The sequence below is a fragment of the Erinaceus europaeus genome, chromosome X (genome assembly GCF_950295315.1).
Source record: "Erinaceus europaeus chromosome X, mEriEur2.1, whole genome shotgun sequence".
NCBI classification, from domain to species: domain Eukaryota; kingdom Metazoa; phylum Chordata; class Mammalia; order Eulipotyphla; family Erinaceidae; genus Erinaceus; species Erinaceus europaeus.
Genome location: NC_080185.1, coordinates 87,376,701 through 87,448,789, shown reverse-complemented (window position 1 = coordinate 87,448,789; position 72,089 = coordinate 87,376,701). Strand labels below are relative to the sequence as shown.

At 40.3% G+C, this 72,089-nt stretch overlaps 1 protein-coding gene across 1 annotated transcript; it reads left to right on the top strand.

Annotated features, from left to right (window-relative positions):
- Nucleotides 1-45,971: 45,971 nt before the first annotated feature.
- Nucleotides 45,972-68,550, top strand: BMP15 (bone morphogenetic protein 15). Its single transcript, XM_007533912.3, has 2 exons — nt 45,972-46,389; nt 67,577-68,550. Exons 1-2 carry the CDS (start codon nt 46,062-46,064, stop codon nt 68,434-68,436), a joined length of 1,188 nt encoding a protein of 395 aa, XP_007533974.1. The 5' UTR covers nt 45,972-46,061; the 3' UTR covers nt 68,437-68,550.
- The last annotated feature ends 3,539 nt before the right edge of the window (nt 68,551-72,089 follow it).

Here is a 72,089-nt window from a genome sequence, read left to right as displayed (position 1 = left end):
CAAGACACTTTTAGAATCTACCTATGATGTCTTCTAAATAGCTTGAGAAGTTACAATCTACCCACAAGAAAGTTTTTTTTTTTTTAAAGAACTTATTTATTGTGGTCTGGGAGGTGGCACAGTGGATAAAGCGTTGGTCTCTCAAGCTTGAGGTCCTGAGTTCAATCCCCAGGAGCACATGTACCAGAGTGATGTCTGGTTCTTTCTCTCTCTTTCCTATCCCTCTCATTATAAATAAATGAAATATTTTAAAACATAATTTATTTATTTATTAATGAGAAAGATAGAAGGAGAGAGAAAGAACCAGACATCACTCAGGTACATGTGCTACCGGGGATTGAACTCAGGACCTCATGCTTGGAATCCATTGCTTATCCACGGCGCCACCTCCCGGACCACCAAGAAAGATTTTTTTGGCATTAAAAAGTATATATTGTATTTTGAACCAGGCAAAGTGGTGTCAGTTTTAATACTAATTTTATTTTATTTGTTCTGTATCATTTCTTTTCTTCCTCTGCTTCTACTGCCTTCTCCTTCTCCTTCTTCTTCCTCTTCCTCCTACTCTATTCTCCCTCTTTCTCCTCCCATGCACTTCCTTCCTTCCTTCCTTTCTTTCTTTCTTTCTTTCTTTCTTTCTTTCTTTCTTTCTTTCTTTCTTTCTTTCTTTCTTTTTTCTTTTCTTTTTCCTTTTTTTCCCCTTTTTTGTTTTTTTTTTTTGCCTCCGAGGTTATCGCTGGGGCTCAGTGCCTGCAGCACTACATATCCACCGCTCTTAGAGACCATTTTTTCCCATTTTGTTGCCCTTGTTGTTGTTGTTATTGTTGCCATTGCTGTTGTTGCTGTTGCACAGGGCAGAGAGAAATTGAGAGAGGCAGGTGGGAAGCCTGTGGTGGCTGGAACTGGGATCTTTATGCTGGTCTTTGCATTTGCGCTTAACCTGCTGCAGTAGTGCCCAGCCCCCTCCTGTGCACTTTGTTACCACCATGTCACATTGTTACCACCATATCCCCCTTTCTCTCCCCTTGTCCCCCCTTCTCCTGTTCCTTTTTCTCCTCTTCTTTTAACCAGAGCACAGATGACCTCTAGCTTATGGTGGTGCTGGGGACTGAACCTGGGAGCTAAGAAGCCCAGGCATGAAACCATTATACTGCTTTGCAGAACTATTATACTGCCCCCTCCCAACCCATCACCTCTTTTCAAGGTTACCGGCTTGAACTTCTAAGTCTCTGAAGAGCCTGGGAGAAGAGTATCAAGCATTACATTTGTATGACCTTTATGATTTACAAAGAACTCACCTTCATTGAAATACTTCTGGAAAGCAGGCATGGCAGGTGTATGTGTGGCCATCATTTCCTATTTTATAGATGAGGAAACTGCAGTGGAGGAGGGGGGAGGCATATGCGCAGAGTCACAGAGCTGGTGAGTGGTGAAATAACTTGTGTTAGTTTTCCATGTTACACAACAAATTACAACAAATGCAGCAGCTTAAATACTTTATTATTATTCAACTTTTTGTTGTTGTTAACACTAAGGTTTCATGATAAAGAGACAGAGGGAGCAAGAGAAAAATACCACAACACTGAAGCTTCCTCCAGTGTGTTGGGGAGGGGTCCAATTTGAACCTGGGTTGTGGGCATGACAAAGCAGGTGAACTATCTTGTCAGCTCTAAAGGAACTTCCCTTGACATCCCTTTTCCACTATCAGATGTTTCTCACTCTCTCCCCTCTTCCTCTCTCTCTCTCTCTCTCTCTCTCTCTCTCTCTCTCTCTCTCTATATATATATATATATATATATATCCTTCCCTCTCAATTTATCTCTGTCACTATTCAACTATCCAAATAAATAATAAATAAATAAATAAATAACATTTTAAAATATCTGCTTCCTCTAGACTCTAACTCCACTTTGGATGACTTTATACCCAGTGGTTTTTTCACTGTATTACACTGCTGTCACTTGGATGTGAGACATCCATGCTTACAACTCTCAAATGTGTGTACATGTACTCAAAGGGCTATTTTCCCTTTCAGATGTAGGACACATCAAGCAGGTCTATTCATCTCTTAAGTTTGTGCTGGATCTCATAACATATGCTTCTAACCAACTGACATATGGACACCCCACTCTCTCAGCTTAGAATAAAACAATTTATTACTTTTTATATTTCTATTTATTTATTTGAATAGAGACATAGAGAAGTTGATGGATGGGGCGATAGCAAAAAAGAGAAGACACCTGCAGCACTGTTTCAGCACTTATGAAGTTTTCTCTCTGCAGGTGGGGAGCAAGGGCTTGAACCTAGGTCCTTGCACATGGTAATCTGTGCACTCAGCCAGATGCGCCATCACCTTGTCAAAATGTATTACTTCTTAAAAGTTGTTGTTCCAACAACCCAATAGAAATAGGAGTGAGAACATAGATAGAAGCTTCACTGAGAAAGAGATCCACAGGGCCAACAGACACATGAGAAAGTGCTTAAAGTACCTGAGTAACAGAGAAATGCAAATAAAGATAGAAATGAGATACCACTTTACACCTGTGAGAATGTCATATATTAGAGAGGACAATAAAAACAAATTTTGGAGTGTAGGGGAAAGGGACACTTCTTCAGTATTGGCAGGAATGTAAATTAGTCAAACTATTGTGGAAAAACAACCTGGAGACTTTTTAGAACACTATAAATGGACCTACCTTATGACCCAGAGATTTCTCTTCTGGGAATTTACCCAAAGGAAATATATATATATATATATATTCATAGCAGCACAATTTGGAGGCAACCCAGATACCCAACAATAGATGAGTGCTTAAGAAAACTGTGAAAAAAAAAAATATATATACAATGGAATACTAATCAGCTGTTAAGATGATGAAGTCACTCTTTTGGATCATCTTGGATGGAATTTGAAATATCATGTTGAGTGAGATAAGCCAAAAAATGAAGGAAAAGTTCTAAATGATCTCACTTATAAGCAGAACTTAATAAATAGGGCCAGGAAGGGAGAACACAAAATCAAACATGGAATAGGCATGGTGTATTGCATCAAAGCAAAGTACTCTGGTAAAAGAGGGGCAGCAAGGAGAAGTAGAGAACTTTGGGGTCTTGGTGCATAATGAAATTGTACACATGTGTCAATGACTGCATTGTAAATCTTTAACCCCTTCCATAACAAAAATGATAAAAATATTGTTGTTGCAGGACAATCTGTGCAAACCCCGAGTTTTTACCTTCAAAAAAGGATGCATGCCTTTTCATTGAAGATTTCACTTCTTATCCAGACAACTTCCAACTTACTTACAATGACACAAGGAGCCATGCTGTGCCCAGTATCATTTGGCCTTGTGGCTAAGTCTCATTAGTCTGATCTCATTAATGACTGTCAGTGAAGACTTTGTCTTGGAGGAAGGGGGCTAATGAGGACTCTTCACATATCCCTGTCAGGAGAGAAAGCATTCTGTGGATGACTTCTTAAAGTATAGACTTGACTGCAAAGAATTCCTGTAGGTCTTTCCAGAAATTTGATTTTAATTGACAGGAGGAGCAATCTCATCTATTCATTTCCTTCAGTCAGTCTGTCTCCAACAAGTAGTTAATTGAACATTTTGTGTAAAGCACCATTGTAGGCACCAGAAGCATTGACTTTACCATCCCCATACTCAAGAATTTCACAGTGAAGTGAAGACTCCGAAAAGAAAACAACCAAAAAACTATAGAACAACTCTAATGAAGATACGTAGCAAGCGTGTGGAATTTTGTCAGGGGGACTGGTGAGAAAAGATAAGTGCTTACTCAACATTGTCAACAAACCCAAAGCTTCAAGGACAAACAAATCAAACAGGAAGACAAAGGGAGTGGTAGAGTTTACACTAAACTGGTTTAATATAAAGAATTGAAATGCATGAACACACACACACACACACATTGTAGCCTCTGAACTCCAACTTGATCAGGATGTGGAGAGAGAAGAGAAAAATGGGAGGAAATTTTGGATGTAGTAATAGGTATATGTGTGACTTGGAAAGGAAGAGAATATGGGATCATAGAAAAAATAGTCAAATTTAAAAAATTAAAAAATTAAATAAAGGAAAAAAGAAAAATGGGAAAGTATATAAAATATAGACTCTTGTGGTGTTAACAGTGTGGAGTTGTACCCATTTTATCTTACACTTTTGTAAATCAGTATTTAATCACTAATTTTTTAAATGTAGCCAAACTGCCTCTAATACTTTGTAAGAACTGTAGTGGTTACCATGGGGGAAGGAGGGAGGAGGCACAGAACTTTGGTGGTTTGTGGGTGGTGTGGAACTCCACCCCTGTAATCTTATAAATCACTAATAAAACAAAACAAATGATTTTGAAAGATAAACATCTGTTGTCTTCATAATCTATGGCCTTCAGGTTGTCTACTTGTGACCTCAGCTTAACCAAAGGAGGCAGATAAGATTTACATGATGACAGTAATCTCTCATGTTGATGTGACTATATATCAGGTACACCAAAGAATTGTTTTTAATATATTTAATAATTTCATCTTTGTCTGAAGTTTCACAGACAGGGTCTTTTATTCAGTTCACTTTATAGACTGGGGGAATACAGAACCAGAAAAAAAATGATACAGACAATAAGCAGAGTTGAAATTTAAACTGAAGCATCTTGGAATGAAAGTTCATGCTCCAAACTATTATGGCTTCAGCCTCTGCTAGGATATAGTAAATCTCTGAAAGGTGGTGAGAGAGCTTACCACCCAGAAGAAGTGGCATATAAAAGGATGGAGGCCTGAAGATTTTGAAGGATTTCAGGACCCATAAACAGTATAATATTCTGGGATAGAAAATATATACTTTGGGATACTGCTGTGGGGGATAAGAAGAGGATAAGGAAACTGATAGAAATGAGGCTTAAAAGAAAAAAAAATCAGCAATAGGTCTGTATGCCATATGATAATCTTATTTATTAAGTGCTTGCTGTGTGCTAAACAGTTATAAGCTATGGTAAGTGCTGAGGTAGTCCTAGACACAGGGTATTTTGATGTGACAAGAAAGGACACTACATCAACATTAGGGAGTCCCCCCAAATTATTGCATATATGTGAAAAAAATTAAGCAGGCACACTATCTTTCTGGCCCTCTCATTTTCTTATTAAAAAGTTCCAATGATAGTGATAGCTATGGTAAGCTGTACACACACATACACACACACACACACACACACACACACACACACACACACACACACGCAATCATGCTCCAAAATTTTTAATTTTTTAAAAAATATTTATTTATTTATTTTCCCTTTTGTTGCTCTTGTTGTTTTTCATTGTTGTTGTAGTTAATATTGTTGTAGTTATTATTATTGTTGTTATTGATGTTGTCATTGTTAGGTAGGACAGAAAGAAATGGAAAGAGGAGGAGAAGACAGAGACGGGGAGAGAAAGATAGACACCTGCAGACCTGCTTCACCACTTGTGAAGTGACTCCCCTGCAGGTGGGGAGCCAGGGGCTCTCACCAGGATCCTTATGCTAGTCCTTGTGCTTTGCATCACCTGCGCTAACCCACTGCACTACCGCCTGACTCCCGCTCCAAAATTTTGTAATATTTTAAACCAATGTTAAATTAACTTTTTAAAACTTTATTTTCTTTTCTATTTTTTTCACCACTCTCATCACCAAAGGTCTGTGCTCCCATTCCTACCCAGATAGATAACCACTATAGTTCTCTTACAGCCTTAGAAATAGATACAGAAACATAATCTTCTCCAGTTACATCCACTTTATACCAAAGGGCACAATATCACGTTTTTTAAATTGCTGAATAATACTCTGTGGAGTATATGTTCTATAAATTTTGTATCCAGTTGTTGATTTTTTTTCCTTTTTTTTTGCCACTGGATTTATTGCTAGGGGTGAGTATGCCTTTACTTTGAATCCACCACTCCCAGCAGTGCCCCCTCTTTTTTATAGGACAGAGAGAAATTGAGAGGGGAGAGAGAGAGCAGGGGAAGACAGTGGCAGGGAGGGAGAGAGAAAGAAAGCAAGAGAAGCTTGTAGCACTACATCACCACTTATGAAGCTTCCTCCCTGCAGATGGGAATCAGGGGCTTGAACCCAGGTCCTAGTGCATGGTAACAAATGCACTCAACTAGGTGTTCCACTGCCCAACCTTGATGTGACTTTTTTTCCCTAGAACTGTTTAATTAGGGAAGTAATGATTTATAAGACACTTGTTACAATTCAGCTATATGAAATGATGAAATCTTTGCCACTTAATTATTATTTTTTTTATTTAAGAAAGGAGACATTAACAAAACCGTAGGATAGGAGGGATACAGCTTTCCTTTCATAGTATTCTCTAATTCCATTCCAGGTGTTCCACTCCCCAATAGAGTCCCCAAACCTAGATATAGACCAGGTACCCTGAGATAAAGCATATGTTTACACGTGTCCATAAACCAGGGAAAAATATATACCTGAAAGCAGAAGTACACAAAAGTCTTTGCCACTTCTTAATGTGATTCTTGAAGGATATACTGGAGCTGGCTGAGCAGGGTTTATAAAGGCATTTATGAATCTAAAGTGAAAATGATTTTCCATTTTTGTCTCAAGTCATTTTTTTCTTTTATATTTTCTCATCTACTCATATTTCTTAATGGGAAATAGATGATCCAGACTGAGTTGTTCCACAGGCTTTCCATGTACCTAGAAGGTGTACCTAGCAGATGAAAAGTGGAGTTAGAACACCTGAGTCTGGGTTCAGGTACATTATTCACATTGACTCCAATAATCAGTCAGCTCTGCAATAGTCCTGCCAAAATCTGAAATGCAAACACAGGCCTGAAAGTGCCAGTGATGACCTTGTTATGTACTGTGGCTTGATGGTTTATGAGATTGGTAAAAACCAACCCTCCCCCACACTTTTCCTTACTTGAGGCTAGCAAGGTTGCTATCAAAGGAAAAATTCAACTTCTTTTAAAATACAGTTTGTCCCTGACTAAGACTATGCTTCTGATCCTTCTGACTAAAATGCTCTTCTCAGGGTATGGGCAGTAGTGCACCTGGTGGAGCACATACATTTCTATGCACAAGGATACCAGTTCAAGTCCCCCAATTCCCACCTGCAAGGGAAAGCTTCAAGGGAAGTGGAGCAGTGCTATAGTTGCCTCTCTTTCTATTCCTCTCTATTCCCCCACTTCCTTCTCAAATTCTCTCTTTTCTATCAAATGAAAAAGAGAAATATTTTAAAAAGAAGAAAAAAGCTGCTGGGAGTGGTAGATTCCTCCAGTGGGAACCAAGCCCCAAAACTAACCCTGGTGAGAGTCTGGCGGTAGGGCAGTGGGTTAAGCGCATGTGGCACAAACCGCAAGGACCAGCAGAAGTATCCCGGTTCGAGCCCCCAGCACCCCACCTGCAGGGGAGTCACTTCACGGACAGTTAAACAGGTCTGCAGGTGTTTATCTTTCTCTCCCCCTCTCTGTCTTCCCCTCCTCTCTCCATTTCTTTCTGGCCTATCTAACAATGATGACATCAATAACAGCAACAATAATAACTACAACAATAAAAAGACAACAAGGGCAACAAAAGGGTAAATAAATAAAATTAAAAAAAAACATGGTGGCAATAAAAAATACTCTTCTTGTTAGCTGGGCAGTAGTGTAGCAGGTTAAGTACACCTGGTGCAAAGCTCAGGGACTGGTTTAAGGATGCCAGTTCAAGACCCTGGCTCCCACCTGTAGGGGAGTCACTTCAAAGGCAGTGAAGCAGGTCTGCAGGTGTCTATCTTTCTCTCACTCTCTCAGACTTCCCCTCCTCTCTCTATTTCTCTCTGTCCTATCTAACAACGATGACATTAATAACAACAACAATAATAACTATAACAACAATAAAAACAAGGGCAACTAAAGGGAAAATAAATAAATATAAAAAAATGTTTAAAAAGAAAGAAACAGCATTGGATTAAATTATGTAAAGGCAGGACAATAATTGGGAGAGGTGGGATTCCTACAATATATTAACATTAAAAACATTTACACAAGGTTGGTTTAATATACATAAATCAATCAATGTGATCTACCACATCAATAAAAGAAAGACCAAAAACCACATGGTCATATCAATAGATGCAGAGAAAGCCTTTGACAAAATACAATATCCCTTTATGATCAAAACACTGCAAAAAATGGAAATAGATGGAAAATTCCTCAAGATAGTCGAGTCTATATATGGAGCAAACCTAAGCCAACATCATACTCCATGGTGAAAAACTGGAAGCATTTCCCCTCAGATCAGGTACTAGACATGGCTGCCCACTATCACCATTATTATTCAACACAGTGTTGGAAGTTCTTGCCATAGCAATCAGGCAGGAGCAAGGAATTAAAGGGATACAGATTGGAAGAGAAGAAGTCAAACTCTCCCTATTTGCATATGACATGATAGTATACACAGAAAAACCTAAGGAATCCAGCAAGAAGCTTTTAGAAATTGTCAGGCAATACAGTAAGGCATCAGGCTACAAAATTAATATTCAAAAGTCAGTGGCATTCCTCTATGCAAACACTAATTTAGAAGAAGTTGAAATCCAGAAATCAATGCATTTTACTATAGCATCAAAAAAAAATATCTAGGAGTAAACCTCTTGGCATTCATACAGGGTGACACCAGCAGGAAGGCAACCAACCGGCTCTCTCTCACTTGCTCAAGGGATGAAATGAAGTAGAGACTCCGGGGAGAAATGACCAGGTAGAGAAGAATGGACATGAAAATATAGGGTGGTGCTGCACCAAAACACAAACTGAGGAGGTGCATATGCATTAGAAGTCAAGGTGAGGTTCCTTGAACATCAAGGAACATTGGGAGAAAAAGAAGAGGTCAATAAACATTTAAGAATGAAGTTAGAGCCAATGGCTTCTATGTAGAGAGGAATTGAAGTCAGAGGTAGTAGGTCAGTAGAGAGAGAAGACTTGGATAGGGTGGTGAGGTTAGCTGGAGTATATACTGGCATGGTGTCCTTTATGGTAAGGACTTGCCAATAGGCACTCTGTGGATTTTGCAGGAGCAATAATGGCATCCACCATAATAATCAAAAGGAAAACAAACATGGACATCCAGTGTTGAAAAAGAAGAAAGAAAAAATATGTCTCTGTGACTGGAAGAGTGGGTAGCTTTGCCAATGAGATATAATAGATGGACAATTCGAATTTTTGTAAATATTAAGAAGGTTTAGTATACTTACTTCATTAGCACTTTAGCCAGCTGAATATTGGGGGGTCCATTCCCCTTCTTTTTTATTTAATTGAGCTTAAAGATTATAGTATAGGGAATACTGTAATGAGAGTAATCTTCTAAAGGGAACAAAAATACATGGAATGGGTATGTCTATTTAAGCAAAACAGGAGAGAACATGGCTCATAAGGTTTTTGAGCTTTCACCTGTTTGAGCTGTAGCCCACATGAATTTAGAAAAAGTAGCAGTTGAGAAAAAAAACATATTTTTGTTTACCAAACATGGGCAGGTGAGTCACATCTATCTGCCAGAGAGCATTGGCTTTTATATCACGGGGATTAATCCTGAAAGTCTGAATAGTAGACGTCTTAAAGGAGGAGCCAGTAAAGTGCTCTCACTATGGCAGGTCAAGTGTTAAAATTTAAGAGGCTTGTAAAAAACGAGAGAAGTATATAAAAATTTTAAGGATATGAGTGACTTTAGGAGTCATCACACACCCATGAATAAAAAAAGAAAAAAAATTAGTTTTAAATCTTACCATATGAGCAGTCAGTTCTTCATCTGGAGACTGTAGTTGTAATCATTTACTTAAGAGGAAGAAAACTTGTACCAAGTTAAAAGTTCACTAGAACTGATGATTCAATGGTTAGAATTGGCTTAAGTACCTTCATATGATTTTAGAAGGCTCTTTGTTTATTAAAATATACCAGTATGTTATAGACTATTTTTTGTATGATTTTAAAATTACATAAACAATTTTAAGTAAATGTTAAGCTTAGTTTGTTGTTAGGAACTTTGTTTATCATAAAGCTTATCACACCCTTAGGGCAGCTATGAGCTAGGGTAGGTACTAGACTTTATAGATTCTACACTTTGATTTTGATATGTAACTTAACAAGCTAAAATAAACCTCACAGCTTAAATGTTCAAAATAAATTTTTACTGTTACATTTTCTTTTAGTTGACATTTTACACTAAATAATTTTGTTGAACCACATTTGCCGAATATTAAATTTTTTATTAGGCCAGGAATACTATGTTTAACCCTTTTTCCTGGCAAGGCCACTACTCCATCCTGACTGGGTCATTAGAAAGGCAGTCCAAGCATGGAGTTTGTTACAAACAGTGTCAGTTGGTATCGGGGTGCTGGTAAGATTTCAAAGGACAAAATTGTCTGGTTGTCTCATCCGGTTTCTTCCCATACAAGGGAATTTTGTGATTGGAAAACCTGAGTCAGGCCTCCTACCTATGGTCCTGGAAGAAGTCTTTAGCACTAAGGGACTTCTGTTTGTCTCAAAATAGGTTCTGTCCACTCCGATATATTTTGTCAATTCAGATTTGTCAAATTCAGTAACCTTGTCTCATAACAGGTCATCCACAAAATTTCCAGGCTCTAATCTGCACCTTCTACTTGTCCCAGCCAGCTGCTTTTACATTGGGAGCTCCTAGACATTGAGCGCTTCCCTCTTTCCCCTTTAGAGGAGAGGGCAACAAATAGGATCCCCCGGGCTGGGCATTTGATTACCTAATAGAGGTGCATCAATCTTTGTCAAGGTCCAGTAAAGGTGTGCCAACTCTGAGTCGGGATCTTAAGAACCACATTTAATTTAACTAAATCTTACTTAAAACTTAAAACACACTCTAGTTACTTAGGGGTTAACACACGTTAATGAAAACGAGGTTAGCACACAGACTTAAACAGACATTCTTGGTGAAAAGAAATTTTTTCCTTTTGAAATACAGTTTGGATTCCTAGCTCACTCCCCCACCAAAGGAGGGGCAGGCGTAGCTAGGGGAATGATTGACTGAAGTCTTTGCCAATCCCTGGAGCACTAGCTCTATGACGTGACTGGCTTCGAGGACTGAAGAGGCGGGCTTAGTTTTCTGCCCGCGGAGAAAAATCTTTGGAAGTTCTTTTCTGGGCTAAGGTACATTTTTGATTTTTAAAGAAACAAATCATTAAATTTCTATCAAAAGTGTGTGCTGGTTCTTTGATTAATAGCTTTAAGTTAGAGGGAATATCTTGTTTGATTATTTTTTTCTTTCTTTAAAGAATAGCTTGCTAGCCAGATAAGATCTCACTCAGAACTGGTCTAACACGTTCTGAGAGCTCTGGCTGCTGCCTGAGCAGAGGAAAAAAGCTGGATCTTTTGGTTTTGGCCTTTTCAGGAAGGGAACAATTACTGGATAGCAGTTTCAAGACTATGTCTAGGTCCACTGTACGTGTCTGACCAGTCTCCCTTTACAGGGATCTGTGTCAGGGGACCAGAGGGGTCCCACCCTCCACTGAATCTGCTAAGGAGTGCTACCTCGTAGGGCAGCTTTCTTGGAACACTGCTTTAATGCAGCAATTAAAGAACTGTATAGGTAATTCCTGTGCTCCTTCTGCTTGGAAGGAAGGTTTCTCATGTCCGTTTAACTCAGAAATTAGGTGAGATTCTGAGAACAAATGCCACAAAAGTGGGAGAGGAGGAAAAATATAGGTCAAACTCGTTAAGATTCAACAGGGGAAGGACACTCAGTTTCTCAGAGCCTGGCCAGGGTTCTGATTTGCTGAGGTTCCTTCTCTGTATCCCCTCCACGAGCTTCCCTGGAGCGTGAAAGGATATATAGAGAGAAAGATCACAGGGGGCTCAAACGGGAGCCCTGGGATTACCTTCCAATGTGCTTCGTTTTTCCCTCTTGATTTGCTGGAGCCACGGTCCCTTTTCCTTGTCTTGTTGGCCAGCATTTCAACCGGGAAGCACACTGCCTCTTGGGCCGATTTCTTTTTTTTAGGGTCAGGTAACTGTGCCCCACAATCTGGGCGCCAGATGTCGGCGTTCACACAGGGTGACACCAGCAGGAAGGCAACTGACTGGCTCTCTCTTGCTTACTCAAGGGACGACACAAAGTAGAGACACCGGGGAGAAATGATGTGCTCTCAAATATCGTTTATTAGCAGGTGGGCAAGAGTTTAAATAGAAAACCAAACAAAGAACATTATTCAAATATGTCGGAAATTACAGGTTTCTTAAAGGTCAGCTTGCCTCTATGGTAGGGGGATGGTATGACAAGAATTGATGCAGATACATAAAGGTCAAGATAATTAGTGTCCTGATGCAGGCATTTTATTACCCAGAGGTGTTTGAGGGGAGAATAGGGTTTGAACCAATTAAGGCAAGATAGAGAGAAAATAAGCAAGGTGTGATGCAAATTGAAGATTTCAAAGGGCACTGCTAGGAGTGTGTGATAAGGTGTGTTCTCCTCTGTGATCAGAAGGTGAGGTGAACTTTAAGTAAATGAATCTTAAAGTAGGTAGCCATGTGGCCTGCAGTTAATGGAGAGAGGTATTGGGGTTTCTGTGGGCTTGAGAGTCAAGAAGGGAAGAACTTAGTCTGAGAGATGGTTTCTCCCCTTTGCTCACCTCGGTTGAGAGAGACTAACAAGAGGGTATCTTCTCAGACCTCCATCCAAGGATTGGGGGAGTTCTCACTCACTAAGCTCTATCAAGCTTACACATAGCCCCACATAAATCTAACCAAAGAAGCGTAAGACATGTATACTGAAAATTATGAGTCACTACTCAAGGAAATTGAAAAAGACATAAAGAAGTAGAAAGATATTCCATGTTCATGCTTTGGAAGAATTAACACAATCAAAATTAATATACTACCCAGAGCCATCTACAAATTTAATGCTATCCCTATCAAGATTCCAAACACAGTTTTTAGGAGAATAGAACAAATGCTACAAATGTTTATCTGGAACCAGAAAAGACCTATAATTGCCAAAACAATTTTGAGAAGAAAGAACAGAACTGTAGGCATCACACTCCAGCTCTCAAATTGTACTATAGGGTCATTGTCATCAAAACTGCTTGGTACTGGAACATGAATAACACAGACCAGTGGAATAGAATTGAGAGCCCAGAAGTAAGTCCCCACACTTATGGACATCTAATCTTTGACAAAGGTGCCCAGACTATGAAATGGGGAAAGCAGAGTCTCTTCAACAAATGGTGTTGGAAACAATTGGTTGAAATGTGCAGAAGAATGAAACTGAACCACTCTATTTCACCAAATACAAAAGTAAATTCCAAGTGGATCAAGCACTTGGATGATAGACCACAAACTATCAGATACTTAGAGGAAAATATTGGCAGAACTTTTTGCTGCATAAATTTTAAAGACATCTGCAATGAAACGAATACAATTACAAAGAAGACTAAGGCAAGCATAAACCTATGGGACTACATCAAGTAAAAAACTTCTGCACAGCAAAAGAAACCACTACCCAAACCAAGAGACCTCTCAGAGAATGGGAGAATATCTTGACAAAGAAAGAAGAGCTTGCCAAACTCAAATTTGTCTTTATTTCATATTAAAACATGAAAAAGTAATAATAATAGTATTTTACTTGTAATTATTAAAATTTAAATCAATAGAACATTAATGTAGCAAATAATCATTACTTTAATAATTGTTATAGTAAATGCCTTTATGGTGAAGTAAAATATATATCAATGTGTATATTTAATTATTACTGTTGAAATAACTATGTAACAATTAGGAAATAAAAGTTAACTTGTATGTATTTTATTCTATTTATTATTTAACTAGTGATTTAGCAGTTCTTATATAATTATTAGTTTTCAGGGCTATAATTTCACACCCACACATCATCACTATGCCTTCCAGCAAAGTTTTATGTTCAGTCCCTATAATCATCAAAGTTTTCACAAAGTCCAAGGGGTGGTTTGGTTAGAATTTTTATTTGGAAATGTTTAAAATGATCTTTGGGATGATTTTTAACTTTTTAAATTCATTTTTAAAAAAATTACAATGATAGGATTCATTTCTTTTAGTTCTCTGTATTCCACATATAAGTGACATTATTTGTTAGTTGTTATTCACCCCTGATTTCACTTAGTATAGTCACCTTCGGTTCCATCAATTTTATTTGTTTGTTTCTTTATTTTTACAACCAGCATTATTGGTGGCTCACTGTCAGCAGTACGAATCCACCAGTGATCATTTTTCCTTTTCCTTTTCTTAATTTGTTTATTAGTTGGGAGAGAGAGAAGTTGAGAGAGGACAGGGAGATAGAGGGAAAAAAAGATGTGAAATGAAGTGAAGCCACTGCAGGCGCAAAGTGGGGGCTTGAACCTGGGTCCTTGAGTGTGGTAATAAGTGTCCTTAACTGTGTGCACCACCACCCACCCCCCTATCCATTTTTCAATACTTCAATCTCATTATATTTTATTTCAGAGTAATATTCCACAGAATATATCCTATAACTTATTTATCTTGTCATTTCCTGTTGGGTATTTAGATTGCTTCCATATTTTGACTATGGTAAATAATGTATCTATGAACATCAAACATACATCCTTTAAATTATTGTATTCATGCCTTTTAAATATATGTATATTCATTATATTTCTAGATTCTAAATTGTTTCCATTTTTATTTGTTTAGTGTTTTCCATGGGAGGTGGGCACTGGTTTGCATTGCCACTGACAGTGTACCAAAGTTTCTTTTTCTCCCATATCCTTGCCAACACTTGCCATCTCTTGTTTTTTAAATATTTATTTATTTATTTATTTATTTATTTATTTATTCCCCTTTTTTGCCCTTGTTATTTTATTGTTGTAATTATTGTTGTTGTTATTGATGTCATTGTTGGATAGAACAGAGAGAAATGGAGAGAGGAGGGGAATACAGAGAGGGGGAGAGAAAGACACCTGCAGACCTGCTTCACTGCCTGTGAATTGACTCCCCTGTAGGTGGGGAGCCAGGGGCTCGAACCAGGATCCTTCCTCTGGTCCTTGTGCTTTGCTCCACTTGCGCTTAACCTGTACTACTGCCAACTCCCCCATCTCTTGTTTTGTTGATGTGAATCATTTTCACAGGTGGGAGGTAGTATCTCTTTGTGATCTTAATTTACATTTCCCCTAGAAATATGTGATTTGGAACATTTATTTTCATATGTATATGGGCCATCTGAATCTAGGAAAGGAAATTTGAGATTTGCACTTTATGGTGTAAACAAAAGTAAGTTCAAGATAGATTAAAGAACAAACTATGAAAGTCAAGAATAATAAATGTAAGGACTGAAATTGTTGGGAAATTGTGCAGATGTGGTTGAGCTTGGCAGGGTCCACAAACCACCCTATTTCCATGCTAGTATTATTATATACATACCAATCTTCTGCTTTGTCTTATAAATGATTAAAGGTCTCCCTCCTAAGTCCCCACAGGGTATTGCTAATTCCCACCAGCTGAATCCCAGGCAACGGTTGCTAGGGAAGTCCCTACCATTTCCAGCCCCTTCCACTTATGATATTATAAAAGCAACTTCCATTTATGGTTTCTCTCTCTTCCACATCCCGAGGAGGTCAGATGTGCAGGGGGAGGCAGACTCCGGCCATTGTGGTTGGCTTAACCCGCTGCACTCACCCCGACTCTGGGGCTCCCGCATGAATAAAGATTTTGTATTACTACCACCAGGAGTTTGGTTCCTGGATCATCTTTCCTGGCTGCAGTGCTAGCCCGGCATTTGGTGTCCCACAATGGGCACCAGATGCCAGGCTAGCATGGGGGTGCCTCTTCCTGGGCGCATGCTCTCTGGGTTGGAGAGGACTAGATCTGAGCCAGCCTGGGCTGCTACTCACTCAGCGATGCAGGAAATAGATGACTCAGGAACCAAACACGTGACACGAGGTAATGCAGCACTTATTGATCAGCACAATGCTTTTATAGGATAGATTCGGAAGTAGCAAGTCTAAGACAGAAATGGCTAGAAAAGGGGGTGGAGAAAGGCAAAAGTGGGCTAGGAAGGTATAAACTTCCTTAGCAACTGTTGCCATCCTTTTAACTGGTGGGATTAATGTTACCCTGCAGGCAGGGCAGGTCTAGAAGAAGATAGATCAAAGGAATGGAATGGTTGGGGATCTTTCAGGCAAAACAATGATTATGTAAATAGGTCATAGTATCAGCAATGCAGGGTGGAGCAGGGGGGCTGGCTTAATGCCCGAAATGAAATATTATAAATGAGCTTTGCAAAGATTTTTACTTTCTTTTATTAATTTTTATAATTACAATGATAGGGATATATATTCATTGCGGGTGGTCACTTTTCCAAGTAAACTTTTTCAGATAAAGAGAGATGAAGAGACAGAAGGAGAGAGGGAAAGATACTACAGCACCAAATCTTCCCCCAGAATGTTAGGGGCAGGATTGAAACCTGGGAGTATGCATGGCAAAGTATGTTCACAAACCAGGTAAAATATTTTATTTTATGTCAGGAAGGCAGAGTAAGGGGGGAGAGAGAGAAGGGAGAGGGAGAGGAATATCAGAGGACCACATCTTTTAATGGGGTTTCAAGGACAGAACTGGAAGCCTTTGTTATACAAGTTCTAACATCTACCAGTTAATCCGTTTTCCCCATTATTATTATATGTTTAAAATTATCTTTATGGAGAAAGGAACAACACTAAAAATAAAGGGAAATCAGTTAAGGAAATGGGTATATGAAGCATGATAGAGAGCAATACCTACATATATAGACAAACAACATGAAGGTAATTAAGACAAGAAAACACATAAAGAGTAAATAAATGGGATAAAGTTCAAGATCACTAATAGCCAAGGAAATGTAAAGTAAAAATAATAAGCAGAAAGCATCTAACACCTACCGAATCTTCTTATAATGGTTTGATACTTTTAGAAAGCAATTTGGGGAGAGTCAGGTGGTAGCACAGGGATTAAGCATCCGCGTGAAGTGCAAAGACCAGCATAAGGATCCCAGTTAGAGCCCCTGGCTCCCCACCTGCAGGGGAGTCACTTCACAAGTGGTGAAGCAGGTTTCAGGTTTCTGTCTTTCTCTCCCCGTCTTTGATTCCCCATCTTCTCTCCATTTCTCTCTGTCCTATCTAACAATGACGATACCAATAACAATAACTGCAACAATAAAAAACAAGGTCAACAAACGGGAAAATAAATATTAAAAAAATTAAAAAGAATGCAATTTGGGAAAAGCTAGAACTCTCACCTTCTGTACCCCATAAAGAATTTTGGTCTACACCCCAAGAAGGGGAAGAAAGTTAGGGCAGATGACCAGAGGGCTCTGAACTCCAATTTCATCAGGACTTGGAGAATGAAGAAGAAAATAGGAAGGACATTTGGAAGTAGTAATAGGTATAGGTGTGACTTAGGGGGGCAGGACCATAGGAAATAAAGGCAATTATAAAATATAGACAGATAGTTATAGAAATAATAATCAGCCCATAGCTGCAACCTTAAGAGAACTACTGTAGTTCCTTTTTTAAAAATATGTTTTTTAATTTATTTTCCCTTTTGTTCCCTTGTTTTTTATCGTTGTTGTACTTATTATTGCTGTTGTTGTTGATATCGTCGTTGTTAGATAGGACAGAGAGAAATGGAGAGAGGAGGGGAAGACAGAGAGGGGGAGAGAAAGATAGACACCTGCAGACGTGCTTTACCGCCTGTGAAGTGACTCCCCTAGAGGTGGCGAGCCTGGGGTTCGAAACGGGATCCTTAGGTCAGTCCTTGCTCTTTCTGCCACATGCACTTAACCCGCTGCGCTACCACCCGACTCCCTGTAGTTTCTAATAGAAGGAATGGGAATACAGTATTCTGATTGTGGGAATGGTGCAGAATCATATCTCTGTTACCTTGTAATTTTGTAAATTAATATTATATCACTAATTTAAAAAAAATTGTCAATGTGGATCAGTAGTAATCAAAGTACTTACATTCCTTGACCTAGTAGTCACAGGTGTGAGAGTCAATATTAAGGAGAAAAATCAAGCACAAAAAAGTGGTACGTGTTGGGAGTTGAGCACAGTGGGTTAAGCACACATGGCGCGAAGCACAAGGACCAGCGTAAGGATGCCGGTTGCAGCCCCTGGCTCCTCACCTGCAGGGGAGTCGCTTTACAAGCGGTGAAGCAGGTCTGCAGATGTCTATCTTTCTCTCCCCCTCTCTGTCTTCCTCTCCTCTCCCCATTTCTCTCTCTCCTATCTAACAACGACGACATCAACAACAACAGCAATAATAACTACAAGAACAATAAAAAAATTAAAAAACAAGGGCAACAAAAGGGAAAATAAATTTTAAAAAACATAGTATGTGTTAATGTTGTCATAACAATTTAAATATGTAGAACTCAACAAGGTTAAAGTTATAAAAATATGAAAACTGTAGAAACATGGAACTATGTATTAAGGGGCGGGAATCTGTATTTTTATTTTGTGTATTTATTTTGGGAAAATAGAGAGTGAAATAGAAAGGTGGGAAGATAGAGGGAGAGAGATACTTGTAGCACTGCTTCATCATTTGTGAAGTTTTCACCCCTTGCAGGTGGAGACCAGGGGCTTGAATCAGAGTTCTTTTGCTTGGTAACATGTGTACCTTACCAGATACACTATTGGATGTGCTACCACTTGGCCCCTCTAAAGGTAAGAAATCTAAAGCACAGGAGAACCTAGTCAGTCATCCAAGTTCACTGGCTAGTAAGTGATAAAACTGGGACTTGAACAATGCAGCGATTAGTTTGTGGGTGCCTTGATCAGCTCAGGCTGGTGGCTTTTAAAAAAATTTTTATTTTTTTTAAACGGAAACACTGACAAGAAAACATAGGATAAGAGAGGTACAACTCCATACAGTTCCCACCACCAGAACTCTGTATCCCGTCCCTTACTCTGATAGCTTTCCTATTCTTTAATCCTCTGGGAGTATGGATCCAGGATCATTACGGGGTGTAGAAGGTGGAAGGTCTGGCTTCTGTCACTGCTTCCCTGCTGAACATGGGCATGGACAGGTCAATCCATATTCCCAGCCTGCCTCTCTCTTTCCCTACTGGGGCGGGGCTCTGGGGAAGTGGGGCTCCAGGACACATTGGTGGGGTTGTCTGCCCAGGGAAGGCCAGTTGGCATCTTGGTAGCATCTGGAACCTGGTGGCTGAAAGAAGAGTTAACATATAGAGCCAAACAAATTGTTGCCTAATCATGATCCTAAAGGCTGGAATAGTTCATATGAAGAGTTGGGGGGGGGAAATATCTCAGTTTTGTAGATAGTTAGTAGTCCTATTTTACTTATATTCCAAAGAGCCCATGACTATACTATTTTTCCCCTGAGCCTGACTCTTTTTTTAAAATTTTTTATTTAAGAAAGGATTAATGAACAAAAACATAAGGTAGGAGGGGTACAACTCCACACAATTCCCACCACCCAATCTCCATAACCCACCCCCTCCCATGATAGCTTTCTCATTCTCTAGCCCTCTGGGAGCATGGACCCAGGGTCGTTGAGGGTTGCAGAAGGTAGAAGGTCTGGCTTCTGTAATTGCTTCCCCGTTGAACATGGGCGTTGACTGGTCCGTCCATACTCCCAGTCTGCCTCTCTCTTTCCCTAGTAAGGTGTGTCTCTGGGGAAGCGGAGCTCCAGGACACATTGGTGGGGTCTTCAATCCAGGGAAGCCTGGCCAGCATCCTGATGGCATCTGGAACCTGGTGATTGAAAAGAGAGTTAACATACGAAGCCAAACAATTTGTTGAGCAATCATGGATCCCAAGCTTGGAATAGTGGAGAGGAAGTGTTAGGGAGGTACTCATTGCAAACTCTAGTGTACTTCTGCTTTCAGGTATATATTTTGCAGTAGTTTATGGGTACGTGTGAACATAAGCTCTCTCTCCATAACACCCAACCAAAAAGAGGTGTGTACTCCTATGTTCATAGCAGCACAATTCATAATAGCTAAAACCTGGAAGCAACCCAGGTGCCCAACAACAGATGAGTGGCTGAGAAAGCTGTGGTATATATACACAATGGAATACTATGCAGCTATCAAGAACAATGAACCCACCTTCTCTGACCCATCTTGGACAGAGCTAGAAGGAATTATGTTAAGTGAACTAAGTCAGAAAGATAAAGATGAGTATGGGATGATCCCACTCATCAACCTGACTCTTTTTTTATAGGATGTAGATTTATTGGAGGCATCTCTGAGGCTCTCAGGAGTTTAGGGCCCTTCAATCGCCCAAAGAACAATGGTAAGAGAGGTATTTGAATCTACAACTATCAGGGATGACGAATTTTTAAGCTATTTTGTGTTCAAATACATCTGTGTTGAATTCAGTGAAACCCCACTTATTGGAGGTATGGATCTTCTGCCAGGAAGAGAACTTGAACTTGGCCCTGTATAGAATCTCAATTACAGCTTGGTACAGTTGGACATGATCACCTGGCCAGTGTGGAATCTGGTCACCATGCCTTGGGGCTTTCCAGAAGCATCCTACATAAATGTCTGGAGCCTAAGATTGTGGATAGCAGGTGTTCAGGCATGAAATGAAAGTCTGCTGGGGAAGGTTATGTATCCAAGGTCGATTAGGACAAGTTTTACATCAACAGGCTGTTTCTACTAAGAAGAAGGTTGCTCTCTGCAGCCACTGTACACCAGACAGATGGTTTAAACAAGTCTAAGATCAAGGGTCTGGCAGAGATTGGTTCCTGATAAAAGTCCTCTTAAATTCAGAAAAGTGCCTTCTTACTGTGTCCTCACATAATAGGAAGAATGAGAAATATCTAGTGCTCTTCCTCTTTTATGAAGGCATCAGTTCTGTCAGTTCAGAGCTCCACCTTTATGATCTCATTTACTTTTAATGTCCTTTTAAAAATATCTCCAGTATATTCTAGTATATTCTCATAAGGCTTCCACACAGAAATATTAGGTTGGTAAACTTCAGCTTTATATCACTGGTCCTCCAAAAATTCGTGTCTTTTTCCATGCACAATGTATCTATTACATCTCAATACCCACCAAAGGTAATTCATTCCTCTAATTAATCCATTAATCCATTAATTCATTCCTCTAATTAATCCAATCACTCTAAAGTCTATAGTCCAAAGGTACAGATATCCAACTATCTAATGTCACCTAAGTTAGACATATCTTGGACTCAAGGTACAATTCATTTTGAGACCATTTTTTTCTCCAGCTGGGAACCTGTGAAACTTACAAGTTATGTGTGTTTAAAATACGGTGATAAGATGGGTATAAATTAGATATTTTCATTCCAGAAGAAAGTAATGGGAAGGAAGAATGAAGAAAAGGTACAGCGTCCCAATCAAGCCCCAAACCTAGCAAATTCCATTTGATGTTAGCAACAGTCCTCGTTGACTCCATATCCCACTTTCTGGACCTACAGGGATGTTGTTCCCCCCTTCAAGGCTACGGATAGCCCCTTTCAATAGTTCATGTCAAGAAACAAACATTTTACTGGCATTAAGACAATAGCCCACTCCTTGACATTAAGGAGAGAGAACTGCTGAACATAACACATATTCGTAATGGAAGAGCTCTATATATTCTGGCCCTGTGAGATCTATTAACTCCCCAACAATCTTCCTTCATTTCATTTATTATGTTTATGTCTTAAACCTCAGATAGAAGTGTGTTTCTGTTGGCATAATCAAACATCCATTTCTAGCTTCTGCTGAGATAGTAGGTCCAGTCTTATGTACCACAGTCATGATCTCCAGATCAAGTAACAAATGATTGCTCACTCATGCCCTTAGTGTTCTCTTCAGATCAAGTTTTCTCGTGTTGTGAAATATGGACAGAACAAGAGTTTTCCTCTCCTCTCTCTAAATGTATTTAGATTTGCATAATATGGTGTAAACAAAAAGTAATGGCAAGACAGATTAAATAATAAACTAAGGGCCAGGTGGCAGTATACCCTGTAGAGTGCACACATTACTATGTGCAAGGACCCAGGTTCAAGATACTTGTTCTCATCTGCAGTGGGGAAGCTTCGCCAGTGGTTGAACAGTGTTGCACGTATGTCTCTTTCTCTCTCCCTCTCCATGTCACCTTACTTATCAATTTCTGTCTTTATAAGAAAGAGACAGTGGAGGAGAGAGAGAAGGAGAGGAGATAAAAATAAAAATTACTGCCAGGAGTGTGGTTAATTCATTATGCAGGCATTGAGACCTTGGTGACAATGAAATACAAAAAGTAAAAAAGAACAAACTATAAAAGGTCAATAATAAACTTTTTAAAAAATTATTTTCCCTTTTGTTGCCCTTCTTTTTTATATTTATTTATTTTCCCTTTTGTTGCCCTTTTTTGTTGTAGTTATTGTTGTTGTTATTGATGTCATTGTTGTTAGATAGGGCAGAGAGAAATGGAGAAAGGAGGGGAAGACAGAGAGAGGGAGAGAAAGATAGACACCTGAAGACCTGCTTCACCACCTGTGAAGTGACTCCCCTGCAGGTGGGGAGCTGGGGGTTCGAACCAGCATCCTTAGGACAGTGCTTGCGCTTTGCGCCACGTGCGCTTAACCCACTGTGCTACCACCCGACTCCCCATAAGAAACATTTAATGGATTGGAAGGAAGGATAAATATTGTTAAATGATCGTTTTACCTAAAACAATTTATAGATCTAATGCAATTCCTATAAAAATCCCAGAAGTAATCTTCAAGGAAATTGAACAAATGATGCTAAACTTCATGTGGAACAACAAAAACCACAAATAGCTGAAGCAGTTCTGAGAGAAAAGGACAAAAATGGAAGTACCATGCATCTAAGAGAGTATGGTATTGGAACAAAAACAAACACTCAGACCAACAGCATAGAGAAGACGAACCAGAAATAAACCACTGGCTGTGCAATCACCTAGCAGACCATAATGCTGGGTGGGTCTGATCTCCTTGTAGGTAGGCGTAAATGTGACCAGAGGTGGGCATGCTTGCATCATTCAGCAGGTTTGAGATATAATATCTGAGTCAGGTCTCTCTTGTCTCTGAACAGGGATTATGAATATTTTAGGTTTTTCTAGAGTTGTTTGTTGTATGAACTTGGTTATGTTAAAGGTTCCCAGCATACTCACACTCCTCAAACCTATAATATCCTACTGGAAATGAGCTATATTTGGAATGAAGCTATACACTGCTTTCCATTTACCTCCGTCATCTGGGGTGGCATGTATAAATTATTTTATTCTGCCTTTTAGTTCAACAACGATATGATTTAAATTGACCAAAATATGCTTTAGGTTTTAAATCTATCTTTTGCCTGTTCCTGGTTATATTTCAGATTGGCTTAGTTCTGTGTCACAACAGCATCAGTTCTGGGCAATCCACCTCCCGCTTCCAATTTCTGTCTGGCCCCTCTTCCATTTTTGTCACTTCCCCCCTCCCTCAGAAACTTCCAGTAATACCAAGCCCTTGTTCAGGAAAGCGAAATTCTCATGGGATAAGGCCCAGTGATAAGTTAACATTAATGCATTGAGGATCTAAGTGATGCTTTGAAATATTACCATTTAAGTGTCCTCCAACATCACACCAAACCCAATTCATTGCCAGATACAGCTATGTAGTCCTCTCAAAACTGGCAAAATAACTGAGTTAAATGCATGCACTTGTTCATTTATTTATTCATTCATTCAATAATTTGCTGTTGTTGGCAACTTCAGCTGTTTAGCACTAGACAAAGTGAACAGCATGTGAAAAGGCAGGGGGCAATCAAGGAAATACCTGGTTCAAATAACTGTGTTTAGGCTTAGTTTGAATACAAATGTACATTTGATTCTAATACAAATGTATTAATAGGATACAAATGTACATTTCATATATCAATATGAGATAAATGGGAAACTGTACATGCTAAAACAGAAATCATCTTACTGAGGGATTTGGCACTTTATCTTAAATGTAATGAAGAATAATAGAAATAGTGATGTGATCAGATGTGTATTTTAGAATGGTTACTCAAGAAGCCAAAGTGTGAATAATGCTCAGTAAAACTAAAGGCACTATGAAGATATCATCTAAGAGAAAAACAGGTTCTTAGCCTCTTGAAGTTACAAAAAAAAAAAAGAAGGAAAGAAAGAAAAAGAAAAAAACCACCTTCTTCCGTTAGAGACCATCAGAGAAGCTAAAGAATAGCTTATTTAAAAGCAATAGAAATTGCTTCTACTCTTTGGCAATTGTGAATTAAGCAGCTATGGACACAGTGGGGTGTATAAGTTCCTTTGGATTAGTGCTTCATGTCTTTTGGATATATGCCTAAGAGTGGTATTGTTGAATCAGAAGGTATTGCCATTTTTATTTGTTTCAGGACTTCCCACAATATTTTCCATAGTGGCTGTACCAGTTTGCATTCCTGCCAATAGTGTAACAGAATTCCTCTTTCACCACATCTTCACCAATATTTGACATGCCTTGCTTTATTGGTGTAGACTATTCTTAAAAGTATAAGGTGGAAAGACAGTTATCAATTAATTTGCCCATATATAGAATGCATATAATGAAAGAAAACTAAAACTTGCAAAAAAAAAAGTTGCCCAACTGCTTTTAAGTCTTTTGAGTCTTTGATATGTTGACTCTCTTAAAAGCTAAGTCCAAGGAGAAGAAAAGCAATCAGTGGCATAGATATACGCAAATAATGTCAAAGGACATAAAATACGGTGATGGTGTGTATGATACAGCAAATCCTAAAAAAGGGATTTTTCAAAGTTAACCCAATTGTCAAACAGTGTTACTACTGAAATAACTATTTATTAACAAAGAAGAACTACAAAACCTAAATGCACCAATCACAGACAAAGAAATAAAAACTGTTATTAAGAATCTCCCCAACAACAAAAGTCCTGGACCAGATGGCTTCACAAACGAATTCTACAAAACCTTCAGGAAACAGTTAATACCCATACTCCTAAAGCTTTTCCATAAGATCAAAGAAACAGGGACACTCCCTTCCACTTTCTATGAAGCCAACATCACTCTGATACCCAAGCAGATAGAGACACAACAAAAAAGGAAAACTACAGACCAATATCTCTGATGAACATAGATGCCAAAATATTAAGCAAGATCTTGGCCAACCAGATATAGCAGCACATCAAAAAGATTGTTCATCATGACCAAGTGGGATTCATCCCAGGAATGCAAGGCTGGTTCAACATCTGTAAGTCAATCAATGTCATTCACTACATCAATAAAAGCAAAGTCAAAAACCAAATGATTATCTCAATAGATGCAGAGAAAGCCTTTGACAAAATCCAACAACTATTCATGCTCAAAACCCTACAAAAAATGGGAATAGATGGGACATTCCTAAAGATAGTGGAATCCATGTATAGCAAACCAACAGCCAACATCAAACTCAATGGACAGAAGTTGAAAGCATTTCCCCTCAGATCAGGGACTAGACATGGCTGCCCACTATCACTATTACTCTTCACCATAGTATTGGAAGTTCTTTCCATAGCAATCAGGCAAGAGAAAGAAATCAAAGGAATACAGACTGGAAGGGAAGAAGTCAAACAAGTCAAACTCTCACTATTTGCAGATGACAGGTAGTATACATAGAAAGACCTAAAGAATCCAGTAGAAAACTACTGGAAGTTCTTAGGCAATATAGCAAGGTATCAGGCTACAAAATCAGTGTACAAAAATCAGTGGCATTTCTCTATGCAAACACTAAAACTGAAGAAGAAGACATCCAGAAATCACTCCCATTCACTGTTGCAGCAAAATCAACAAAATACCTAGGAGTAAAGCTGACCAAAGAAGTTAAAGACTTGTGTACTGAAAACTATGAGTCACTCTTCAAGGAAATAGAAACTGATACCAAGAAATGGAAAGACATCCCATGGTCATGGATCAGAAGAATAAATATCATCCAGATGAATATTCTCCCCAGAGCCATATACAAATTTAATGCAATACCCATCAAAGTTCCACCAAGCTTCTTTAAAAAAATAGAACAAACACTACATTCATTTATCTGGAACCAGAAAACACCTAGAATTGCCAAAACCATCTTGAGGAAAAGAAACAGAAATGGAGGCATCACACTCCCAGATCTCAAACTATATTATAATGCCATCATCATCAAAACAGCCTGGTACTGGAACAAAAATAGGCACACAGACCAGTGGAACAGAATTGAAAGCCCATATCTAAACCCCCACACCTATCGACATCTAATCTTTGATAAGGGGGCCCAAAGTATTAAATGGAAGAAGGAGGCTCTCTTCAATAAATGGTGCTGGGAAAACTGGGTTATAACATGCAGAAGAATGAAATTGAACCACCTTATCTCACCAGAAACAAAAATCAACTCCAAATGGATCAAAGACCTGGATGTCAGACTGGAAACTATCGAATACTTAGAGGAAAACAGTGGTGAAACACTTTCCCACCTAAACCTCAAGGACATCTTTGATGAAACAAACCCAGTTGCAAGGAAGACTAAAGCAGAAACAAACCAAAGGGACTACATCAAATTGAAAAGCTTCTACACAGCCAAAGAATCTATCACACAAACAAAGAGACCCCTCACAGAATGGGAGAAGATCTTCACATTCCATACATCAGACAAGAGATTAATCACCAAAATATACAGAGAACTCAGCAAACTTAGCACCAAAAAAGCAAATGACCCCATCCAAAAATGGGCAGAGGATATGAACAAGACATTCACTTCAGAGGAGATCCAAAAGGCTAACAACCATATGAAAAACTGTTCCAGGTCGCTGATTGTCAGAGAGATGCAAATAAAGACAACATTGCGATACCACCTCACTACTGTGAGAATGACATACATCAAAAAGGACAGCAGCAACAAATGTTGGAGAGGCTGTGGGGACAGAGGAACCCTTCTACTGCTGGTGGGAATGTAAATTGGTCCAGCCTCTCTGGACAGCAGTCAGGAGAACTCTCACAAGGTCACTCTCATAGACCTTCCATATGACCCAGTAATTCCTCTCCTGGGGATATACCCCAAGGATATAATGGCCAACCAAAAAGATGTGTGTACGTCTATGTTCATAGCAGCACAATTCATAATAGCTAAAACCTGGAAGGAACCCAGGTGCCCAACAGCAGATGAGTGGCTGTCAGGTGTGGAATGACAGGGAAGCAATTACGGAAGCCAGACCTTTCACCCTCTGCAACCCACAACGACCCTGGATCCATACTCCCAGAGAGATAGAGAATGGGAAGGCTATCATGGAAGGGAGTGGGATGTGGAGATTGAGTTATGGGAAATGTGCGGAATTGTACCCGTCTTATTCTATGGTTTTGTTAATGTCTCCTTTCTTAAATAAAAAAAAAGAAAAACAAAAAAAGAAGAAAAAAAAAAGAAATAACTATTTATTGTCTTCTTAAACCCTAAGACAACCCCACTTCCTCTATAGAGCTTATGTTTCTCCCAATCCTGGAACCTCTGGGGTGGGGCTCACTTCCCTCATGCTTCTCTCAAGACATACTAAATGATATTGCCGATTCTAACTTAATCAATCCAACGAGTACCATCTCAGCATGCTTTACATCAGACTGTGTACAGAGATGTCAGGCATGGAATGCCAACCCTTCACCCTCACCACTCGGGTGAGACCTTGCTTTCATGGTATTTTCTAATTCCATTCCAGGAGGTTCACTTCCTAACAAAGTCCCAAAACCTAGATATAGGACAGGTCCCCTTAGATAGAACATATGTTCACATGTATTCATAAATTAGGACAAAATATATACCTGAAATCAAAAATACACAATAATTTGTAGTGAGTCAGTATCAAGTTCATAATAAAATAGCATCCACTTACAGTTAGATACCCTCCTCACCTACTTCCTATTACAGTTCTCTCACTCACTCAAAAGCTAAGCTTATCAAAGCAAGGACTGCAAAATCTGAATAAGGGCAAGAGACTGGCATACTTTATTGATGACTCTGTAGTCACTATCAGGCCATTCCACCAACTGGGGCCCTAATTGGGGAATCCTGAGATTCCCAAACAGACATGATGGGCCTAGAACTCTAATAAATCCTTCTCTCCATTGTTACCAGTCATTTCTATCAGGAACAACAAAATAGACTCCTTTGTGGGCCCCCATGGTACCTTGCCCTCAACTTGGATCAACAATGGTAGAGAATGTTCCATCCTCTGAAGGGAGGATGGACAACATACTCTATGCTACACCTGAGGAAGATGGAGCAGCATGGAATGTTCCTACACATAACCACAGAATGTGAGCTCAGATCAGGATGCAGAGGTCACACAGGCTCCTAAGCTAATTATGGACCCCAGATCACATCAAATTGATGGAGTTTACAGTCAATAATATTAATACCCCTTTCCCATATTAGGGAGCTACTTTCTTCCCTGACCCAGCTTTCTGGTCCTTTTCCCAGCCATGACATTATCTCCTCAGACAATAACTTGGATCCACCTGCATATCAGATTTCAGGCTCAGGCAAACAAACAAACAACAACAACAAAAAAACCCACTAGTATAGCTACAGTCCCTTTGAAATATGACTAAAATATGCCTAATAGCTATCTACAAAATGGAGGACCCCCCCAACACTTCAAGTGCAATATTCCAGCCTTTAGGTCCATGATTGTTCAACAATTTGTTTGGCTTTGTATGTTAACTCTTTTCAGCCACCAGGTTCCAGATGCTAGCAGGATGTGACCGGACTTCCCTGGAAAGACAAGCCCACCAATGTGTCTTGGAGCTCTGCTTCCCCAGAGCCCTTCCCCACTAGGGAAATAGAGAGACAGGCTGGGAGTATGGATCGACCTGTCAATGTCCAGGCTCAGCAAGGAAGCAATTACAGAAGCCAGACCTTCAACCTTCTGCATCCAATAATGATCTTGGGTCCATACTCCCAGAGGGTTAAAGAATAGGAAAGCTATCAGGGGAGGGGATGGGATATGGAGGTCTGGTCTTGGGAACTGTGCAAAGTTGTACCCCTCTTATCCTATGGTTTTGTCTATGTTTCCTTTTTATAAATAAAAAATTAAAAGAATTTGTGAGATATATGGTTGGTTTGGGGTGGGCGGGAGACAGAACTTTAGTAATGGGTGTAGTATGGAACTATAACCCTGTAATCTTAAAATTTTGTATACCATCATTAAATCACTATTAAAATTAATGATAAAATGAGCAGAGATCAGTCTCTTTGGTTCTGATTAGGATACCCAAAGTGAATTCACTTTTGCTAGCAGTGTGCCCAGCCAAACATTCTAACTATGGCCTTACTTTGACAGATAGTGAGTCTTTGTAACTAGAAAAATAAAGCTAATATATCACACTTTCTAGTCAATTTCTAAAGGTTTCTCCCACTATGAGAACATTCCTGGATTCCACATATTCATCTAGATTTCACTTTATCTATTTTATTTTTAAGGGTGTTTATTTTTATTATTCTTTATTGGTGACTAAAGAGACAAAGGCATGCTTTTCTTTGGTAAAAGAAAAAAAATAAAAGCAGACTTCACACGTGTCCCAGAGGAGGGTATGTGGGGGAAACTTGTGGTATTAGGGAGGATTTATTATTTTTATTTTTTTATTGGGGAATTAATGTTTTACAGTAGATAGTTTGTACATGCATAAAATTTCTCAGTTTTCCACATAACAATACAACCTTCACTAGGTCCTCTGCTATCCTGTTCCAGGACCTGAATTATTCCCCACCCATCCACCTACCCCTGAGTCTTTTATTTAGTACACTGTGCTAATTCCAGTCAAAGTTCTGCTTAATGTTTTCTCTTCTGATCTTGTTTTTCAACTTCTGTCTGTGAGTGAGATCATCCCATATTCATCCTTCTGTTTCTGACTTATTTCACTTAACATGATTTATTCAAGCTCCATCCAAGATAGGCTGACAAAGGTGAAATCATCTTTTTTTATAGCTGAGTAGCATTCCATTGTGTATATATATCACAACTTGCTCAGCCACTCACCTGTTGTTGGACATCTGGGTTGCTTCCAGGTTTTGGCTATTACAAATTGTGCTGATATGAACATAGGTATACACAAGTCTTTTTGGGTGGGTGTGCTTTTAGATATATTCCAAGGGGCCCATGACCCTACTAGTTTTTGCCTGAGCCTGACATCTAATATGTAGGTGACCTAAGTTATTGTCTGGGGAGATGGTGCCATAGTTGGAAAAAGGACTAGAAAGATGGAGCAGGGAAGAAAGTACCTCCTAAATATGGGGAAATTATGTAAATCTACATTTTATACAAGGTCACCTCATTTTCTCTCTGATTTTTTTCTTTTCTGGAAGAACTTAAACTTTCCCCTGTCTTTAATAATAATCTACTTCTCAAAAGTTTCAGTTCTACATTTTCAGATTTATCTTCTGAAACTTAAAAATAAAGTTTTCTCCCCCTCAAACTTGGAATTCCAGTGTTCCAGAACTCAGTAAAAGGCACTATCATTCCTCAAGTGGAGCATATCAAAATTCAATTATTCTTGAGACCTTCCTCTCCTACAAAACCTAAATAGATACCACATAATTAGACCTTAGCTGAATTACCAAATTCAATTGCTGCTGTAGTCATGCCAAACTTTCTTTCTTTCAATTTCTTGAGGACACCCAGTTCTCTTTTCTTCATTTTGCATGAGAGGATATTAGTTTATCCTCTTCTTAGAATATGTTTTCCCTGAGTCTTTTAAAAAAATTTTATCTTTATTTATTTGCTGGATAGAGACAGAAATTGAGAGGGAAGGAGGTGATAGAGAGGGAGAGAGACAGAGAGACACCTGCAGCACTGCTTCACCACTTGTGAAGCTTTCCCCCTGCAGGTGGGGGCCAGGGGCTTGAACCTGGGTCCTTGCACACTGTAACGTGCACTCAACCAAGTGTGCCACCAACTGGCCCCTTCCATGAGTCTTATCTTCATGGATTCTTCCATAACATTTATGATTGAAATTAAATGCCACTTCCATGTGAAAGCACTCTTGAATTAATGTGATTCAATTGTATTTTCTTTTTGTTTGTTTGGTTATTTATTTATTTATTTATTTGGGAGAGAGAGTCCTGTTTCTCCTCCACATGGGAATGACACTGGGGGCTTGAACCTGGGTCCTTGTACCCTGTAATGTATGCACTCAGCCAGATGTGCCACATATATATATATATATATATATATATATATATATATATATATATATATATGTATGCTGTTTTCAGTGATTATTTATTTTTTATTTATAAAATGGAAATATTGAAAAGACCATATGATAAGAGGGGTACACACAATGCCCACTCCTAGAGCTCCAAATCCAATCCCCTCCTTTGATATCTTCCCTATTCTTTATCCATCTGGGAGTATGGACCCAGGATCATTGTGGGGAGCAGGAAGTTGAAGGTCTGGCTTCTGTAATTGCTTCCCCACTGAACATGGGCATTGGCAGGTCAATCCATACTCCCAGCTTGTCTCTCTCTTTCCCTAGTGGGGCAGAGGTCTAGGGAGGCAGGGCTCCAAGACACTTGGTGGGGTCATCTGCCCAGAAAAGTCCTCCAGTTGGCATCATGGTGGCATCTGGAATCTGGTGTCTGAAAAAGAGTTAGGATATAATGCAGAACAAATAGTTGACTTATCATGAACCTAAAGGCAAGAATATTGCAGATGAAGATTTGGGATCTCCATTTTTGGAAAAAGCTGGTAGGTCTATTTTAGGTTTATATTCTAGAGAGCCCACAACTTTATTAGTTTTTCCCTGAGCCTGTTATCTAATATGCAGGTGGACCCAAGTTATTGTCTGTGGAGATGGTGTCATAGTTGGGAAAAAGGACTATAAAGCTGGATCAGGGAAAATAATAGCTTCCAGATACGGGGAAAGTATATAAATATTGTTAATTATGAACCCCACAGGTTTGCTCTGGAGCCTATGTAACCTTTGCATCCCTGTAGGTCTAACATAACATTCTGTGGTCACAGCTAGGAACATTCCAGGCTGCACTAATTTCAGGACCCATCTTCATAGGTAGAGTATGTTGTCCAGCCTTCCTTTGGAGAATGGGACATTCCCTACCACTATTGATCTACAGTGAGGGCAAGGTCCTATGGAGGCCCACGAAGGGGTCCATTGTGTTGTTTCTGATGGAGTTGACCAGTGACAGTGGCAAGAGGGATCTGTTAGAGGTCTAGGCCCATCGTGTCTGTGTGGAAATCCCAGGGCTCCCTGACTAGGACCCCAGGTAGTGAATAAAGGTCATCATTAAAGTATGCTAGTCTCTTGCATTATTCAACTTTTGTAGTCCTTACTTTGACACAGTTAGCTTTGGAGTGACTGAGGGAAATATAATAGGAAGTAGGTGAGGAGGGTATCTAGGTCTAAGTAGAAACTGTTTCATTTGGTACTTTATGATGTCTTTTTAGGTCTACTTGTTTGCTTTATTTATTAACTCACTGCAAATCAGACATATATATTTCCCCTAACTTATGCATACATATCCATATGCCCTATCTTATGGGCCCTGTTCTATATCTAGTTTTGAGGTTTTGTTAAGGAGTGTGCCACTGGGAATGAAGTTAAGGAGTCCTATGAGGTTGGAAAGCTCTCATCAGAGTAATGAAGCTGAGGAGTTGACATTCCACACTTGATGTCTTTGGACACAGTCAGAAGTGAAGCATGTTCAAGGTGGTACTGGTTGCATTGATTAGGTTGGGATCAGCAGATGCAGTATCAGTTGGTATGACTTGAGAGAAGCATGCAGGAAAGTGAGCCCCATCCTAGCGATTCCAGGACTGGGAAATGTATGGGATTTTTAGAGAAAGGGGAAGTTTCCTGCTGTCTTGGGGTTTAAGAAGGCAATAGATAGCTATTGCTATAACAAAATTATTTGCCAATTGGTTTAACTTTGGAAATCCCATTGTTAGGATTTGCTGTATCATACAAGACCTCACCATAATTTATGTCCTTTTATGCTATTTATATATAGCTGTATCTTTAAAAGTAAAGCTACCAGTTGCTTCTGTTCTTCCTGGTCTAATCTTTCTGGAGACAATATTTCAAAGAACAAGTCATTATTAGAAATGTATTAACAATCGAGCCCACTGTTAAATTTCAATATGATAACCAATTTGAAGTCTTAAGTGCTTAGATTGAAGGAACCATATACTCATAGTCTATACATAAAAAAGTTTGACATTCAATCCATTTTCCCCATCATATTAATTAAATTGTTATTTGTGAGACTGTAAGTTAATAGCAGTGTATATTATAAACCTTTGACAGTGTCTTGAAACAAACCAGATATTTTTAAACACAGAAAGATGTAAAGAGGGAAACCAGAGCACTGCTCAGCGCCTCAGGCATGAAATTCATTAGCATAACCACTGTGCTATCTCTCCCCTACCCAGGTATGCTCTACCTTTTTAATTGAGAAGGTATTTGAAAACTTTAAATATCAATAATATCCTTTCTGCCTTTTGTCACACTCAGCAAGATTGAGACACACCCTAAGTGAGATACCTATTTTAAGAAGCTCTGTTTGATTTTTAAAATTTTCCATATTTTAGTAGGCACATGCTAGATAGAAGGCTTCCAATTAAAGACAATACTTTTTTTATATATTTTTATTTTTAAAATATTTATTTATTATTTATTCCCTTTTGTTGCCCTTGTTTTATTGTTGTATTATGATTGATGTTCTTGTTGTTGGATAGGACAGAGAGAAATGGAGAGAGGAGGGGAAGACAGAGAGGGGGAGAGAAAGATAGATACCTGCAGACTTGTTTCACCACTTGTGAAGTGACTTCCCTGCAGGTGGGGAGCCGGGGGCTCTAACCGGGATTCTTATGCCGGTCCCTGTGCTTTGCATCATGTGTGCTTAACCTGCTGAGCTACTGCCCAACTCCCTAAAGAAAATAAATTATTAAAGAATATTTTATTTAACCTTGTTTAGCAACCCATGTATGCCAGGGACTTCAAACTTAATTCAGTTAAAGTATATTGATTTTTAACTAATTTTACTATAAAACTTTTAAACAAACTTAGAGAGTTAACACACGCTAGTGACAATGCCTCTCAGAAGATTCACAGTGCCAAACAAAACACCAAATTTGCTGTGGATTAATGTCCACAAAGACAGTTCACAGGACATTTTGGGGGCTCTCCATAATGTCCTGGAACCTCTCTTATCTAAATACATATAATTTGAATTTCAATTTAGAGATGAAGAATTGTCATGTTAAACACTTTTAAGAAGTTAATCAATTTAAATATTTAGAATTCTATTTTAAATACTCATGTACCTTAGCAAATTAAATTTGCCTTTATGTTACCACATAAGAACAGTGTTGCTAACTTTTGTACACTTCTAGTCTTATTTTATGTACTGTGTTAAATCACCAGGACATTCATCAAAAGGGTTTAATTACTCTTAACATAAAACAAAAGAAATATTTAAACATTCTTTAAGGATTCAAAACTTCTAGATGATGAGGAAGCATGGCAACCAGCCATGTGTCTATCCAATATGGTGTCCACCACAGGTTGGTGCACACAAGGTCAGTGAGAAAGAGGGGGGGGAGCAAAGAGGGCATTTACACACACACACACACACACACACACACACACACACACACACACACCCCATAAGTTAAAACATTCTCCTTAAAAAAAATCCTATCTGAGCTAGCTTTCCTAGGCTATCTGCTATAGCCTCACTTCTGGCTGCATATTCATGGCATATATATGACTGAATAAATACCATGGTCTTTTTTTGACTAAATAACCCTGGCCAGCAGCCATTTTGTTAGGCTATCGGGTTATTAATCCTGTTTGACTTTCAGACCTTGCTTCCAAGTTCAGGAGTCTTACGTTCCCAGAGCACAGATCAAAGCATATTCTTTTCTAAGTATAAGTCACCGGCTCTCTCAGAATCCAGGGTTGGCTCGTCCTCAGAAAGGTCTGGTCCCCACGTGGAAGGAGAACTTGGAATTCACATCGAGGGCACGCTCTTCTCTGTTCCTATAGAGAGGCCGTACCTTTCTAGGTCCCAAGCCCTGGTCTTGCCCAAACAGGGATGCAGCAGTCAGATCTCACTGGGTGTCCTCCAAAAATGTAATAAAAAAATTCCGTAGTAGAGCTCAAAAGTAGCCAAAGGATGAGACCTGAAGCCACATGGAGGGAAGGGAATTATATTTATTTTACGATAAGGGGTTACAGGCCAATTCCTCCCAGACCTGCATATATATATATATATATATATATATATATATATATATATATATATGATTAATTATTATTACTTATTAGACAGAGACAGATAGAAATTGAGAGGGAAATGGGAGATGGACAGGGAAAGAGAAATACTTGCTGCACTGCTTCAGTTCTCATAAAGCTTTCCTCTGCAACACAACGATTGCCACCTCAACATGCTTCAGCTCAGACTGTGTCCAGAGACTTCACCTGTGGAATGACTACCCTTAAGCTTCATTACTCAAGTGAGACCTTTCCTTTCATAGTATTCTCCAATTCCATACCAGGTGGTTCACTTTCTAACAAAGTCCCAAAACCTAGATATACACTAGTTTCGGTGAGAGCATATGTTCACATGTATCCATAAACTACTGCAAAATACATACCTAAAAGCAGAAGTACACTAGAGTTTGCAGTGAGTACCCCCCAACACTTCCTCTCCACTATTCTAAGCTTTGGGTCCATGATTGCTCAACAAATTGTTTGGGTTTGTATGTTAACTCTTTTCAGTCACCAGGTTCCAGATGCCATCAGGATGCAGGCCAGGCTTCCCTGGACTGAAGACCCCACCAATGTGTCCTGGAGCTCTGCTTCCCCAGAGACCCACCCTACTAGGGAAAGAGAGAGACAGACTGGGAGTATGGACCGACCAGTCAACGCCCATGTTCAGTGGGGAAGCAATTACAGAAGCCAGACCTTCCACTTTCTGCAACCCACAATGACCCTGGGTCCATGCTCCCAGAGGGATAGAAAATGGGAAAGCTATCAGGGGAGGGGGTGGGATATATGGAGATTGGATGGTGGGAATTGTGTGGAGTCGTGCCCCTCCTACCCTATGGTTTTGTTAATTTATCCTTTCTTAAATAAAAAAAAGCTTTCCTTTGTAATGTGTGTGCTTAACCAAGTGCACCATCACCTAGTCCTCTCAATTATATATTCTTTTTGTTATTTATAAGAAGAAAACATTGACAAAACCATAGGATAAGAGGGGTACAGCTTCACACAATTCCTAACACCAGACCTCTGTATACCAACCCCTCCCCTGATAGCTTTCCTACTCTTTAACCCTCTGGGAGTATGGACCCAAGATCATTGTGGGATGTAGAAGGTTGAAGGTCTGGCTTCTGTAATTGCTTCCCCGCTGAACATGGGCATTGACAGGTTGATACATACTCCCAGCCTGTCTCTCTCTTTCCTTAGTGGGGAAGGGCTCTGGGGAAGCGGAGCTCCATGGCACATTGGTGGGGTTGTCTGTACAGGGAAGTCTGGTTGGTATCATGGTAGCATCTGGAACCTGGTGGCTGAAAAGAGAGTTAATATACAAAGGCAAACTGTTGGACAATTATGGACCTAAAGGCTGGAATAGTGCAGGTGAAGCATTGTAAGGGTCCTCCATTTTGTAGATAGCTAGTAAGCATATTTTAGTTATATTTCAAAGGGACTGTAGCTATACTAATGGTTTTTTTTTTTTTTTTTTTTTTGCCTGAGCCTGAAATCTGATATGCAGGTGAATCCTAATTATTGTCTGAGGAGATGATGTCATGCTGGGGAAAGGACAAGAAAGCTGGATGAGGGAAGAGAGTAGCTCCCTAATATGGGAAAGGGGTATAAATATTACTGTAAACCCCATCAATTTGATGTGATCTGGGGCCCATAATTAGCTTAGGATCCTGTGTGATCTCTACATCCCTCCAGATCTGCGATCATGGACAATATACTCTATGATACACCTGAGGAAGATGGGTCAATACTGGGGCAGCATGGAATGTTCCTACTCAGGACCACAGAATGTGAGCTCAATTATATATTTTATCCAACCTTCACTTCCTGTTGGATTATGCTTAAGTACTGACCCATAACTATCCTTCATAACACTCTATTACAATTTAAAATATTTACTTATTTTTGAGAATTTTTATTTACATAAAGTCTGTCTTCCCTACTTGGCCTAGAAGCTCCACACGAATAGAGAAATAATCAGTCTTCATCATTTTTTTGTGTCCTCAACACCAATAACTAAAATACGGTAGGTTAATAAACATTAATTCAACAAAAGTATGCATAAACTAGTGAGTACAGTTTTTTTTTCCTTAAAAAGCTTTTCTCAAAAGTTCTTCTCTTGAAGTGATAGAACTTTCTGATTTGAGGAGCCTACTTCAGGTTCTGATACACAAATCCTCTGAAGATTAAGAAATGCTTTTGACAAATAAAAAGGTTTTCAGTAAAATTCCTAATAACTTCCAAGCTGAGGCTGGTTATTAAAATCCCTTATCCTCTTTTATCCACAGTCTCATCCTGGAGTTTCCAGGAAGTATGATGCTCTCACTCTCACTTTTTTTTCCCTTTCAGAACTGTTTTGGTTATCCTTGGTACCTTCTGTCTCCAGGTGAACTTTTGCAACTTTTGTTCTACTCTTTTCAATAAATTGTGTACATCTATGTTCATAGCAGCAATATTCATAATAGCCAAAACCTGGAAGGAACGCAGGTGCCCAACAGCAGATGAGTGGCTAAGAAAGCTGTGGTATATATACACAATGGAATACTATGCAGCTATTAAGAACAATGAGCCCACCTTATCTGACCCATCTTGGACAGAGCTAGAAGGAATTATGTTAAGTCAGCTAAGTCAGAAAGATAAAGATGAGTATGGGATGTCCCCACTCATTAACAAAAGTTGAGAAAGAAGAACAGAAAGGGAAACTAAAAGCAGGATCTGATTAAATTGAGAGCAGGGCACCAATGTAAAAACCCTGTGGTGAAGGGGAGGGTGGCCATTGGGCTTCCCAGCATGGTGGGGGGTTAGGGGGTCGGGGTGGGTGGTGGGGATGGGACACAGTCTTTTGGTGGTGGGAATGGTGTTTATGTACATTCCTATTAAAGTGCAAACATATAAACCACTATTTAATTAATATGAGAGGGGAAAAATTGATCATATGTCTAGAATTTCTTAAAACACAGACTGAGTCTTTTTAATACATAGGCTGTCTTTGATATGTTGACTCTCTCAAAAGACCAGGGAGAACAGAAGCAACCGGTAGCACATCTATATACAAGATGCTGGGTATTATACCCCAAACCCTAACAAAGGGACTTTCCAAAGTTAACCCAATCACCAAATAATGTGATGATGACAATATCCATTGTTTTCTTGAACCCTAAGACAACAGGAACCTCACATTTCCACTATAGAGCCTATATTTCCCCCAGTCCTGTAACCTTAGGGTTGGGCCCACTTTCCTGCATGCTGCTCTCAATTCAAATCAAATAATATTGCATCCGCAGATTTCAACCTAATCAACGCAACGAGTGCCACTCCAACATGCTTCACTTCAGACTGTGTCTAGAGACTTCAGGTGTGGAATGACAACCCTTCAGCTTCATCACTCGGCCACCAGGTTCTGGATGCCAGCAAGATGCTGACCAGACTTCCCTGGACAGATGACCCCATCAATGTGTACTGGAGCTCCGCTTCCCCAGAGTCCCTCCCTACTAGGGAAAGAGAGAGGCAGACTGGAAGTATGGATCGACCAGTCAATGCCCATGTTCAGCGGGGAAGCAATTACAGAAGCCAGACCTTCCACCCTCTGCAACCTACAACGACCCTGGATCCATACTCCCAGAGAGATAGAGAATGGGAAGGCTACCAGGGGAGGGGATGGGATATGGAGATCAGGTTGTGAGAATTGTGTGGAACTGTACCCCTCTTATTCTATGGTTTTGTTAATGTCTCCTTAATTAAAAAAAATGTTGGGACACTGGTAGGGATTGCATTATGTCTGTATATGACTCTGGGTAGAAAATCTGGGAAAATAATTTGTTCTATCAATATATTCTTGACTTCCAGTATTTTATGTCCCAGATTCTGGCTTCCAGGACCATGGGGACCTTTTGCTATTGTCTTTCTGGAAGACTTGCCATAGTAATAGGGGAAGGGAACACTTCTTGTGAATAGTGCAGGAGAACATCAACTAGTACATTTTCTTCCTGACATAAGAGGTGAAAAAATAAGGCAAAGGCATTCCTAGCCCTATCTGATTTATCAAGTTAGTGTCAGATTTTTTACACAGAGAGAAAGTCACTATTTCTCTCTCTCTCTCTCTATCTCTATCTGTATCACCCTCTTGTTGAAATTAAGCTGTTGACTTCAGAGAAAACTCTAAGTTTTTTCCCCTTTATCACCAAACTCTATATTGTTTTTTTTCTGAAAAATGTTATAATTGACATATAATACCATGTTAGTTTCAGTCATGCAGCATAATATCTTGATATAAGTACATATCATTGCATGATCACCACATTAACACAAGTAGAACCTGAACTGGAATTGGCGTATTGCACCAAAGTAAAAGACTCTGGGGCGGGTGGGGGGGGGGGAGAATACAGGTCCAAAAAGATGACAGAGGACCTAGTGGGGGTTGTACTGTTATATGGAAAACAGGGAAATGTTATGCATGTACAAACCATTTTATTTACTGTCTAATGTAAAACATTAATTACCTAATAAAGAAATTTAAAAAATGATCACCACATTAAATCTAGTTAGCATGCATCATCACAGATAGTCACTGTTTTTTTTTTGCACAATATTTTTTATGATTTTATGACCTATGCTTTCAGCAACTGTGAAATTCACAATCTAAGAAAATATTTTCTATTTATTGTTGGGGCTTCATCACTATTAGTGGCGGGGGAGAGACTCAACAGTACCGAAACTTCCTCCAGTCCAGTGTGGCCAAACTCAAACCTCAAACCTGGGTCATACATCATACATATCACAAATCAGGTGCACTATCCAGGTATGCTGTTTTGTGAGCCCACAGTAAAGCATATTTAATCATAATCAGAATATTGTATATTACATCCCAAGAATCAGATATTTTATAGCAAGAAATGTATACCTTTTTCACGTGAGGGTGGAGCTTGGAGACCTGCAGAGTAAGAGTGCAAGAATTTCTTTTTTTATTTATATTTATTTATTTATTTTCCCTTTTGTTGCCCTTGTTTTTTATTGTTGCTGTAGTTATTATTGTTGTTGTTATTGATGTTGTTGTTGGATAGGACAGAGATAAATTGAGAGAGGAGGGGAAGACAGAGGGGGAGAGAAAGATAGACACCTGCAGACCTGCTTCACCGCCTGTGCAGTGACTCCCCTGCAGGTGGGGAGCCAGGGGGTCGAACCCGGATCCTTACACCCTGGTCCTTGTGCTTCGGACCACCTGCACTTAACCCGCTGAGCTACCGCCTGACTCCTGCAAGAATTTCTTATCCCTCAAAACTCAGGTAAGCCTTCTCAAGGGAACATTATCACACCCAACAAGAGTCTGCCATCAGCCTAGATTTCTGCAAAAACAATAAACTCCTATCTCAACCACCTATTTATTCAACAAATATTTAACGAACACCTACAGCATTGAATAAGGCAGGATTGGTTCCTGACATTATAGTTAAGCATTCCAGTCAAGAATCTCTGTGTGATTAATATATATAGAAGTTGAGTCTTTTAAAATTTAATTGTTAAATTATTTTTATTTATTGTGGATAGAGACAAATTGAGAGAGGAAGGAGAGAGAGAGACCACTTCTTAGTATATTGGATATTTCCAATAGCAAAAAAAGTGAATTACAATATTATAAAATAATTAATTCTACATATATATACTTTTAAATTTTTATATTTTATTGCATAAGACAGATAGAAATTGAGGTGGAAGGGGGTTAGAGAGGGAGAGAGGTAGACACCTGCAAGCCTGCTTCTCTGTTCTTGAAGCTTCCCCACTGCAGGTGAGAGCAGGGGCTTGAACTTGAATCACTGTAACATGTATGCGCAACCAGTTCACTACTGCCTGACCCTCACGTGTATACTTTGTATACCATTCATGCTCCCCCCAAATTGTATAAAATCTATTCCTTTGTAAATCCATATTTTTTAAATAGTTATTTATTTATTCCCTTTTGTTGCCCTTGTTGTTTGTTACTGTTGTAGTTATTATTGATGGCTCGAACTGGGATACTTACGCTGGCCCTTGCTTTGCACCACCTGCGCTTAACCCTCTTCGCTACTGCCCGACTTCCGTAAATCCTTATTTTTACACTTCTGCCCGGCAGGCACACTGTTATAAGTTACCCCACACAGTGTGTTTAGGGTTCCTTTTGCCCAAAGTAACTTGTAGTGTGCCGTTTTTCTGGAAAATTCATAACTGGACAGGTGACTTGGATGTACAGTTATTTTTTCCACACAATATCGTTCTAGCAGATTCTGCTCTATACACCTATATCTTGTGCTTGCATAGCAGCCGGTTCCAAACACAAGGCTAGAAAGATAGTTGGCGCCCTCTTCTGGGGGTTTGGCAAAATAGCATACTTCAGGACCACCAGGTGACATTTCTAGAAAATTGAGTCACATTTTTTTCCCCATTTCTGATGAGAAAAATGGAGTTGGCTTTCTCTTCCTATTTTTATGTATTTTTGATAGGGACAAAATTAAGATGGAAGGTCTGATACAGAGGAAGAGTGAATAAGAGACACCTGAAGTAATTGTAAAGCTCCTCCATCCACTGCAGGTGGGCGCTAGGGGTTTGAACCTGGGTCCTTTGTTCATGGTAATGTGTGTGTTCTACTGGATTCGCCACCGCTTGACCCCTAGGGTTTGTTTTTAATTTTAATGTTTTTTCTGAGACAAAAAACAAATTGGGGGAGTCGGGCAGTAGCGCAGCGGGTTAAGCGCAGGTGGCGCAAAGCACAAGGACCGGCATAAGGATCCCGGTTTGAACCCCGGCTCCCCACCTGCAGGGGAGTCGCTTCACAGGCGGTGAAGCAGGTCTGCAGGTGTCTATCTTTCTCTCCTCCTCTCTGTCTTCCCCTCCTCTCTCCATTTCTCTCTGTCCTATCCAACAACGACAACAACAATAATAACTACAACAATAAAACAACAAGGGCAACAAAAGGGAATAAATAAATAAAATAAATATTTAAAAAAAAAAAAACAAATTGGATCATATTCTGAAAATAAGAAAGCTGAATTATTCAGCCATGTGAGTCTCCTGAGATACTGGGAGAGGAATACAATAAAATGTAAAGTCCAGCTGAACTTAAGGCTGCTGAGCACATATTTCTTATAGTCAGTACACTTTACATAACTTAACTTTACAGTTCCCACAGTGTAGTGGTTATCACATTCACTTCATATTTATATAACTTAATGCTACATAACTTTACATAACCTATTAGCAGTAAAAGTTATAATTTATTTACAAACACCTATGTGCTAGATACCTTTTCTTCTTCCTCCTCTTCTTCCTTTTCTTCCTCCTCTTCTTTTTCTTCTCTCTCTTTCTGAATTGACACTAAGGTTAATGTTAGGACTCAGTGCCTATATTTTGTTTCTTTTATTTTTCAGGACAGAGAAAAATTGAGAAGGGAGAAGGAGCTAGAGAGACAGAGAGAAAGAGTGACACCTGAAGCACTGTTTCAGCACTCATGAAGCTCCCTCCCCACCCCCACAAGTGGGGGGTATTTAACCCAAATCCTTGCATGTGATGGTAATGGTGTGCTCAACCCAGTGCACCACTGCCCTGTCCTTATTAGAGACCCTATATACAATATCTCATAAAAATCTCACCACAACCTTGGAAGGTAAAGGATAGCCCCAATTTACAATCAAGTCAGTTGAAATTCATGCAAAAAGGAAAAGTAACAGACTTCAAAATGTCAGAAAGAAGCATTATAACCCAAACCATGTTTTTTTTTTTTTTTCCCAGTGCAGCATGTCTCTTTTTAGCTTCTTTTGATCATGTATCAAAAACTCTCTAAGAGATGACAGAAAAAAAAATTCTTGACAAGTGTAATCTCAATCCGGTATCATTGAAACATTAGTGAAAACAGTTCTCAAGCAGCTCTTAGATGAACCAATTTCTATTATTCCAAACAATTTGTTATTTTATTGAGTTCTGCCAGCTAGATAGATGGGAAGTTCAAATTGGTAGTGGGCAGAGGTCAAATGTCAAAGCCAATTGGGGTGTATGCCAGAGGAGGGAGTTGTGGTGTGGATGTGGAGGACAGAGAAACTCCTTGATTGGCCTTCCATAATCGGTGAGACTGTTAAGTACCACATCAGGGTGCATCTGTCTTTCTAAAAACTACAACTTGCATCAAATTTGATAATCAAACTTATTAACCTTTGTGGACGGTACTCTTTTTAACTTCCTTATATGTATCAACTCATTTAATCCTGTGAGGTAGATCTTTTGATCAATTCCAGTTTACATGTTAGAAAGCTGAAGTGCAGAGAGGCTATGATTCCCATTTCACTGATGATGAAACCGAGACACACAAGCTACATAACTTGCCCAAGGTTGAGCCAATAACTGGTAGAGCTGGTATTTAAATTTAGAATTCTGGATCCAGTGTTGTGTTTCTACTTGCCATTATACACTATTCTTTCAAGCATGTTGTAATAAATATCACTTCAGGAAATACTTCAGATACACGCACACGCACACGCGCGTGCGCGTGCGCGTGCGCGCGCATGCGCGAAAGGAGCTGCTGGTGTTTGCATTGGGTTGCAATATAGAATGTGCTTATTCCCATGAGTTGCAGATAAAAATTTCTAGGAGCTACTGTTCCAGCAGTATTACTGAATTATACATCTTCAGCCTCACTAGAGATAAAGCCAACTTGCTTTCTGAAATGGTTTATCACATCACATCCCCACCAGCAGTGTGAGAGTTATTGGTGTTTTGCACCCTCACCTGAATTTAATAGTGGCAAGCTTTTTAATACATTTCAATTAAATGCATGTGGAGCCATAGCATATGTGATTTCAAAATGTGCTTTTGTGATTCCTATTATATATTTTTACATGTTTTGACCATTCGGGTTTTGCTTACTGGGAGTCATCTGTTTAGATTCCTTAATTCTGTAGTGTTGTATATAGCACTAATGACCCCTCTCTGAGGGAACCTGTCAGGCTGAGAGAAACCTTGCTTAAAGTTGTTCAACTAAGCTGAAATGTGAGGACTGGGAGGACCCATAAGCCCACACTTTGTCTCCTGTTCTTCCATTCCCTTCCCTCCCCACCCCTCCTTTCCTTTTCCTTTCTGTTTTCCTCCCCTCCCCTTGTCTCTTCTCTTCTCTTCTCTTCTCTTCTCTTCTCTTCTCTTCTCTTCTCTTCTCTTCTCTTCTCTCCTCTTCATTTTTTAAATCACTTTATTGGGGGGTTAATGGTACAGTTGGTGACACATGAGTACAATGTCCATAATATAATATCATCCCTAACTTAAGTCTTTTTCTATCATCATGCACCAAGATCCCAATGCCCACCCCCATCTTGCCTTTTCTTTTAAAAGATATATCAGGAACCAAGGTAGAAAAACAGAGGAATAAAAGAGATAATTTAGAGTGTGTAACCATGTCTCATAGGGATCATGTCCTTGTATCCTCACATCAACCTGTGAGAGAAAACATGTTATTTCCATTTAGGTGAGAAGGAGCTCAAGTATTAGGGAAGTGAAGAAATTTGCCTTGGGCTAGGTTAAATTGCATTTAATAAGAGACAGAGGCACCATTCAAACACAGTTATGTGTGGTTACAAAGCCTATTCCTGTCCTACAAGAATCTAATGGCTGCCAATAGCTAGTCTCTGTATGAGGTCATAGTTTCCCACAGAATCAGGTTTACCTCATCATTTCCATCACTGTGCTTTGATCTCATGCCCCACTGCCTTTCCAGAACCCCAAATGTTTCTCCTTGGACAGGGCCAGATCTCCTGATTTTTTTTTCTCTTCTAGATTCCTGGCTTGGGGTAAGCTTAACTAATTGGCCCAACCCTGATGCCTCCCATTAACCATCAGGCTATATGAGCTCTCAATCAGCTTCCATACATTTGTCTCTGCTGTCTCAGGCTTCTCTGATGAAGTCCACTCAGAGGCTCAACACTTTCCGTTATTAAGAAAAAATCCAGGTCACAGTTCACAAACTTCTATGCACAACAAAATCACCTTTATAACTTAAAAAAAAAAAAAAAAACAATTGGTTGCCCAGTAAGAGCCCAGGCACACTATATCAGAATCTCTGGGGATGGTACCGTAGTATCCATGATTGCTGAAGTTCCCAGGTGATTCCAATGGGTAGTGAAGATTGAGAACCACTGTTAAAGCATCTTCTTTGAGCTTCAGAAGCTACACCCACAAAGTGATTTCCTATCAAGGATATCTTGAAGCATTAGTGAAGATTCAAATTGCTGAATCCTATGCCCCAGAGAGTACATGTTTTGGTCTAGGCCCAGGAATGTACATTATTAATAACCACCTTAGATAGTTCCCCTGCGAGTCATCAACAGACCACATTTTGGGAAATGCTACATGGGAGAGCAGAAAGGCGCTGGCCCTTTAAGTACTGATTAAGAGAGACCTTTAAAGCTGTGGAGCAGAACAGGGTAGAGCTGTCTTGTCACATTTTTTTCTTATCCTGCTGGATAAGGTGAAGGAGTGGGCCATTGGAATGGCTCTCTCCTTTGACATTACCTCCGACTCTGAATAAATACTCTTTTGCTCCCAGCCCTAAAGAGAAGGATGGACACACTCCTTTGTCCTACCTACTCTTGCCATTTTTTTTTGATGCAATAAGACCAAGTGAGGACATCTTCCTTGGTTCCGAAGTTCCTCCGGAGCAACATAGAACCTGTGTGTCTTTTACTTTTTTTTTTTCCTTGCCCTACCTCTGGTGGTTGTGAACCAGGATGTGGCTCCCTATTTGAAAGAGAAAGGTCAGATTGTATCCTTTGTGCTTGGGCTGGAGTGTGTTGCTGAACACCAAGACTTTCAAGATGGTCCTTGTCAGCATCCTTAGATTCCTCCTCTTTTGGGGACTGGTGCTTTTTATGGAACACGGTGTCCAAATGGCAAAGGCAGGGAAGCCCTCTCTTGCCCTCCTAGCCGAGGCCCCTACCTTGCCCTTGATTTGGGAACTGCTAGAAGAAGCCCCTGTCAAGCAACAGAGGAAGCCACATGTCCTAGGGCATCCCCTGAGGTACATGCTAGAGTTGTACCAACGTTCGGCTGACACACATGGACACCCTAGGGAGAACCGCACCATTGGGGCCACCATGGTGAGGCTGGTCAGACCCTTGCTCAACATAGCAAGGCCTCTAAGAGGTGAGTTGGCACACCCCTGTATTGCCCTGGAGGGGAAAGGGAGGAGGTTCTGTGAATTAACTGTTGAACTTCATGAACTTAATGGGCAAGTTGTTTTCTCAAACTTGATTTTTTTTTTGAAGGATGGCAAACTTGGGAGAAGCTGGCTCCAAGCCTGCTTCCCCTTAGGGCACAAAGTTAAAAACAGATGAACTCAGGATTACCTGAGGAATCTCTCTCAGGATCCAAGACAACTGAGTAATGGGTGAGCTCCTAACTTTCCAAGAGGGTCTTGTAGCTTGTTATATCACTAGGATCTGTAATTGGGAGGCGGCTGTGTACATTCTTTTGGTAGGTTATCTACTTGCTATTTTGCTCTTAGAAGGCAGAAGAGTACAGGCCGTGCTGAGTTGAGGGGGCATTAACAAGATCTCAGAAACAAGCTAACTTAAGGGTCTGTGTACAAGGCTCCATGAGTCTCTGTGATTGTATTTCAGCCTTAATAACAGCTGAGCTGCTGTCATGGAGCAATTAATCTAGTTTTCAGAAAGAAAGCTAAAACATGGAAGTGACAGACAATGGGTGGCAGACATAGTATTTGATCAAGGGTCAATCTGATTCTAAAGCCTTATAACCTCTCAAATGTCTAAATGGGCTGCCCCAATATACTTCCATATCATGCAGCTTTTCTGTTTCAGCTATGCTTCCACTTTGGCAGTTGCGCACAAAAATGTACTTTGAACAAATCTGTCTCCATCCTTCCCTGTTATGCATTAAACATCTATATTAGACACCATTTCAGGACAGCAGTGGACCCCTGGCATACAGAGGCTCTCTAGGGTATGCAGACAGCTATCAAATTTAAGGAAATCTTGGAATACTGGTGAACTTGGGATGCTGTTTGTCTCAGAAAGAACAGCAGACTGAATTTTCACTCCCATTTCTGATTAAACAGCCAATGTTGGGCTGGGTAGATAGTAATAATGGTTATGTAAAAGACTTTTATGCCTGAGGCTCTGAGGTCCCAGATTTAATCCCCAGGACCCCCATAAGCCAGAACTGAACAGTGCTCTGGTTAAAAAATCTGTTAATATAACCAGTGTTTCTCCAGTTAGCCTTTACTGTGTGCTAACTTACTATATGGAAAGTCTTGAGTGGAATATTTATAGTCCTTGCCACAATCATATGACATAGAAACTATTTTTTTTGTCATCATTGGGCCTTCACTTCTGTAGGTTGACTTTTCCAGATAGAGATGGTGTATGTGTGGGGCGGGGGAGGATGATAGCCACAGCATTGAAGTTTCCTCCAATGTGCTGGTGGGGAGGCTGGGTTCGAACTTGAGTTGTGCACCACATGGTAAAGTAGGTATATTCTCCAAGTTTCTTTACTGGCCCCATATGGCATAGGAATTGATAGCATGCCCACTTTATAGGTGTTGGAACTGTGGCTCTGAATAATAATGTAATGTGACAGTAATTGGTGGCCTGGCTTCCAAGCTTCAGAGCCTGCGTTTTCTTTCTTTCTTTTTTAAATTAGTTTGTTTGATAGAGACAGATTGAGAGAGGAAGGGGGAGATAAAGAGGGAGAAAGAGACATAGATTTTACCACACATGAAGCTTCTCCCCCACCCCGCACCGCAGGTAGGGACTGAGGCTTGAACCCAGGTCTTTGAGCATTGTAACATGTAGCTATACCAGCTGTACCACCACCCAGCCCCCAGAGTCAGCTTCCTGTATTGACTCAACAGATTTTTTTCCTTTTTTTTAATTGGGGAATTAATATTTTACATTCAACAGTAAGTACAATAGTTTGTACATGCATAATATTCCCCACTTTCCCATATAACAGTACAAACCCCACTAGGTCCTCTGAATCCTTCTTGGACCTGTATTCTCCCCACCCACCCACCCACCCCAGAGTCTTTTATTTTGGTGCGATACGCCAATTCCATTTCAGGTTCTACTTCTGTTTTCTTTTCTTTTTTTTTCTTTTTTTTTTTTTAAAGTCAGTTTCTTTTTTTAATTTTATTTATTCCCTTTTGTTGCCCTTGTTGTTTTATTGTTGTAGTCATTGTTGGATAGGACAGAGAGAAATGGAGAGAGGAGGGGAAGATAGAGAGGAGGAGAGAAAGATAGACACCTGCAGACCTGCTTCACCACCTGTGAAGCGACTCCCCTGCAGGTGGGGAGCCGGGGTTCGAACCGGGATCCTTATGCCTGTCCTTGTGCTTTGCGCCACCTGCGCTTAACCCGCTGCGCTACAGCCCGACTCCCTCTGTTTTCTTTTCTGATCTTGTTTTTCAACTTCTGCTAGAGAGTGAGATCATCCCATATTCATCCTTAACATGAATTTTTCAAGGTCCATCCAAGATCAGCTGAAAACGGTGAAGTCACCATTTTTCATAGCTGAGTAGTATTCCATTGTGTATATATACCACAACTTGCTCAGCCATTAAGATGTTGTTGGACACCTGGGTTGCTTCCAGGTTTTGGCTATTACAAATTGTGCTGCCAAGAACATATGTGTATACAGATCTTTTTGGATGGATATGTTGGGTTCCTTAGGATATATCCCCAGGAGAGGAATTGCAGGATCATAGGGTAGGTCCATTTCTAGCATTCTGAGAGTTCTCCAGACTGTTCTCCACAGAGGTTGGACCTATTTACATTCCCACCACCAGTGTAGGAGGGCTCCTTTGACCCCACACCCTCTCCAGCATTTGCTGCTGTTACCTTTTCTGATGTATGGCATTCTCACAGGAGTGAAGTGGTGTCTCATTGTTGTCTTTATTTGCATTTCTCTGACAGAGACTTGGAGCATTTTTCATGTGTTTCTCGGCCTTTTGGATCTCTTCTGTGATGAATATTCTGTCCATGTACTCCCCCCATTTTTGGATGGGGTTATTTGTTGTCTTGTTGAGTTTGGCAAGCTCTTTATATATGTTGGTTATTAAACTCTTGTCTGATGTATGGCATGTAAAGATCTCCCATTCTGTAAGGAGTCTCTTGGTTTGGGTAGTGGTTTATTATGCTGTGAAGAAGCTTTTTAATTTGATGTAGTCTCATAGTTTTATACTTGCCTTAGTCTTCTTTGTAATTGGATTCATTTCATTGCAGATGTCTTTAAAATTTATGCGGGAAAGAGTTCTGCCAATATTTTCTTCAAAGTATCTGATAGTTTGTGGTCTAACATCCAAGTCCTTGATCCACTTGGAAATTACTTTTGTATTTGATAAAATAGAATGGTTCAGTTTCATACTTCTGCATGTTTCAACCCATTGTTTCCAACACCATTTGTTGAAGAGCCTCTGCTTTCCCCATTTAATAGTCTGAGCCCCTTTGTCAAAGATTAGATGTCCATAGATGTGGGGGCTCACTTCTGGGCTCTCAATTCTATTCCACTGGTCAGTGTGTCTATTCATGTTCCAGTACCAAGCAGTTTTGATGAAAATGACCCTATAATACTATATGAGATCTGGGAGTGTGATGCCTCCAGTTCTGTTCTTTTTTCTTAAGACTGTTTTGGCAATTCTAGGTCTTTTCTGGTTCCAGATGAACATTTGTAGCATTTTTTCTATTCTCCTAAAAAATGTGCTTGGGATCTTGATGGGGATAGCATTAAATTTGTAGATGGCTCTGGGTAGTATATTCATTTTGATGATGTTAATTCTTCCAACCCATGAACATGGAATATCTTTCCACTTCTTTGTGTCTTTTTCAATTTCCTTGAGTAGTGACTCATAATTTTCAGTATACAAGTCTTTCACTTCTTTGGTTAGGTTTACTCCTTTATTTCCTCTTTGATCCAGAGGTTATTAAGAAATGTACTGTTGAGATTCCACATTTTGGGACTATTACTAATCTTTTGTTTATTGTTAAGTGTTAGTTTAGTTCCACTGTGGTCTGAGAAGATGCTTGGGATGATTTCAATGTTCTTGAATTTGCTGATGCTGTCTTTGTGGCCTAACATATGGTCTATCCTTGAGAATGACCCATGTGGATTTGAGTAAAATGTGTATTCCAGTTTCTTGGGATGAATGACTCTGAAAATGTCCAATAGTTCTAGTTTATCTATCTCTTCATTTAGCTCCCTTATGCCTGTATTGATTTTCTGCCTGGATGATCTGTCGAAGTCCCTTACTATGACTGTGTTGCTGTTAATATATTGCTGTAGCTCTTTCAGTAGACGTTTGATGTATTTAGATGGCTTCTCATTGGGTGCATAGATGTTAATAATTAAGTCCTCTTGATTGACCCTCTGAGCATTAAGTAGTGTCCATTCCTATCTTTTTTTAATCTTATCTATTTTAAAGTCTATCGTGTCAGATATGAGAATAGCTGTTCCTGCCTTTTTTTGTGGGCCATTGGCTTGTATGATAGTTTTCCATCCTTTCACTTTAAGTCTGTGTTTGTCTTGTTGAGTTAGGTGGGTTTCCTGTAGACAGCATATTGTTGGGTTGTATTTTCTGATCCATCTTCCTACTCTGTGTCTTTTAATAGGTGAATTCAGGCCATTGACATTTATTGATATCAAAGATTGAAGATATTTTAACACCATTCTTACAGAGTTTTAGTGTTTTGATGTATGTCCTATTTATGATGGTCTGACTGTTTATAGAAGACCTTTCAGAACTTCTTTCAGGGCAGGCTTGGTGATAGTTGATTCCTTCAACTGTTGCTTGTGTGAGAAGGTTTTGATGCCTCCATCTAGTCTGAATGACAGTCTAGCAGGATATAGTATTCTTGGTTGAAAGCCTTTCTCATTGAGCACTCGACAGATATCTTGCCATTCTCTTCTGGCCTGTAGTGTTTGTATGGAGGAGTCTGCTGCTAATCTTAAGGGTGTTCCTCTGTAGGTGACTCTTTGTTTTTCTCTTGCAGCCTTCAGGATCCTTTATCCTTATTCCTTTCCATTCTAAATATGATGTGCCTTGGTGTCTTTAAGTCTGGGTTAATTCTGTTTGGGATCCTCTGGGCTCCTTGACCCTTTATGTCTTTGATGTTGTCTAGACTAGAGAAGTTTTCAGCTATTATGGCCTGAAGGATGCTTTCTTCCTCTCCCTCTCTTTCTTCCTCTGGTAAGCCAATAATGCATATATTGTTTCTTTTGAAGTCATCCCATAGGTTTCTGTTGTTGTTTTCAGAATCTCTTAATCTCTTCTTTAGATCTCTTCCTTCTATTTTAGTTGTCTCTAATTTGTCCTCGATCTTGCTAATTCTGTTTTCAGCCTCATTGATTCTATTCTCTCTGCCCTCTACTGTTTTCTGGAGTTCATCTATTTTGTTACCCTGTTCTGATACTGTTTTAGCTTGTTCAGCTAGTTGTGTTCTTAGCTCAGCTATTTCAGCTTTCAGCTCTCTAATAACCTTGAGATAGTTAGTGTTTTCTTCCAGAGTCTCATTTGTTGTTCCTGTATTTCTGATTACAATTCTTTCAAACTCTTTACTCACTCCTGTGACTATTTCCGTAGCTAATGTTTGGATGTTGAACTCATTGTTTTGTGCTTCACCCTTTGGGGGGCTTTTAGCTGGACTGTTGTCCTGGTTCACTTCTCCAGTATTTCTTCTTGTTGGTTTACCCATTTTATATATTAAGTTATGAGTTCCCTCTCTTAGTACATTTCAAATTGCTGATCACTATTTCCTGGATTGACTTGTGTCTAAGTAAGGTAATTAAAGGGTTCATAGTGGTGGAAGTTAACAGTTTTTTCAATAGTATTTTAATCCCTGAGTTGGGGCTCAGTGATTTAAAAGCCTTTTTTTTCTTCTCTGTAGGCTATGGGAGCCTGGGGGCTTCTAAACTATAAGTAGGCTTCTTAGCTTAATCACTGACTCCTGACCAAGAGATAAGGCAGGGTGTGGCAGAGATAGTTCAGTGGTTATGCAAAGAGACTGTCACAGCCCCACAGCTATGTCACCAATGTATAGGTCTTCTCCTGAGTTTCCTGGTTAGATCTCTGTCCCCCGGTGTCTCTCCCTGCCGCTGCTCCAGATTCTGAGGGCAGTAGCAATGGAGACTCAGAGTTGTACTTGGTGAGTCTCCAGGGGAGTCCTCTCCTCCCTTCAGCTTTCCCCTCTTTGGTGGAACAGACTGGAGGTGGTATCTCAACTGATAAACCGCCAGACTGTTACCAGCCACTTAGTCTTTCTCTAGGCTCCTCTCTGTCACCAGCCATGTGTTTGCACTCACCAGTGATTTGGTGGGTTCCTGTAGTTGTTCTAGTCCTGTCTTGTTGTGGTCCCAGGTGGTCTCCTTTCGTATTCCTAGTTTATCAGGGAGAGAAGAGGAGAGGAGAGAAACAGATCTCAACAGATTTTTTTTGAGTGACTTAACAGTATATGCATTGGGTGTAAGAGGAAAATAGCTGTTTCCATGTTCTCTAGGTATTGCTAATATAGCAGAATATAATATAGTATATAGTATATATTAATAAAATATGTAGAGTATGTCCATTTATAGTCTATAAGCAATCATATAATAGTATTAAAGCATGAGTGCTTTGAAAAGGAGAAACAAGGTTCTTGGGACTCCAAGGAAGAAATGAGTCAGGAAAAGGAAGTAAGGAAGTAGTGGGAGGTCTCATTGAGGAGGGAGTATTTGAGGTGTACTGTGTCAATAGTAGGAGACTGTACAGAATCAGAAGTGCATTCTGATTAAAGAAAAAAATAAAGAGCTTGGTGTGGCTGGAGATTCACTCAAGAAATATTTATTCAGCATCTACTTAATGCTTGGCTGTGCTCTAGATGCTGGCATATAGATACGATCTAGATAGGCATATTTTCTCATGGGTGACATAAACAAATACAGAAGTTGTGGTAAGTGCCAACAAGGAATGAAACAGGCAGTGTTTGCCAGAGAATAGCAAAGAACTCCTCTCATTACCTAGGATTGTCAGGGAAGGTATCTTTGAATAGGCAAGATTTTGTTTCACCTAAGTCTATGAGATAAGCTAGTTAGGAGAAGAAGAAAGAGACATCTGCTTTAGGCAGAGGGAACACTGTATATAAAGGCCTAGATGATGGAGACAGGCTTCTCTGACATGAGAAACAGAAGGAATATCAGCATGAGTGGAGACTTGAGCATTGTGGAGACTGGTAGGATATGAGCTTCGTGAAAGGCAGATGGACCATTGCAGGTTATCTAGATGTTATTTCCCAGTGCAGCAGAATGTGTGCAAATCAAGTTTGTACCATGCTGTGAGGAGAACAGGAGATGCCTTGAATTAGGCCCATATCCTCAGTTGACTGTGGGACATACTGGCATCCAGAACTCTGAAAATGACCCAAAGATGAAGGACGAGAGAGGGGCCAGGTATTTCTAGTAGAAGTCGGCCCTTCTTATTGGAATGTGCCTGTGATATTATGCCAGGCTCCTCAAATCAATGTGTGAGTCAGCAGTTTTTCCAGAAGTTCTGAGCAGCCCCTTCCTGGCTCTGTTCGTTAGCAACTCCACCCTGCTTCAGAAAATATGTGATGTCAAGGTTTGAAAGGAAAGGGCAGTTCCTCACAAGTCATCTTGCTAGAGATTGGGTCAGGATGTTTTGTTTTGGTTTGCTTTTTTTAGGCAGGGTGTGGGGTACATATATGGGTAAGTTTTTTGGAAAGATTTACAGTAGGGTGGGAATGTAGAGTGACTTGGGAAAGCAAATATAAGCCTGACTTGGGCCTTGTATGAGTGATGTCCAGTGCCTCAGATTTAGAGTGTGCTAAGCATGACTTATAATCTGAACTTAAAAAAAATCTTGGGGGTCAGGTGGTAGTGCAGCAGGTTAAATGCACATGGCACTAAGTGCAAGGACCAGCTAAAGGATCCTGGTTCGAGCCCCCGGCTCCCTACCTGCAGGGGAGTTGCTTCAAAAGTTGTTGTTCTTCTAGCGTTTTCCCTTCTTCCGTAGCCAGTCAACAGCGTCAGGTTGAGCCTGATGTAAAGTTTCGAGACCTCCTTTGAATCTGGAGAGGTGGCAGTCGTTGACTATGTGGGTCATAGTCTGTCTGTAGCCGCAGGGGCAGTTCGGGTCGTCTCTGGCTCCCCAGCGGTGGAACATAGCGGCGCACCGGCCATGGCCTGTTCGATAGCGATTGAGGAGGGCCCAGTCATAACGTGCTAGGTCAAAGCTGGGTTGATGCTTGCAGGGGTCTGTGATGAGGTGTGTGTTCTTTACCTCAGCTGACTGCCAACTCTGTTTCCAAGAGACTGGAACAGAGAAGTTCAGTGTAGGCGTAGGGGACCAGATTGGATGACGAGACGTCAAGCGTTGGACAGGGTGGGCGAAGATATCCGCGTATATTGGCAGGTCCGGTCGAGCGTGGATGTGGGAAATGAACTTAGATGATGCCGCATCCCGATGAATATCTGGCGGGGCGATGTTGCTAAGAACTGGTAGCCATGGAACCGGGGTGGAATGAATGGTTCCAGAAATTATCCTCATGGAGGAATATAATTTGGAATCAACCAAGTGGACATGGGGGCTACGGAACCATACTGGGGCACAGTATTCTGCAGTGGAATAGCATAATGCCAGAGATGATGATTGTAGTGTGGAAGTGCTCACGCCCCATGAGGAGCTGGCCAGTCTTGCAATGATGTTATTCCTTGCACCCACCTTTGCTGCAGTTTTTATGAGATGTTCGTGAAATGACAGGGTGCGATCGAGAGTAACGCCAAGATAGAGTGGCTGGGCTTCATGCCGGATTCTCGTATCGTCAAGCTGCACATGAAGCTCACGCGAGGCCGAGGCATGGTGTAGATGGAAAACAGATGATACCGTTTTTGCAGTGCTAGGGATTAGTCGCCATTTTTTACAGTAATCAGATATCAGAGACATGTCTTTCGTGAGTGTTTCCTCGAGGGTGTCGAACTTGGATGCCTGAGTTGCACAGCAGATGTCATCGGCGTAGATGAACTTCCTTGAAGTTTCTGGAAGGTCATTGATGTAAATTTTAAATAGCGTAGGAGCCTTTTCTGATGTATGACATTCTCACAGGAGTGAAGTGATATCTCATTGTTGTCTTGATTTGCATTTCTCTGACAATCAGAGACTTGGAGCATTTTTTCATGTGTTTCTCAGCCTTTTGGATCTCTTCTGTGGTGAATATTCTGTCCAAGTCCTCCCCCCATTTTTGGATGGGGTTATTTGTTGTCTTGTTGTTGAGTCTGGCAAGCTCTTTATATATATTGTTATTAAACTCTTATCTGATGTATGGCATGTAAAGATCTTCTCCCATTCTGTGAGGGGTCTCTTGGTTTGAGATATCACTTCACTCCTGTGAGAATGCCATACATCAGAAAAGGTAACAGCAGCAAATGCTGGAGAGGGTGTGGGGTCAAAGGAACCCTCCTGCACTGCTGGTGGGAATGTAAATTGGTCCAACCTCTGTGGAGAACAGTCTGGAGAACTCTCAGAAGGCTAGAAATGGACCTACCCTATGACCCTGCAAGTCCCCTCCTGGGACTTGCATATATCCTAAGGAACCCAACACACCCATCCAAAAAGATCTGTGTACACATATGTTCTTGGCAGCACAATTTATAATAGCCAAAACCTGGAAGCAACCCAGGTGTCCAACAACAGATGAGTGGCTGAGCAAGTTGTGGTCTATATACACAATGGAATACTACTCAGCTGTGAAAAATGGTGACTTCACCGTTTTCAGCTGATCTTGGATGGACCTTGAAAAAATCATGTTGAGTGAAATAAGTCAGAAACAGAAGGATGAATATGGGATGATCTCACTCTCAGGCCGAAGTTGAAAAACAAGATTAGAAAAGAAAACACAAGTCAAACCTGAAATGGAATTGGAGTATTACACCAAAGTAAGACTCTGGGGTGGGTGGGTGGGTGGGGAGAATACAGGTCCATGAAAAATGATGAATGAAATAGTGGGGGTTGTATTGTTAAATGGGAATCTGGGGAATGTTATGCATGTACAAACTATTGTATTTACTGTTGAATGCAAAGCATTAATTCCCCAATAAAGAAATAAATTATTAAAAAATAATAATAAAATAAATAGCGTAGGAGCCAGAACAGAGCCCTGGGGGAGGCCACTTGAGACAAGTCTCCATCTGCTAGACTTGTCACCCAGATGCACCTGGAATCTTCTGTTTTGGAGAAGAAACGATATAGTGTTGGCCACCCATGGAGGCAGGCATCTTGAGATCTTGACTAGGAGACCACGGTGCCAGACCGTGTCATAGGCTGCTGTGAGATCAACAAAGACAGCACCCGTCTTTAAATTCTTCTGGAATCCATTTTCAATGTAAGTTGAGAGGGCCCGGACTTGTTCGCAGGTAGATCTTCCTGGGCGGAAACCAGCTTGAGCGGGTGATAGGAATTTCTCTGTAAGAGGAGAAATACGTGACAGAAGCAGCCTCTCAAGGAGTTTGTAACACACGGAGAGGAGAGAAATTGGTCAAAAGTGGTGAAGCAGGTCTGCATGTGCCCTTCTTTCTCTCCCCCTCTCTGTCTTCCCCTCCTCTCTCCATTTCTCTCTGTATTATCAAACAAAAACGGCAGCAATAACAATAATAATAACCATAACAATGATAAAAGAATAAGGGCAACAAAAGGGAAAAAATAGCCTCCAGGAGCAGTAGATTCGTAGTGCAGGCACAGAGCCCCAGCGTTAACCCTGGAGGCAAAAATAAATATCTATCTGTGTATCTTTATGTGGGACCAGGTGGTGGCACACCCAGTTGAGCATACATGTTATAGCACATAAGGCCTGGGGTTCTAGCCTCCAGTCCCCACCTGCAGGGGTGGGGGAAGAGGAAAACTTCATGAGTAGTGAAGAAGTGCTGTAGGTATCTCTCTCTCTCTCTCCCCCTCAGTCCCTCTCCCCCTTCTCCTCCCTCTCTCTCTTTCTCCCCTCTCCCTATTTCCACACTGCCTCTTGATTTATCTCTCTATTCAATAAATAAGTTCTTTTTAAAATTTTTTATTTATAAAAAGGAAACACTGACAGAAAAGATAGGATAGTATGGGTACAACTTCACACAGTTCCCACCACCAGAACTCCATATCCCATCCCATCCCCTGATAGCTTTCCTACTCTTTATCCCTCAGGGAGTATGGAGCCAGGGACATTATGGGGTGCAGAAGGTGGAAGGTCTGGCTTCTGTAATTGCTTCCCAGCTGAATATGGGCATTGACAGGTCGATCCATATTCCCAGCGGGTCTCTCTCTTTCCCTAGTGGGGCAGGGCTCTGGGGAAGTGGGGATCCAGGAAGGACACACTGGTTGGGTCATCTGCCCAGAGAAATCCAGTTGACATCATGGTAGTATCTGGAAGCTGGTGGCTGAAGAAAAGAGTCAACATATAAAGCCAAACAAACTGTCAACTAATCATGAACCAAAAAGCTGGAATAGTTCAGATGATGTGTTGGGGGGTCTCCGTTCTGTAGATAGTTAGTAGGCCTATTTTAGTTATATTCCAAAGGGCCCATGACTATACTATTTTTTTTAGCCTGACATCTGATATGCAGGTGGATCCAAGTTACTGTTTGGGGAGATGATTTCATGGTTGGAAAAAGGACCAGAAAGCTGGATCAGGGAAGAGAGTAGCTCCCAAATATGGGAAAGGTGTATAAATATTGTTGATTGTAAATCCCATCAATTTGATCTGATCTGGGGCCCATATTCAGCTTAGGAGCCTATGTGACCTCTGCATCCCTATAGATTTGAGCTCACATTCTGTGGTCATGAATAGGAATGTTCCAAGCTACCCCAATTTCAGAACCCATCTTCTTCAGGTGGAACATAGAGTATGTTGTCCATCCTTCCTTTAGAGGATGGAACATTCTCTTCCGTTGTTGATCCACATTGAAGGGAAGGTCCTATGGGGGGGGGGGCACAAAGGGGTTTAATTGTGTTATTCCTGATAGAGATGACCAGTAACAATGGAGAGAGGGATTTATTCAAGGTTTAGGCCAATCCTGTCTGTTTGGGAATCTCAGGACTCCCTGACTAGGGCCCCAGCTGATAGGCCAATAAATAAATTTTTAAAAGTATTGAAAAAAAGTCTTTACTTAGGCATCACTACATTTAATTTCTCCTCTGAGTACATTAGGCCTGCTTATGGATTCAGTGAAAAAGGAAGGTTAAGTAACAAGCATAAATTAACATAAAATATTCAATGATAAGATATTTGAAGACTTATAAAAAAAAAGATATTTGAAGACTAAAGATTTTCGCTGCACTGTGGGGTTTTGTAATCTACTTCTGACCTCTGTCAGGTAGGTATACCGCAGATCTAGACTTTTACCCTTTTGTCCACTGGATGTCAGCATTATAGTTTTGATCAAAACAAAAAAATAATGGATCTATTAGTGATTTAATAATAGTTTGTAAGATTGAAGGGATATATTTCCATATCTAACCCACCACCCCAGTTCTTTGCTCCCTTCTACCTCTGCACGTCCTGAATAACCACTATAGTTTTCATAAAGTCTCAGTTTAGCTACTTCCTCTTCCTCACAAATTTGTTTCAGTTTATTTTAAATATTTTTGTATTATTTTTATTTATTGGATAGAGAGAGTCAGAAATCAAGAAGAGAGGGGGACAAAGAGAGGGAGAGAGAAAGAGACACTAAAAGACCTGCTTCATCACTTGCAAAGCTTTCTCCCTGCATGTGGGGACCAGGGGCTCAAACCTGGGTCCTTGTGCATGGTAACATGTGCACTCAACCAGGTCCACCACCACCCAGCCTGTTTCAATTCTTTATATTGTGTATATGAAAGAAACCATCCAAATAGTTGTATTTTATGAATTTAGAGAAATATAGGTCATTTAAAAATAGATTATAAACTATAGCAGTAAAAGTCCTTGAACACAAAGCCACCAAAGGATAAAAGTCCTTTGCCTCTTCCCCCTTACCAAATATTTTTTAATATAAAGCCAGGTGGTCTGTACCATAATTGTTATGCAAAATACTTTCATTCCTGAAGCTCCAGGGTCTCACTTCAACACAAGATACCACTACAAGTCTGAGCAGAATATAGATTCCTTAAAAAAAGGGGGGGGAGAAGTAGGAAGGAAGAGAAATGAAAAGTGGGGGAAACAGGAAATAAACTCAAGATCTCTTGTACACAGGATGATACTAAGCTGTCTCATTGACTCAGTTTTCTCTTTTATTATTTAAATAAATTACTTAGTAAGAACTAAGTAAAGGAAAGAGGGCACTGTTGCACCATCCACAGAGCTCCTCTGGTCCCTTCCATGATATTCTCCTGTAGCACCAAGATCAGACACAGGGCTTCACACGTGGTAAAGCAAATGCTCTACTGGATGAGCTGTCCCACACTACCTGTCACTTCAGGTCCCAGAAAAAAGCATAAAATGCAAATGTGAATAATACAGAAGTTGAATACATAACACTCAGGCAAAATACTATGTGTTATAAGAAAAATAGCAGCAATCTCCAACATGTGAAGAAAATAAAGTAGAAAACGTCCAGCAAAGTAGATGGAATATAATACACAATATTGCAAAATGAATTCTAACTCAAATAAACATAGCAAAGAAAATCTGCATGTGTGAGGAAGGGTTAGGCAGACATCTGGAGGTGGCTTGTGGAATTGTACTAATGATATCTTAAAATCTTGTTAATCATTATTAAATCACTAATACAAAGGAAAGACAAGAAGAAGTACTCGTGGGGGCAGGGGTTAAGCACACATAGTACTGTGCTCAAGGACTGGTACAAGAATCCAAGTTCCAGCCCCCACTTCCCACCTGCATCAGGGATACTTCACAAGCAGTGAAGCAGATCTACAGTTCTCTCTCTCTCTCTCCCTCCCTCCCTCCCTCCCTCCCTCCCCCTATTAATATCTTTCTGTCCTATTGAATAAAAATAGAGGGGGAGGGAAAGGAAAAAAATGTCCACCACGAACTGTGGTTTCATAGTACCTGTACTGAGCACCCCAGTGATAAATCTGGAGGGAAAGAAAAAAAAAGAGAAAGAAGAAGAGGTACTGGTGTAACTCTTTAAAGGAATACATAAAAGGGCCAAATGGTTTCAGAAATAGACATAACATTAAAGAAACTCACTGTAATGTGTTTGATAAGAAAGATGAGAAGAACAAACAAAAAATGTAGGAAAGATGAAATTATATAATTTCAAAAACAAATCCTGGCATCACAGGAGAACCCCAATAATAGCAGTAATTCATATCTCTACTACTTTTTTAAATGTTTATTTTAATGAGAGACTTACAGAGAGGAAGATAGATGAAGAGAGACAAGAGTACTGCCCAGTTTTGGCATATGGTGGTGCTGGTTATTGAAAATCCTGTGACCTCAGAGCCTCAGGTAGCAAATTATTTTGCAGAACCATTAGGCTGTCTCCCCAGACCATTTATCTCCCATACTTTTTTCTCCTTTTTTTGTTCTGTGTGGCTCTCTCTCTAAAAATGTAGAATAGGGTACGGGTAGTGGCAGACCCAATTAAATGCACACAGTATTAAGTGCAAGGACCCATGCAAGGAACCCGGTTCAAGCCCCCAGCTCCCTACCTGCAGGGGGGACATTTCACAAGTGATAAAACAGTTCTGCAGATGTATAGCTTTCTCCTTTCTTTCTCCCCTTCCTCTCTCAATTTTTCTGTCCTATCCAATAAAATGGAGAAAGACCGCCAGAAGCAATGGATTTGTAGTGCTAGCACTGAGCCCCAGAGATAACACTGGAGGCCAAAAGTAAGTAAATAAGTAAATAAATAAATAATAAAAAGGGGTCAGTGGTGGCTCAGTTGTGTTGCATATGCAAGGCCTTGAGCTCATTCCCCAGTACTGCACTACAAACATTTATACAGTCAAGGCTATATGGTATTTCTTTTATTTATTTATTTATTTATTTATTTATAAAAAGGAAACAGACAAAACCATAGGATAAGAGGGGTACAACTCCATACAATTCCCACCACCAGAACTCTATATCCCATCCCCTCCCTTAATAGATTTCCTATTCTTTAACCCTTTGGGAGTATGGACCCAAGGTCATTGTGGGATGCAGAAGGTGGAAGGTCTGGCTTCTGTAATTGCTTCCCTGCTGAACATGGGCATTGACAGGTAGATCCATACTCCCAACCTGCCTCTCTCTTTCCCTAGTTGGGTGGGGATCTGGGAATCAGTGCTCCAGGACACATTGGTGGGGTTGTCTGACCAGGAAAGTCTGGTTGGCATCATGGTAGCATCTGGAACCTGGTGGCTGAAAAGAGAGTTAACATATAAAGCCAAACAAGTTGTTGCCTAATCATGAACTTAATGGCCGGAGTAGTGTAGATGAAGAGTTGGGGGGGTGTCTCCATTTTGTAGATAGCTATTAGGCATATTTTAGTTATATTCCAAAGGGCCTGTGGCTATACTAGTTTTTTTTTTCCCTGAGCCTGATATGCAGGTGGATCCAAGTTATTGCCTGGGGAGATGATGTCATGGCTGGAAAATGGACCAGAAAGCTGGATCAGGGAAGAGAGCAGCTCCCAAATATGGGAAAGGTGTATAAATATTGTTGATTATAAACACCATCGATTTGATCTGATCTAGGGCCCACATTCAGCTTAGGAGCCTATGTGACCTCTGCATCCCTGTATATCTGACCTCTCATTCTGTGGTCATCAGTAAGAGCATTCCAAGCTGCCCAAATATAAGGATCCATTTTCCTTAGGTTTAGCATAGAGTATGTTGTCCATCCTCCCTTCGGAGGATGGACAACATACTCTACCATTGTTGATCCAAGTTGAAGGCAAGATCCTATGGGGGCCCACAAAGGGGTCTGTTTTGTTGTTCCTAACAGAGATGACCATTAACAATGGTGAGAGGGATTTATTCGAGCTCTAGACCCATATTGCCTGTTTGGAAATCTCAGGACTCCCCAAATAGGGCCCTAGCTGATGGGGTGGCCTGATAGTGACTAAAGAGTCATCATTAAAGTATGCCAGTTTGTTGCCCTTATTCAGCTTTTGCAGTCCTTGCTTTGATAAGGATAGCTTGGGAGGGCCTGAAGGAAGTATGATAGTAAATAGGTGAGGAGGGTATCTAAGTCAAAGTAGACGCTATTTCATTATGAACTTCATAATGACTCACTGAAGACTATTGTGTACTTTTACTTTCAGGTATATATTTTTCCCTAGTTTATGGATACATGTGAACATATGCTCTATCTCATGGTAACTGGTCTATATCTAGGTTTTGGGACTATGTTAGGAAGTGAACAACCTGAAATGGAATTAGAGAGTCCTATTAAAGGAAAGGTCTCAGTTGAGTAATGAGGGTGAAGGGTTGACATTCCATGCCTGACATCTCTGGACACAGTCTGAAGTGAAGCATACTGAGTGGTACTCGTTGCGTTGATTAGGTTGGGATTAGCAGATGCAATATCATTTGGTATGAACTGAAAAGCATGTATGAATGTGAGCCCCACTCTGGAGGTTCTAGGACTGGGGAAATATAGGCTCTATAGAGGAAGCAGGAGGTTCCTGCTGTCTTAGGGTTTAAGAAGGCAATATAGTTATTGTAGTAATCACATTATTTGCCAATTGGGTTAACTTTGAAAAATACTTTTGTTAGGATTTGCTGTATCATATACAACATCACCATAATTTATGTCCTTTGACATTATTTGTATATAGCTGTGCCACCTGTTTCTTGTGTTATCCCTGGTCTAAGCTTTTAAGAGAATCAACATATCAAAGACTTAGTCTGTGGTCTGTGCATTAAAAAGTTTGAGACATTCAATTTTCCCCTCTCATATTAGTTAAATAGTGATTTATATGACTATAAATTAATAGGAATGCACATAAACACCATTCCAACCACCAAAAGACTGTTCCATTCCACCTCCCACACACAGCCCCCCCCCCCCCCATGAACCAAACATTCACCTTCAACCCAGGATTTTTATTTTGGTGCCCTAGGCTATATGGTATTTCTAATGGCATAGTGTGGTACAATGAGTGGGGTAAATGAACCCTTTCCAGTAGGGCATAGAAGAAGACAGATTAAGGGGTAAAGAGAGAATGACCCCTAATAGTGCTCAAGAAGCATTTTTTCTTTTAAATAAAATTTTAATGTTCTATAATTTTATATATACTTCTGGAGTATAGTGTCACACCTCTATTTGTGTATAATCCTCACCACACATAATCATGAATGTCCTAGTGCCATTCCTATCATCAGATTGACCCTCTTCTACCATCTCTCTGTCCCTCCTCCCACAACCACCACCTTTTTCTGAGTTTAAACATCATTTTATTTTTTTTATAATTTTTATTTATGAAAGGAAACACTGACCAAAATATAAGATGGGTACAACTCCACACAATTCCCACCACCAGAGCTCTGTTTCTCATCCCCTCCCCTGATAGCTTTCCTACTCTTTATCCCTCTGGGAGCATGGACCAAAGAATATTATGGGGTTCAGAAGGTGGAAGGTCTGGCTTCTGTAATTGCTTCCCCGCTGAGCATGGGTATTGACAGGTCAATCCATACTCCTAGCCTGTCTCTCTCTTTCTCTATTGGGGTGGGACTCTGGGGAAGCGGGACTCTAGGACATATTGGTGGGATCGTCTGTCCAGGGAAGGCCTGTTGGCATTACGGTAGCATCTGGAACCTGGTGGCTGAAAGAAGTTAACATATAAAGCCAAACACATTGTTGACTAATCAAGAACCTAAAGGCTGGAATAGTTCATATGAAGAGTTGGGGGGGGGGTCCCCTGTTTTATAGTTAGGCCAATTTTAACTATATTCCAAAGGGCCCATGACTATACAAGTGTTTTTTTTTTTTCTTCTTTTTTTTCTGAGCCAGACATCTGATATGTAGGTAGATCTAAGTTATTGTCTGGAGAGATGATGTCATGGCTGAAAAAAGGACCAGAAAGCTGTTTCAGGAAAGATAGTAGCTCCCAAATATGGGAAGGGTGTATAAATATTAACTGTGATGGAGTTTAAACATCATTTTCACTGTGATTTTTCAGTTCACTTGTTTTGGCTATTTATATTCCTCATATGAGAGAAAATTCAAGTATTTGTTTTTCAGTTAGAACATACACAAATAGTCCTTATCCAATAGTCTGTTTGGGGGGGCTATCACTCAGGTATACCATCTGACTATAGTCATGTTTCTTTGGGCACCTGGGTTGTTTTAATGTCTTATAAATAATGCTGTGAATGGTATTATGATAAAGTATATTATGTCTTTTCAAACTAGAATTTATTTTTTCAGGTAAATGCCAAGAAGAGTTACGATTTTTTAGTTTATCAGAACTCTTTATATTGCTTTCCAATGACACTCAACTTCACTTTCCCAAGAGCTCCTTTATCCTGACATCCACTCAGCACTTGTGTCTTGCCTCCTTTGTAAAAACCTATCTCATATGTGTGAGGTGGGATGTAATTGTTTTGCATTACATTTCCCTAATAATAAGAGATGATTGGTCCTGATGGGTTCTGCAATAGACTTTCACACCTTAGGCTCTGAGGTCCCAGTTCAAACCCTGGCACCACCATAAGCCAGAGCTGAGCAGTGCTCTGGTATTTCTTTCTGTATCTTTATCTCTGTATCTCTGTTTCACTAAAATTATTTTTAAAAAGTAGATGATGAACACCTTTTCATGTGCTGTTGACCATTTTGATGTCTTATTTAGAGAGGTCTCTATTCAGATCTTCTGTACTATTAAAAATCAGGTTGTTGGGAGTTGGGCTGTAGCGCAGTGGGTTAAGAGCAGGTGGCGCAAAACACAAGGAACGGTGTAAGGACCCCGGTTCAAGCCCCCAGCTCCCCACCTGCAGGGGAGTCGCTTCACATGTGGTGAAGCAGGTCTGCAGGTGTCTTATCTTTCTCTCCCCCTCTGTCTTCCCCTCCTCCATTTCTCTCTGTCCTATCCAACAACGACATCAATGATGACTATGACAATAAAACAGCAAGGGCAACAAAAGGGAATAAATAAATAATAAAAAATATTAAAAATCAGGTTGTCATGCAAATATTATGCAAATGTACAACAGATAAGCAATTACAGAAGACAGACCTTCCATCTTCTGCACCCAATAACCATCCTGAGTCCATACTCCCAGAGGGATAAAGAACAGGAAGACGAGGGTCGGGTAGTAGTGCAGTGAGTTAAGTGCACATGGCACAACGCGCAAGGACCGGCATAAGGATCCTGGTTCAAGCCCCTGGCTCCCCACCTGCAGGGGGGAGTCCCTTCACGGGTAGTGAAGCAGGTCTGCAGGTGTGTATTTTTCTTTCCCCCTCTGTCTTCCCCTCCTCTGTTTCTCTCTGTTCTATCCAACAACAATGACAATAACAACAACAATAACAATAACAACAACAATGATAAACAACAAGGGCACAAAAGGGAAAAACTAACCTCCAGGAGCAGTGGATTTGTGGTACAGGCACCGATCCCCAAATATAAGCCTGGAGGAAGAAAAAAAAACAGCAGGAAAGCCTCTTCTTTTTTTTTTAATATTTATTTTCCTTTTGTTGCCCTTGTTTTGTTGCTGTAGTTATTATTGTTGTTGATGGTATCGTTGTTGGATAGGACAGAGAAATGGAGAGAGGAGGGAAAGATGAAGGGGGGAAGAGAAAGATAAGACACCTACAGACCTGCTTCACTGCTTGTGAAGCGACTCACCTGCAGGTGGGGAGCCGGGGGCTTGAACTGGGATCCTTACTCTGGTCCTTGCACTTTGCACCACCTGTGCTTAACCCGCTGCGCTACCGCCCAACTCCCGAAAGCTTCCTTTTTAAAATATGTATTTATTTATTTTCCCTTTTGTTGCCTTTGTTGTTTATCGTTGTTGCTATTGCTGTTGTCGTTGTTGGATAGGACACAGAGAAATGGAGAGATGAGGGGAAGACGGGGGGGGGGGGGGGAAGAGAAAGACAGATACCTGCAGACCTAATTCACCGCATGTGAAGGCAACTCCCCTGCAGGTGGGGAGCCAGGGGCTCTAACCGGGATCCTTATGCTGGTCCTTGCACTTTGCGCCAGGAGCACTTAACCCGCTGCGCTACTGCCTGACTCCCAGCAGGAAAGCTTCTAATGGAGGGGATGGGATGGAAGACTCTGGTGGTGGGAATTGTGTAGAATTTACCCTCTTATCCAGTGGACTTGTCATTCACAATTAAATCAATAAAAAAAGAAAGTTAAAAAAAACGGGCTGGGTGATGGAGCACCTGGTTGGGCGAACATGTTACAATGTGCAAGGACCCAGGTTCAAGCCCTGAGTCCCCACTTGCAGGGGGGAAGCTTTGGGAGTGGTAAACCAATGCTGCAGGTGTTTCTCTGTCTCTCTCTCCCCCTCGATCATTCCCTTCCCTCTCAATTTCTGGCTGTCTACCCAGTAAAGATAATAATAATAAACTTAAAAAAAGAAAACAAAAAAATCAGGTTGTTTTATTGATGTTAGGTTTTATGAATTCTTCATATAGTTTGTAACCCCTTTGTATGATTTTCAAATATTTTCTCCCAATTGAGAAGGCTCCCCTCCCACAGCACTGCTCAACTCCGTTTTAATGATGGAGCCAGGGATTGAACTTGGGAGCCTCTGATATAAAAATCCTTTTGGCATAACCACTATGCTATCTTCCCATCCCCTTTTGTTGTTTTGATAACCTTATCTTTTGATTTGAAGATGTTTTTTTAGTTTGATGCAGAACCATTTATTTTTGCCTTCATTTACCTTACTACTGGAGTTGAAGAATTCATTCTAATTCATTTGTGTATCAGCTTCCTTAATTGGTCACCTTTAATAAGTTCACATGATTCACCTCTCCCATACACTTACACACTCTTTTCCTCTTTCTGTATTTAGTTTTTTTTTTCTTCCTTAGACATATACTGCAAATAACACAAAATGAGATACTGTTTTTTCTTCTTGAGGAAGACAGTTTAAATCTTGATTCTGTCACAGTCTAATCTGTGTTCTTTGGTACAGCCCCTCAAAGCCTTAGTTTTCTTTGTCTGCAAAATGGGGATAACAATTATTTTGTATGGCTATTAGAGACGCCAGAGATAACAGATAATGAATGCATATGAGAGATCCAATATAATAAGTGACCAATGAGTGGTAGATAATATCGTGAGTTTAAGTGAATGTTAGGGCTGCTTTTATAGCTGTCAGTGCATACTGAGCAGGCTTATGAAGGAGGTTCAGACTAGGGGGTAAGAAACTAATACATTGCTCTTGTTCTTCTCACTTATGCAGGTCCCTGGCATATGCAGACTCTGGACTTTCCTTTGAGATCCAGCCGGGTAGCATACCAACTAGTCAGAGCCACTGTGGTCTATCGCCATCAACTCCACCTCAATCACCTTCATCTCTCCTGCCATGTGGAGCCCTGGGTCCAGAAAAGCCAGACCTATAGTTTTCTTCCTTCAAGAAGAGGTTCCTCAAAGCCTTCCATGCTGTCTGAGACTTGGACAGAGATGGATATCACACAACACATTCAGCAGAGGCTCTGGAATCACAAGGGGCGCAGGATTCTACGGCTCAACTTCATGTGTCAACCACAAAAAGGTAGTAAAGTTCTTGAGCTCCGCTGGCATGGCACTTCCTCTTTGGATACTGCTTTCTTGGTACTCTATTTCAATGACACTCATAAAAGTGTTCGGAATATCAAAGTTCTCCCCAGAGATCCCAAGGAGTTCATGAACAATGATTCTTCTCTTCTTTTGAGGAGGACCCGACAAGCAGGCAGTATGAGGTCTGAAGTGCCCCTTCCCTCCTGGGAGCATGGTGGACCTGAAAGTACTCAGTGCTCCCTCCACCCTTTCCAAGTCAGTTTCCATCAGCTGGGCTGGGATCACTGGATAATTGCTCCCCATCTCTATACCCCAAACTACTGTAAAGGAACCTGCCCACGGGTACTACGCTATGGTCTTAATTCTCCCAATCATGCAATCATCCAGAACCTTGTCAATGAGCTGGTAGACCAAAGTGTTCCTCAGCCCTCCTGTGTTCCTTATAAGTATGTTCCCATTAGCATCCTTCTGGTTGATGCAAATGGCAGTATCTTATACAAGGAGTATGAAGATATGATTGCCCAGTCCTGCACATGTAGGTAAAAACAAAGGTATCACAAGAAATCAGGGAAAGGCTTAAACAAAACAAATAATCAGTATTAAAGTGACCCTTGGCCCAATCTATGTATTCTATCCATTGTCTTACATGTTATTTAAGTCTACCCCCTATTTATGAGTTCTTTGCTGTATCAAAGCTTTTCTGATACCAAATAGCAGCACATTTTTGACCATTAGAGCCTTTATTGCCTGGGTGAGATTCTTCTTTAGAGATGGCCTATTTTTTGTCCTTTTTTTTGGTGACTTTGTCAAGAGTGACCATTATGTGATGGGAGAACTTTAAATTTTTGACCTGTAAAGTCCAGGAAGGCTGAACTCTCCCTAGAAACCATCTTTTGACACTTTCTAAAATATGGAGAGTAAAGAAAACAATCTGATATTTTAACTCTCCTTTATCTCCTATATCCTATACAGCAGTGTTTAGTACCTACAGAAATCTGTTCTGAGTGCCCACTTCTGCACATGGCTTGCCTGTTAAGTCTAAAAATAAAATTCCCCTGATAGTTTGAAAACCCCCTAGGCAATAATCTCCATAAAAATGTTTTGAGAGGAACAGAAGGTAGTAAATATTCTGTAGGCTATGAGGTCTGTTCTTCACAACCTCTGAACCTGAGAAAATTACTTGGATTCTTTCCTATCTTAAGGTGAGGAAGATAGTTTTTAATATGCCACTAGAGAACTTAAGTATGAAGCTGTCTTAGATAACATCACTTTGGAACCATCTGTATTTATGATGAAAAGGGAAGAGTTGTCATTGCTGATTTAGGATTATGCATGGGGTAATCTTAAAGTTATATGAACAATAGATATCATAGGTTTGTAACACTTAACTGCCTGCTCATGACTTCATTAGAAAAGCTCTCTGGTGGCTTGGCAGCTATGAGTTAGCCTGATGGGGTGCAGGGTGAATGCTGCAGTTAAGAAGCTTGAAGAGTTCTGGAAGGATATATTTTGCTGAAGTTTGGAGCCAACGTCATTCTGGACTTTCCTGTTTGTACATTCAGTTTGGCACTGCATCACTAAGGGAAATGGGTTTGCTGTGTTGGGAGGCTAGAGCTCTTCCTTGAACTACATAATGCTTGTGTGACTTTTTTACACTGCCATGAAGTGATGGGGATTGGACTGTTGCAAATAAATATTTTGTTGTTTAAAAATGAATCTTGTATGATTTGGGGGGATTAGAAAAGAGCAGGAAGAAAATATTTTTTCATTTTTTTATTATCTTTATTTATTGGATAGAGGCAGCCATAAATCAGTAACAAAGGGAGTGACAGAGAAATAGAGACACCTACAGCACTGTTTCACAATTCACAAAGCTTTCTCCCTGGGGGCCTGAACCTGGATCCTTGTGCATTTTAACATGTGTGCCCAACCAGGTGTGCCACAACCCAGCCCCCAGGAATATTATTTTTTTTGCTTAAAAATTATTTACCACCAAGATTTTTGTTATTTTATTATTCTGTGAACTTATTTTTGTTCGTGGAGGATAAGAGACTAAGGGACGGCGTTTCAACTCACTGATCACCAGTCATGCAATTAAAGATGAGCTATACCACTTTACATCTGTGAGAATGTTATACCTTAGAAAATACAGTAGCAGCCAATACTGGAGAGTATTTAAGGAAAATGGCGTATTTCTGCATTGCTTATGGGAGTGTAAAATGGTCCAACCATTGTGGAAAACAGTCTTCAAATTCCTCAGAACACCAGAAATGGTAAATTCCTCTCCTGGGGATATACCCAAAGGAAATAAAAACACCTATCCAAAGAGATCTATGTATGCCTACATTCATATTAGCATAATTTGTAGTAGCCAGAACCTGGAAGCAACTTAACGTCCAATGTTAGATGAGTGGTTTAAAAACAAAAACCAGGTATCTATGCACAATGGAATGCTAGTCAACTATTAAAAAAATGAAGTCACGTCATTTGCATCATCTTGGATGAAACTGTAAGATATCCTGTGAAATGAGATAAGCCAAAATGGCAAATACCAAATAGTTCAAAATGACAAATGCCAAATGATCTCAGTTATAAGCAGAACTTAATATATGAGGACAGGGAGGGAGGACACAAAGTCAAACGTGCACTGGACACGGTGTACTTCACGAAAGCAATAGACTGGAGAAGGAGGGGGGGATGAGTGGAAGAGAATTTGGGGACCCCAGTACATAATGAAACTGCATATGTGTCAAGGATCACACTGTAAACCATAAACCTCTTTAATAAAAAACAAAGGGTAGGAGAGTTGGAGAGGAAGAGATAGGAGAGACACCACAGCACTGCTATGCCAAACAAGAAATTTCCCCTTTGCATGGCGATCTGTTTGGTAACTATAGCCTTGAACAAGGTCAAGTTCACTCTACCTGGCAAGCTATCTCTTCGACTTTGGTAGAAGGACTATATTTCTTTTCCCCCCTCCAGTTATGGCTAGAACAGCCCTAATCCCTAAGGACAGAAATGGAGTCTCCTCAGAAATTCTGCTTGCTTCTGGCAACACTGCTAGTGATTAGTCCTCCCTGAGACCTTAGTAAGGCATTTACCCTGTCCAGACGTTTGTTGATAGACATTTCCAGTGGAATGGAACTGGTTTAGAGGGAGCACATATGCTTGACAAATATCTCTAACACATCCTTACCGATCCATTTTAAATTAAAACTCCCTCAATATGTTTCCAACTAGGTTGAGTATCTTACACATCTATAATTACACACATTTATACTTAGCCCGAGGAAATGTTAATTGAACATTATTTTGTCCATTTAATATTTTAACTGTATCCTTAGAATCAGGTGTGGGGAGTCAGGTGGTAGCACAGCACATGGGGCACACATGGGGCGCAAAGCACAAGGATCGGTGTAAGAATCCAGGATCGAGCCCCCGGCTCTCCACCTACAGGGGAGTTGCTTCATAATCAGTGAAGCACATCTGCAGGTGTCTATCTTTCTTTCCCCCTCTCTCTCTTCCCCTCCTCTCTCCATTTCTCTCTGTCCTATCCAACTACAACGACATCAATAACAATAATAACTACAACAATAAAACAAGAAGGGCAACAAAAGGGAAAATAAATATTAATTTAAAAAAACTTAAAAAGAATCAGGTTTGTGGAGGGCACTGGTAGGTGACTCGTGGTAGAATGCACATATTACCATGTGTGAGGACTTGGTTTCAATTCCCAGATGAATCTCAGACATAGGACTGTCTACGGGGGGTGAGGAGGAGCGGTGGTGAGGTGCTATAGTGTCTTTCCTCTTCTTGACTATCTCTGTCTAGAGAAAAGAAAAAAATATCTGCTGGGAATGGTGAAGTTATACAGGGACTGAACCCAAGCAATAACCATGGTGTCAAAAAAAGAGAATCAGTTAACAGGGCTGGGTAGCAGTGCACCTGGTTAAAGGCACACATTACAGTGCACAAGGACCCGGGTTCAACCCCCTGGTCCCCACCTGCAGGGGCAAAGCTTTGAGAGTGATGAAGCAGTGCTGCAGGTGTATCTCATCTCTCTATCTCCCCCTACCCTCTTGATTTCTGGCTGTCTCTATTCAATAAGTATTTTTTTAAATAGTTATTTTAATTTTTATTTATTTTTTATTTATAAAAAGGAAACATTAACAAAACCATAAGAGGGGTAAAACTCC

Bases quoted from the DNA above. Each gene is read 5' to 3' on its own strand.
- BMP15 (XM_007533912.3), top strand. From the start codon at position 46,062: ATGGTCCTTGTCAGCATCCTTAGATTCCTCCTCTTTTGGGGACTGGTG. The intron at 46,390-67,576 runs GTGAGTTGGCAC...TCACTTATGCAG, and splicing joins CATAGCAAGGCCTCTAAGAG to GTCCCTGGCATATGCAGACT.